At 43.8% G+C, this 72,089-nt stretch overlaps 2 protein-coding genes across 2 annotated transcripts; both read left to right on the forward strand.

Annotated features, from left to right (window-relative positions):
* The first annotated feature begins 743 nt into the window (after positions 1 to 743).
* On the forward strand, positions 744 to 7,988 carry LOC148683933 (epididymal sperm-binding protein 1-like). Its single transcript, XM_088656218.1, has 4 exons — positions 744 to 811; positions 2,350 to 2,502; positions 3,399 to 3,563; positions 7,255 to 7,988. Exons 1-4 carry the CDS (start codon positions 745 to 747, stop codon positions 7,284 to 7,286), a joined length of 417 nt encoding a protein of 138 aa, XP_088512344.1. The 5' UTR covers position 744; the 3' UTR covers positions 7,287 to 7,988.
* Positions 7,989 to 12,464: 4,476 nt separating this feature from the next.
* LOC148683934 (matrix metalloproteinase-9-like) lies at positions 12,465 to 49,418 on the forward strand. Its single transcript, XM_088654661.1, has 8 exons — positions 12,465 to 12,552; positions 14,758 to 14,930; positions 18,562 to 18,735; positions 19,739 to 19,834; positions 21,128 to 21,189; positions 31,756 to 31,901; positions 45,619 to 45,777; positions 49,213 to 49,418. The coding sequence occupies exons 1-8, from the start codon at positions 12,465 to 12,467 to the stop codon at positions 49,257 to 49,259; spliced, it is 945 nt and encodes a 314-aa protein (XP_088510787.1). The 3' UTR covers positions 49,260 to 49,418.
* Positions 49,419 to 72,089: the final 22,671 nt, after the last annotated feature.

A 72,089-nucleotide genomic window follows, 5' to 3' on the forward strand; every position in this document is an offset into this window, starting at 1 on the left:
TTTCAAAAATAAAGAATATCAGAGCACCGTTCTAGGATTAGGAACGATGTACAGCAGGCATCCCCAACTTCGGCCCTCCAGATGTTTTGGACTACAATTCCCATCATCTGTGACCACTGGTCCTGTTAGCTAGGGATCATGAGAGTTGTAGGCCAAAACTTCTGGAGGGCCGCAGTTTGGGGATGCCTATTCTATGTGTTTCCTTTTGGATTTTTAAGGAGAGATAAGCATAGCTGCCAAGTTTTCCCTTTTCTTGCGAGGAAGCCTATTCAGCATAAGGGAAAATCCCTTAAAAAAAGGGATAACTTGGCAGCTATGGAGATAAGGTTCTGTGTAAATAATGTCATAAAAATGTATAATTAGCATATTACAGGCTTTTAAACCCCTCCCCCACTCCCCAGATCATGATGGTAGTAAAGGCATAGTAGGAATCTGTCTGTTGAGACATCTTTTCCTGGAGCATATAAGGAATAATTCTTGATTTCAGGTCAGATGTAATCCTTTTCTAAGGAAGCCTCCTTATTTACTCATTGCAAGACAAGATCCATTTCCCTTTGTTCTTGGCATTGTGTACAAAGAGGAAACAAAAAATAATGAGGCACACTAAGCTGCTGTTGGGAAATATATATGCCATTTCTTGTGGTTGTGCCAACATCAGACACCTGTAGCTGGAGGGAGGGCTTATAAGTGGGGCTTATAAAAAGAGGACCCACCTCATGTTTGTCAGAGTCCCTTAGAGAAGAGATGGGCTCCATCATGGCATACTCCTTGCTCACCTGTGGTCTCTTACCATTGATGACTGAAGCTAGGGGTAAGAAATATTCCATGAATTGTTTCTGATTCATCTTAACGAGGCTAGTGGATTTTGGTCTCTGCTTTCAATGGATCTCTTACAGCTAGCCATCACTTGCATAAACTTCTGTTTAGCTATGGTCCTGTCTTAGTTGGGAAAAGATGACTTAAAGTCTTTCCACCCATCAGTAAGTCCCACTGAGTTAATGGGTTTACCAGTGCTGTTTTTTCTAGAGAAAGAGGTGCTGGAACTCAACATGAACAGCTCCCTTGTTCTATTATAATGCCAATGGCACCTACCTGAGAGGTGCTGGAACTGAGTTCTGGAGAATTCCGGCTGAAAAAACAACCCTGTGGCTGGGGAAACCCAGCCAGATGGGTGAGGTATAAATTATATAAATTATAAATTATAAAATATAAATATAAAATAATCGGCTCACCCATGCTTACCTTTCTCCACATTTCTAGGCACAGGTCTGGGCTTTCCAGGTCCACATCTGATCTTACTGCTTGTTTTTGGACCTGGCATCCCTGAAAACCCACTTTTTACCGCTGAATTGGAGCAAATGGCAATCCATGGAAAACCCAAATTGCCATTCGATCTGATTCAGTGGTAAAGATTGGGTTTTCCTGGGAAACTGGTGGGGAAAATAAATAAAAAAAATAAGCACTCAGACATGGACTGAGAAAGCATGGCTGCTGGTCCCAAGTGCCTCTACCACAGCCCAGGTTGGGTGGGATTCTCCAGTGACTACATATGTGTGAGGGACAGGGGATATCGGGAGGTCCCTCCCATCTTGAGCTCCAGCCCATCTCCGAGCGCTGGGGAAAGCAGGGAGAGTTCCGACTCAAATGGAGAAGCAGGAAGTGGTGTCCGAGGCTCAGGCAAGGCAGCAGAGCCACTGCCCAAGGTGGGACAGGAAGGGGGGAGCAAGGGGGGAAGGCCAATCCCACCGACTCCGGAATTGCGCAAGAAACGTCGGGGGAAGAGGCTGGGTCTCCCCAAGCTTTTATGCTGGAGGAGAACGCGCCAACCTCCATTCGGAGGTACTGAAGAAGACGGATAAGATGTGTCAATCTCTGTAAATAGCACTGCCTTTAGCACCAACAGCACCAATAAAAGAATAAAATGCAGAGCTGTGTGGAGTCGTTACTCTGAAGTAGCCCAGCCAGGCCACTGTGACAATATGGTACCAGTCTGTGGCACACTGGGGAGGGGGGAATGCCAGCCCACCGCAGGAGACAGCTTGAGAAGCAGTGGCTTGCTCTGTATCCACTGCTCGCTCACTGCTAGTTTTTGAAGCCATATTCACATGGTATTAGCCACGATCCATATTGATGCTGTAGTTTCTGCTGTTTGGTGTGAGATTTTCTTAAATCAGCTTCAATTCGACTAGAAAACTGAGTAAGTGGAAATTGAGAATGCTGAGTAAGTGGAATGCTGAGTAAGTGGAAATTGAGACAGCTGTTGCACATGCATGGATGATAACTACACACTTTCCAGTTAATGAATTGCAGTTCTTATTCTTACACCTTTGTCCCCTGTTTCCATTTCAGTTCGTCCGCATTGTGTCTGCCCATTTATTTACAACGGTAAATCCTATTCCTCTTGCACCAATGTTCACCATGATAAGCTATGGTGTGCCACAGAAGTTGACCCTGACACGAAAGAAATGACCACATTTAAATGGAAATATTGTAAGACTAAAGGTGACCTGTATTTTCTTCTATTTCTGGTTTCCTATGTCACACATATGCATAGCCATTTTCCTGTAATAAAGTAAACAGATCTTTCTCTTGAACTTTAAAGCTAGATGTGGGTTCTCCATAGGCATCTGATTGGACATCATGGAAACAAAATGTTGGATTACATTGGCCTTTGGTCTGATGCAGCAGATCACTTTCTGTGCTCTTAAAAAGGTTTGGGACTACCATCAGTAGCTTGTATAGATCTTTCTTATGCCTGAACTATTATAGAATCATAGAATCATAGAGTTGGAAGAGACCACGAGGGCCATCCAGTCCAACCCCCTGCCAAGCAGGAAACACCATCAAAGCATTCCTGACATATGCCTGTCAAGCCTCTTGCAAAGGGAAAAAAATTGCTGTTTTTATGGGGTTTAACTCACGGTTCTGCAGCTTCTTCTATAGGAAAGGAAAGGGACCCATTTCTACAGTTTCCAGACAGAAAATCTAATCAGCCAGTCACATGTCTCCCTCTGCAGGCAACAATCGAGGCCTAGGCAAGGGGTCGGGAGAGGCCGGAAAGGGAGGTACCGGTAGCTCTCTTATCTCCCTCCCCGATATCTTGCAATCAGCTGCTGAGTGGGTCTTTCCCTCTTGTTAGCTTTTAGCTCTTTCTTAAAAAAAAAAAAAGCACGATCTGCCTTTAGCCCCTGTGCAATTCGGCTCCAGGGACCATGCATTCACTCCATAAGATGCACAGACATTTCATCTTACTTTTTAGGAGGAAAAAAGTGTGTCTTATGGAACCAAAAATACAGTATATATATGTGACTTGTTCACCATTTTGTTTTATTTTTTTGTATTTTATGATCACCACTACTATGTTTCAATGCATATAATCTCACTCTGTTTGGGTCTAGAGAATGGAGGTAATGATGGTGGAGCACCCTGTGTCTTCCCCTTTGTGTACAAGAGCAAAACCTTCAACACCTGCACCAATCAAGATGCAAAGGGGAAGGACTTCTGGTGTGCGACAACAGGGAACTATGACCAGGACGGGAAATGGAGCTACTGTGCTGATACCAGTGAGCATGATGCAGGGGGCTGGAATAACAGGAGTGGTTGGCTGGATGAATAATTAGTCAAGGCACTTTGTAGGCCAATGAGAGTGAGAGGGAAGTCCAGCTTTCTCCAATCTGGTGCCCTTCAGACACTTTAAACTGCAGTTCCCATTACCACTGAACAGTGGTCATACTTGTTGGGGGCAAACTGATGTGAAACACCTGGAAGGCCCCACGTTGGGAGCACTTGCTTTGCATGCAAAACATCAAAATTTCATTCCCCAGAATCTCCAGGTAGGAGTATCCTTGACAGTCAGAGTAGACAGCACCAAGCTAGATAGATCTAGCATCTGACTCAGTTTGGACTCAGCTACATTGCTCATGTTACAACACTATAACTGCATTATAAACATATGGCACCAGTTGGCTCTGTAGAGCACAAAACTTTGTGCAATTTCACATAGTTTTTTCCCTTTTGTTATAACAATTTAATTTATGACTTGTTTATAGTGTTTTCCCCCTGTGTGTTGATCCAGCCTATGTCAGCTTTCTATCTTCTTATGAAAAGTTTGCTTGGTCTTAGCATTCCTGAGCACAGTTCCAGGTTCAGGCCAGCACATCTGAGATGACAGGTTTGGATAGGACCATAGAGAACTGAGTAAATAGTCTTTAGACGTGAAAAAAGGATTAGTTAGATGAACCACAAGTCACACATTATATAAGAGCTTGGTGCACAGTATATAATAGCTTTGTGAGCTTATATGAGAATATGTGGTTTGGTAGAAAAAGAAATGATATAGGACTCAGCTACATTAGTCAAAAAACAGTATAACAACAACAACAACAACAACAACAACAACAACAACAACAATTATTTATTATTTGTACCCCACCCATCTGGCTGAGTCTCCGCAGCTACTCTGGGCAGCTCCCAATCAAGTGTTAAAAACAAGACAGCATTAAATATTAAAAACTTACCTAAACAGGGCTGTCTTCAGATGTCTTTTAAAATTAGGATAGCTGTTTATTTCCTTGACATCTGATCAAGGAATGATCAAGGATGACATCTGACATCTGGAGGGCGTTCCACAGGGCGGGCGCCATTACCGAGAAGGCCCTCTGTCTGGTTCCCTGTAACCTCACTTCTCGCAATGAGGGAACCTCCAGAAGGCCCTTGGCACTGGATCTGAGTGTCCCGGCTGAACGATGGGGGTGGAGACGCTCCTTCAGGTATACTGGACAGAGGCTGTTTAGGGCTTTAAAGGTCAGCACCAACACTTTGAATTGTGCTTAGAAACGTACTGAGAGTCAATGCAGATCTCTCAGGACTGGTGTTATATGGTCCTGGAGGCCACTCCCAGTTACCAGTCTAGCTGCCGCATTCTGGATTAATTGCAGTTTCTGGGTCACCTTCAAAGGTAGCCCCATGTAGAGCACATTGCGGTAGTCCAAGTGGTCCATACGATCCACAGGCAGGTAGGGTCTCAGCCTGCGTATCAGATGGAGCTGGTAGACAGCCGCCCTGGACACAGAATTAACCGGCGCCTCCATGGACAGCTGTGAGTCCAAAATGACTCCCAGGCTGCACACCTGGTCCTTCAGGGGCACAGGTACCCCATTCAGGACCAGGGAGTCCCCCACCCCGCCCACCCCCTGACCCCCGAAAACAAAACTTCTGTCTTGTCGGGATTCAACCTCAGTCTGTTAGCCACCATCCATCCTCCAACCGCCTTCAAGCACTCACACAGGACATTCACCGCCTTCACTGGTTCTGATTTAAAAGCGAGTTAGAGCTGGGTGTCATCTGCATACTGATGAACACCCAGCCCAACCCCCCTGATGATCTCTCCCAGCGGCTTCATATAGATATTAAAAAGCATGGGGGAGAGGACAGAACTCTGAGGCAACCCACAAGTGAGAGCCCAGGGGTCTGAACACACTCATCCCCCAACACCACTCTCTGGACATGGCACAGGAGAAAGGAGCAGAACCCTCATCTCCCAGCCCCTCTAGCCAGTCCAGAAGGATGTTATGGTCTTGCATGTCTCCTCTTGCTGAGAGAAGTCCGAAGAAAACAACAACAACAAACGGAAAGAGAATACAGCAAATACCCGCTCCTATGATTACAAAAATCTTTGCTTGAATGCATAAGCACAGTCTTGTGACTGCACAGTGAGAGGAATAGAAACCAACAATTTAGGCCTTGTGGTGACATGATTGTTTGTGGGCTCTGGCTTTTGCTAATAGTGCCAAAACTCTCTTCATTGTTCAAGATTTTATTTATAAATGCATCCAGAAGTGCAGTGGGTCATATCCCACTAACTCAACGTACGTTGAGTATACCCACTGAAATCCGCCATGCCCATTAACTTGTAGAAATGAGTTGACATTGTACAGTGAGTACTGAGCATTCAGTAGATGTCAGATGATTGAACTGGGATGGATCTGGGAAAAGCCCAATCTCCACAGGTGCTTAAAACTTTATGTATAGGAACTACGCAGAATGGGAAAGAAAATGAAAATCCAGCTCCTGGGAACAATACAAATGGGCAAGGGAGTGAAATTGAGGGGTTGGAGGGGCAGAAGGAGGGAGGATAAAAATTTGGATTTCAAATTGGGAGAGAGTGGGGGTGGGATGAGAAAGGAAATTGTACAATTTTAACAAGGGCAGGACGAAAAATGGTTTTGAAATTTTGGCTGTATAATTGGAATTGCTGTATCGAATGGGGGAAAGAATCCAGGGGAGAGGAGGAGGTATATAGGGAAAAATAAGGTGGTAATAAGGTGGTAAAAGCTATATGAGATTAGAGAATTGAATAATTGTATGAATTTTATATTTTGGGGAAAGAATAGGCTTGGGAAGAGATAAGATGATAATTTTGTGGAATTAGATATTTGAGGTTTAAGGAATAGGTTTAGGTTAGCTAAGTAGAAATTGTATGTTTAGATAGATAGTTGGGTGGACACTTGCCTTCATCTCTCCTTGTTATCCTAGAGCCTCTTGGTGGCAGGGGGAGGTTCTGGGGGGAGGGAGGTGGAGGTGGGGATAAACCCAATTATAAAATGGACCACCTTCGACTACCCACCTTTCATGGGACTCTCTCGTGGCAGGAGGGGGCTTGTGGAGGGTGGGCTAGAAGAAGGGGGATAATATGTTAAGAAGAGAAGGGATTAGGTTAGAGATTAGGTATAGCTGTATGAATGTTTGTTTTAAAGAATAAGGGTTGAAATTGGGATGAAGAAATCTGCTATGAATACTAATAGGAAATTATGAAAATCAGAAGGAAGGGATCTGAGGAAGTCACCAAGACAATGTTAAACAAAGTATGAGGTTGAAAAAGCGATGTGTGTTATTTGTTTGTACGTTCTTTTTATTATGTAAAATCAATAAAAAATATTATTATTATTTTTTAAAAAAACTTTATGTGTGGTGCTTGCAATATGACTCTATAGCAAGGCTTGGAAATGCTAAAAGGCAATGCTATGGGGAGAGAATTCTGGGTCACAGTGTCCACAGGTTTGTTGTAGATATAAATTAATAGTTGTAGATATAAATAGTTGTGGTAGATATAAATTAATAGAAATAAATCTATTGTACTTCCCAGAATTTGTTAGTTGGAAGAATTCTTTCCATTTTTTAATCACTAGCGCTATAGGTTTCATTGGAACCATTTAACATGAATGATATTTTGTCTACTCTGTTCTCATTTTCCAGGAAGTCCTCCAAGTATCGGCTGTAAATATTAATGATTCCTGTTATCCAGTTTGGATCACAGCAGGTGGATGGGTAAAAGAAAGATCATTGGGTGCGCCGACTAGAAGCCTCGCTTAGTGGGTTGTGCTGCAAATAATTTAGAAGAATGATGACCCTGTTACCGATATATAAAGTATGACCCTATATAACCCTGATGGTGGCCTAAAAATAAATAAGATGTGGCAGTGGGAGATTATTAATGTTTGTCAAACTGTATATTTGTGCTACAAAAATAAAACATTTCTTTTAGTTTGCTGGGCAGCATAAAAAAATGTATGATGAGTGATCACTATGAAATATGATGAGTGTGGGAGAAAGTTTTTGCAACTGCATGAATGAGATTGCATAGTCTTCATAGGATGAATGAAAATATGTACATGTGTCTGGTTGTATGTGAGAGTTTGTGTGTTCTATCACACACTTCACCCAAACATCCAAAAGCTTCCCAAGTGGTCTTTTGCTTTCACTGGTTCATGTCAAAGAAATCTCTGTAGTAGATAAAGTGAGTATGATTTAGTATTCAGAGATATCCTAGTTAAAGCCAGCAGCAAGCATCAACCAAGCAAAGCTCTCATGCCCAGCCAATGCCCTCAGCCCTGAAGGGGACAGCCCTGCCACCCCATTCAACTGTGGTCACTTCATTTGAAAATTCTACCTTCTCAGCCCCTCTCCTTGGATAGAACTTAATGCAAACACATCAGATCAATACTTTCTGTACTTAAAAATGCAGGCGGACAGTGTCATCCACTCCTAACTCGGACAGCCACTTTTGAAGGGTATCATGGTTGATGGTATTGAAAGTAGCTGAGAGGTCAATGAGAATTAATGACACATGTCCCCTATCTCTCTCCTGACAGAGGTCATCAGAGAAGGCGACCAAAGCAGTTTCTGTGCCCAAATCAGGCCTAAACCTTGATTGAAATGGTTCATTTGATAAAAACCTCAACATTTACTTCTTTCAATATGAGAAATGTTGGTGGCACAATAATAATAATAATTAATAATAATAATAATAATAATAATAATAATAATTTATTATTTATACCCCACCCATCTGGCTGGGTTTCCCCAGCCACTCTGGGCAGCTTCCAACAGAAAAATAAAATACAGTAATCTATTAAACATTAAAAGCCTCCCTTAACAGGGCTGCCTTCAGATGTCTTCTAAAAGTCTGGTGCGACATATCCCCGACACTGACAATAAATTATGAGACGAAGGGGGTCCAGGGGAGAGGCAAACCCCACTCACCTCCTTTTGCCTTAAGATAAACCCCTCTCTATTTCTGTGCTTCGTAGTAATGCGAGTCTAATTCCAACTTACATGGCCTTGTATCATAACTACCCAACCTCTTGCCTACAGTAAAGGACCTCCCTCAGCTCGCATCCCCCCTGTATCAGTTTACCTTACCACCTAGGAAACTTTGTGGCACTCTAGGTTTTCACTATTTTGCCCCTTCTGTGTGACACTAGGACACAAACTAACACCCCTTTTTCCTTAGGTAAGTTTTGCCCTTTTTTGTGTCGCCACCTCTGTGAGTATTTGATACGCTGCTGGAAAAACTATCACGATGGTCCTCGGCACAAAAAGCTGAATTTTATTTTCTTGAGAACGTAGGTTTTTCATGATTCATAAGGTTACAAACTTAGGTACAGCTAAACATTAACTCTGTCAAACTTCAGCATCAAGTTACCCTAAGCCTAACCTAAACCACCACTATCCTGGCCCCACACCCTTCTCCTTTCCTCTTCTTCACCACACTCCCTCTCCCTCTCCAACTGCCAAAACAGCCGTTCCCTCCTTTTAAACCGGGAACCGCCCCGCCCCGAAAGGAAGCGCTGTCAGTTAAGTTGGATGTGGATTAACTCTTTCTGAGCCAGGGTGTAATAAACATTCCACACTAGAGCTAATCCGTTACATCTAGTAGTTGTTTTTTCTCTTTGACAATTGATGGGAGGGCGCTTCACAGGGCAGGCGCCACTACCGAGGAGGCCCTCTGCCTAGTTCCCTGCAACTTGGCTTCTCGCAATGAGGGAACCGCCAGAAGGCCCTAGTGCTGGACCTCAGTGTCCGGGCAGAACGATGGGGGTGGAGACGCTCCTTCAGGTATACTGGATCGAGGCCATGCATAGTATGTATAATAGTTTCTCATTTGCACATATTTGTGACTAACCATCATTAATAGAAAGAACATTTCATAGAACTTGTGGCATTTTGAGTTTATTGTCAACTGGGAACAATGTTAGTCCTGGCTCCCAGGTTATGACTCATATGTTTATTGCATTCCTACTTTATATTTATATATATGAACGTAAAACATTTTAAATGTGCATCTACAGAATGTGATATGTGACACAGCCCTTAGATTGATAACAAGGATTAGTTTGTTGTTGATCAACAGGATTACCTAGAACTGTTGCATGAATCAATAAGATGGTTTCAGAGGAGCCTGCATTTCCAGGGGCAGGAAATTGCCATTTTGCAACAACAACAACAAAAAGTTGTTTGAAATCTCAGACACTTTTACAGAACCGGACACAAATCTCTCTTGCTGTTTGCTTTTCCAAGCTTCACTTCATTCCACTAGGGCAGGGGTCCCCAGACTTACTGGCGTTTGGGCCGGTTCCCACCACGCCGATCGTGCGGCGCTGCGGCGCGGTTCCAGGGTGGAAAAAGCGCCGAAAATCCGTTGTGCACATGCGCGTGGGCCTCCCCCCGACCCGGAAGTGCACCAGAAATGACTTCTTCCGGGTTGGGAGAGGCCCATACGCATGCGCACAAAGGATTTTCGGCACTTTTTTCCCAACCCGGAAGAGCGCTGCCGCGCTGCGCGCCGTAAGAGCGGGCGGCAGCGGCGGGCGGCGGGGATCATCGCGGGCCGGATTGGCAGGCTAATTGGGCCGCATCCGGCCCCCGGGCCGTAGTCTGGGGACCCCTGCACTAGGGTACTCTGAGAACAAAATTGGACCCTGTTCCCATTTTCAATTAATGAGTGTTGAGGGAACTGAGTTCATTCTAATTATGTCGAGCTTGTTGCATCATTGCATTGCTTGTTATATAAGAAGTTGGTTTCTTGGATTTGCTGAAAACCATTTCAGCATTTCCTTCTTAAACTCCTCCTTTGTAACAATGCAATTTTTCTGTACACACTCAGGATGCATAGCCCATTGAGATGCTCCCCTGCCATCGTTGACCTTAGCACTGTACTGTACAAGTGGTGCATGGTTGAGCAAGAGAGATACGCCAACTGAAAATAATGGTTTCTTTGCGCTTTCATAGAAAAGATCAACAATTTTGGTGCTTTCATAAGAAAGAAAGCTCAAGAACTTTATTGGTATCCTGGTTTTTACTTTTTGAAATATAGCATCCCCAGAGATGAGCAGAATCTTTTTTTTAATGGAAGCAGAAAATATTTCCATCAGTTTGTGGAAACCATGCCCTATCTCTCAGTTGTGTTGCCAGTTGCATTGCTAGAATGCACCACAACATCATCCAAGTGACTTTAGCAAGCATTTCAATTTCAAATATTCTGATTATTTCCAATTTTAGTTGTGTTTTCATTTCATTAATTTAGGAGTGCTACCCCCACCCACCCCTTCTGGCTACACCCATGGTTACATGTCTTGGAATTGCTAATAGATTTAAGCAATGATTGAGCTCTTTGAAGGGAGTGTGGAGAGTCAGTGTTTCAGGAATAGAACACCCCCCCCACCAGTGCTATTTTTCTAGAAAAAGAGGTGCTGGAACTCACAAGGAACACCTCCCTTGTTCTCTTAAATTGGCAATGGCGCCCACCTGGGAGGTGCCGGAACTCAGTTACGATGAGTTCCAGTTGTTGTTTTTTTAAAAAAAGGCCCTACTCCCCACTCCCAGAACAAAACTGCTAATTCTCAGTGTCAGTGTCGTACTTCTGAAGATGAGGTGTTGCTTTCAGGGCTTTGCAGCTAGCAATGAATTATAGCTCAGACCTAACATTAATGATTTGCTCATTGTAATTTCAGAAGTATTACATATCCCTATGCTAAAGCAGTGCAGGGATACAGGAAAGGGGAGAAAAGACCAGAGCTAATTTGTCATGGCCCAACCCAGCTGCCCATATATGACCTTGGTGTCTGAAGCAGCATCTGTATACTCTGTCTTTCATTTCATGTCATGAACCAATTCTTCTTTAATGCTCCTGTTTGTGAACCTTTTTATTAGGTACAGTGGTATCTCGGGTTACAGACGTTTCAGGTTACAGACGCTTCAGGTTACAGACTCTGCTAACCCAGAAATAGTACCTCGGGTTAAGAACTTTGCTTCAGGATGAGAAATTTTATTTTATTTGCCGGATTGATACTGATAAAATTAGCTGTATTGAGTTCTGTTCTGAACCAAGGATGAAAATGCAACCAGGGATAATTATATTTCATTTTCTGCTTCCAACAGAATTTTCAAATCTTATGTCTATGAATCACATGGGTATTAACCTCTTCTTTAAAAAAAGATTATCACCTATAAGGTCTTATCACCCTAGAAACAAGACACATCATGCACAATGCATGATGCACAAGGCATCATGCACAATTTAATCAGCAGCTTTTCCTTATCTTCCTTGAATTTGGAGTTTCAACTTCTACCCTTCTACCAATGTTTCTTAATGTCGATTTTCTCCATGGAATGGCTTAGATATTCCGTGAACATTTTCCAATCTTTATCTATTTTCTGATCGGATATCCCTTTAGCTTTTCGGGTTTTTTTTTTTTGTTGCCAAATTTTGATATATCAACAATTTTATTTGCCACTCGACCTTATAGGAGATATGTGAAGGGTTCATAAAACGATTAAAAAGTAAGGGAAAAAACAGAAAGAGGTATACATGAGATTGAGGAAATACAAAGCACAATGCGGAACAGTCAACACGGTTGGTGGGGTGGTTGAAGGGTGAAGGGGATAATTGGGGTTTTTCTCTTTTTGTTTGTAAAAGTTTTTAATATGTGGTGTTGGTTTGTATTGTTTGTTGTGTTGATTTTTGATTCTTGAAATAAATTTAAATTTTCTATTAAAAATGTTTCTTAATGTCTATCTATTTACTTTTGTGTTTTTCACATCTCCAGAATATGGAGGGAACGCCAATGGCCAGCCCTGTGTCTTCCCCTTTACTTACAAGAGCTGGACATTCTATACTTGCAGCAATGAAGATGATCCACTTGGGAGGTTCTGGTGTGCCACTTACGGGGGACTATGATAAGGACCAGAAGTGGAGCTATTGTGTCGACACCCGTACGGAATTCTAACAGATGTTATTAAGATGGTGATTGGGTTGCCTAGGCAAGTTGTTGGTAGACCAAAGAGAAAGACCATGTGATTCGATGAGTAGATGTAAAAAGAAACTTGGACGAAAGCTTATATTGTATCGAAAGGGTGCTGTCTAGACAGGTGGAGAAGAGCACAGCTTGATGATGGAGCACATACGTTAAATGCCTAATGTGACAAATTCAGTCTGTGACTTCTGCAGTTAATTTCTTTTTAGGAGGAAGGGTTTGAAAAGGCCATGGCGAGCCATGGCTACTCAAGGTAATGCAGGGCTCAGTACTCAGGGCTCAAGGCTCAAGTACTCAGGGCTCAAGGTAATGCAGGGCTACTCAAGGTAATGCAGGGCTCCTCATCCTGGAGAGTAGTGACTAGTTGGGTGCCACAGGGTTCTGTCTTGGGCCCAGTCTTGTTCAACATCTTTATCAATGACTTGGATGATGGGCTTGAGGGAATCCTGAGCAAGTTTGCAGATGACACCAAATTGGGAGGGGTGGCTAACACCCCAGAGGACAGGATCACACTTCAGAATGACCTTAACAGATTAGACAACTGGGCCAAAGCAAACAAGATGAATTTTAACAAGGAGAAATTTAAAGTACTACACTTGGGCAAAAAAAATGAAAGGCACAAATACAGGATGGGAGACACCTGGCTTGAGAGCAGTACATGTGAAAAGGATCTAGGAGTTTTGGTTGACCACAAACTTGACATGAGTCAGCAGTGTGATGCAGCAGCTAAAAAAGCCAATGCAATTCTGGGCTGCATCAATAGGAGTATAGCATCTAGATCAAGGGAAGTAATAGTACCACTGTATTCTGCTCTGGTCAGACCTCACCTGGAGTATTGTGTCCAGTTCTGGGCACCACAGTTCAAGAAGGATACTGATAAGCTGGAACGTGTCCAGAAGAGGGCAACCAAATGGTCAAAGGCCTGGAAACGATGCCTTATGAGGAACGGCTTAGGGAGCTGGGTATGTTTAGCCTGGAGAAGAGAAGGTTAAGGGGTGATATGATAACCATGTTCAAATATATAAAAGGATGTCATATAAAGGAGGGAGAAAGGTTGTTTTCTGCTGCTCCAGAGAAGCGGACACGGAGCAACGGATTCAAACTACAAGAAAGAAAATTCCACCTAAACATTAGGAAGAACTTCCTGACAGTAAGAGCTGTTCGGCAGTGGAATTTGCTGCCAAGGAGTGTGGTGGAGTCTCCTTCTTTGGAGGTCTTTAAGCAGAGGCTTGACAGCCATCTGTCAGGAATGCTTTGATGGTGTTTCCTGCTTGGCAGGGGGTTGGACGGATGGCCCTTGTGGTCTCTTCCAACTCTATGATTCTATGATTCTAAATCAATGGTTCATCTTGGTCTAGGACAGCACCAGCTCTTCCTATCAGATTACAATTTATCATGCTCATATGCACCAGGTTCTTAAATTTTTTTATTCCCCTATAAAGCCTTAAAGGTATTTGAGCAGGATTCCTGAGGCAGCCCCTTTCTCCCTCTTGCCCTACACTGTTGAAATTGTAAGCTAATAGGGTACTCTTGGTCATGCTTCACCGTATGGAAGCACAGGTAGTAGCTTCTGGGGAAGCGATTCCCCAATCTTTGATATTTTTTGTTTTAAAACTTGAAGCCCAATAGTGACAACCTATTTAATCGTTACAATAGCATGGGAAAAATGCAGGCCTTTATTACAAGCTCAATGTCCGCCAATCACAACTACAGTATGTGCAACATGGTTGTGAAGGCCGTGGCTGTTGGAGGTGGGGCGAATAGAAAATAAATCAACAGATGGGATAGCCTGCACTCTGCACATGTTACAGCAGAATGACCTGCACAGAAGTCTAGATCTGCACCAGATTCGTAAAAGACCAAGGGTTCTAACCCAAAACTCTTAAGCAGACTGAAAAATAATACCTCTAATATACAGGTGAGAAATAATGTGAAATTGTAAACTCAGTCCAGCCATGATAGAGAATTTGTTCTGTTTATAAAACGGAAATTGGTATTGATATTAGATAGATCTGCTGATCGACTGCAAATAACCTGAACATTTATCGGTAGATCTTGATATGTGTTCTGACCTCCCTTTGAATTAAAAGAGAGGAGACAGCAAAGGATTCAATTCTTCTGAGTCGCATCTTTTCTGTCCCCTCCCTTCATTCTTTCCATCCAGGACTGAGTACAAGACCTACAGGGCCTTGTGTCTTTCCTTTCATCTACAAAGGAAAATCCTATATGTCTTGCACAACTGATGGGGAATCCGAAGGAAAACTTTGGTGCTCTCTGACCAGCAACTATGATGAAGACCAAAAATGGATATACTGTACTGTGATCTTTCAGGTAGGGAGACAATAGAGGGAAGGAAAGGTTAATCCAGCTTTTTGGGTGGGATATCCACTTGTTGTTGGGAACAGTTAAGAATGGGAAGAACAAGAGGATGGGTCGGATTGATTCAGTATGATGGATGAAAATTATCTCTTATTTTCTGGCCCCAGTTTTCAGAATGCCAGATGGTTTCGTAGAAGTACTCCAGGATAATTAACAGGTTAATCAGCCTCAAATTGGTATCCCCTTGACACAGGAGTCATGAAGTTGCCACAGAACCTTGAAATCACTTCGAAGAAATGCAGTTTGATAAGCAATGCTGGGAGATCTCAGCACTTATACTTCCATCTTATATTTCTTTACTTTTTGTCATAGTTGCAAGGATAGTGTTGCACACCACCCAAATCTCTGAGTTGTGGAAGCTTCCTGGGATTCCAAGTGCCTACCCAGGGTTCATATTTCCTTTTGTAAATGAGAAAGTGGTTTCTTTATGATATATGGTTTATTTCCATATATATGCAACTTGAGCCTACCTGGAGTGATTTGCAGCAGTAACACCCAAAAAGGGTCCTGTTTGTCCCAAAGAGACATGAAACATTGCTCTCTGACCTTTCAGCACTCTACTCTGAACTTCTGATTTATCTGTTTAGGGGGAGTCCTTCTATTTGCCATCTCATATTGAGCCCCTTATTTGGACGCATGTGGCGCTTCAGTAAGTATTTGGTAGATAAATAGGTACCGCTGTGGTGGGAAGGTAAACGGCATTTGCACGGTCAGGCGGAGACCCCCCAAACCCCAGGCAGCCCCCGAGCAGAATAACGACACCAGACAACGTTCTATGGGATTAAAATTGGCCACAACTTTATTAAGATTCAGAAGTAGGGAGACCTTGGCACAAGCTTTGGGCGTTTATCCTTCCCAGCCCCCAGCCAGGGGTCTGGGTAATTTCCGGGATATCTAGCATATGTGGGGTTTGGGCTAGCTCTGGAGAACATATGTTCAAGCAGATAGCCGCTGGAGGGGGAAGGCAATGACAGCCCCGGGGCAAATGGTTAATGCCTCCCCCCTAGACCCATTTAATGGGAATCCTGCTATTGTTGCCGTAATGGGGGCGGGGGGTAACCTCCCCCATGCCCCCTATTTTGGTAAATGTCTGAAGGATTCCGCCAAAGGCGTGCAACCACCAAAGTTGTGATGAATTGCTACGGGAAAGGAGAAACCTGCCAATGCAGGGAAAGTCCTTTCCGGCCCTTCAACAGCGGCCTTGTCGTAGCAGCGCCTGCGTGCGTGTTCGCCTGCGGAAGAAAAGAGGCTAACCTGCAATGTAAGCATTAATTTTTTGCGAGTGGAGGGTCGGAAAGCTCTGGAGCCATCAACTGCTTCCCGGGTATGTCTCGCCTTCTGCTGTGGGCACTGGATGGTTACCTCCTCCTACCTGGCCAATCCCACCCTGGCAAAACCTCCCCCAGCTGGATTGGACGGCTGGCTGTGTGGGCAGAGACCACAGGTATACAGCCCGGGAAGGTGGTGCCAGCCTCCGAACTTCTGGGGGCTGCCTGAGGTTCCCAGGGTGCTACGCGCAACCTCACAAAATGCACACCCCCTTTATATGGGGAACGGTCATTCTATTCGCTGCTCTGGTTCGCCAGAAGTGGCTTGTTCATGCTGGCCACATGACCCAGAAGCTGTCTGTGGACAAACGCTGATTAGAAAAGTGAGATGAGCACCGCAACCCCAGAGTCGTCCGTGACTGGTCCTAATGGTCAGGGGTACCTTTACCTATTGAGCCCCTTAAGCCCTCTTCATGGCTCATCACCAAGGTGATCACCTCACCAGGAGGTTAGCTTGGCTTGAGTATCTTTTAAGACATGCTGGCATTAGAAGGGCCTGGTACACACAAATTCATAACTCTAGTCTGAGAATATGTATGTTTCACTCAAGTGTGACTATGAGCTCCCAGGTTCCTATAGCTGAACACTATGGCATGCATATACTAGCATGATTTTATATATGTGGAAAATGCATATGAGGATTAATCGACACTGCTGCTTGTGTTGCGCATAGAATGTGCAGAACCTATCAGTTTTCTGCTTGTCCTGTTCACTCTCAGGAAATGCCCATGCTTGAGAGACAAATTGGAACAAATGGGAATCTGGTGAAACCCAAAATTGCTGTTTGCTCCAATTAAGCGTTAAAAATAGATTTTCCCTGGGGGAAAGAGCAGGACAAGAGGAAATGTGGATAAGTCCTAAGGGCAGTGTGCATATGCACTCTAGATTTTGTGTGGTCTGGCCATCTAATTTTAAAGCTTGTGCAGTGCAGAAAATGTGCCATATGGAAAGTTGAAGGGAACATGTCTTGATGGAGGAGCATGTGCCTTAAATGCTTAAAGTGCCAAATTCAGTCCTTATATGCTTAACATGCCATGCTCTACTCAAGAGTAGTCAATACTGAGCTGGTTCCAGGATTGTCATATGTTTTCTTTTTCTAGGACATGTCTTTTTTTTTCATGGGTAGAGTCATCACAGTGATCCATAGTTAAAAGTAGAAGTTGACAAATGTGTCCTCTTTTTTGCTCTTCAAAATATGGCAACCCCTAGAACTTGAACCAATGGTCTGAATCAGTAATAGGGTTGCCATACTTCCGCAATTTCCCAGACATGTCTGGAATACTGCAGTCGGAAGCAGTGTCCGGGCAGGAATTGGTAAAAATGTCCGGGACAATCTGGATGTATGCCAACACATGTCAGCAGTGTCGTTTTGGGCTATTTCCCTTTTAAAATAGCTTCAGAGGTTCACCCTCCAATTTTTTTTTTTTTGCCAAGAAAGCTCAACATCTTCTTCAATATTTGAAATATGGCAATCCTATATATGGGGCCTCAAATGAAGTGAATTTTTATTTATATATTTTGTAAATGCAAGTGGTTGCCAAAATGGTTAAAACTGAATTTAAGACTGGTAAAGTAGAAGTTTGGAGATCCAGTATTGATAGCATGAATCAAAAGTACATCATATATCTGAGTTACTGCTGATGAAGGATCCTAACATGAAACTAAAACAGCCCAGCAATGACTACCGTGGTACCTCTGGTTATGAATTTTATTTGTTCTGGAGGTCCGTTCTTAACCTGAAACAGTTCTTAACCTGAGGTACCACTTTAGCTAATGGGGCCTCCTGCTGCTGTCGTGCTGCCGGCGCACACCTTCTGTTCTCACCCTGAGGTAAAGTTCTTAACCCGAGGTACTACTTCCAGGTTAGCGGGGTATGTAACCTGAAGTGTTTGTAACCTGAGGTACTACTGTACCCACATTTTTCAAGGGAGAAAGACTTGAGAAAACACGATGAGAAAAGTAATTAGAAGGCAAGGTACTGCAAGACATTTTTACTTTTCCCACTGGCTATTATAAATTTGGCTATTCTAAACCGTTGATGATCTTCCAAAAATTTATCCAAAAGACCTATAATTAAACCCCAATATACCATCTACCCATGCATACCACAAAAGAAAGGAGGGAGCAAAGTCCAAGTTTCTTCTGAACGTTAGCTCTTATTAGAAACGGGATCTTGGCAGACCTCTTCTCATAAAAACATTTTCTCTTTTTCTTCCTGCCTCCCCTCCCCTCCTTCATCCAGGACTAATGGTCGACCTTAGAGAGCCATGTGTCTTCCTTTCACATACGAAGGCAAAATTTACTCATCTTGCACAACAGATGGGCCATCCAATGGAAAGCCCTGGTGCTCTCTGACCAGCAACCATGACGAAAAACCCCATTGGAGAGACTGTGATTTCTCAGCTAAGGGGAAAAAGAGAGAGGAGGAAAACAGAGTTGGCTGAACTTTTAAGAGTGGTATTAACAATTGGTTTGGAGCTTTATATGGGCAGGAAGAGCTAGAGCATGGGTTACGGTGATTCAATGTGAGGGAGGGGAAATATCTGCCATTCTCTGGCCATTGCCATTCTCTGGCCATTCTCTGTGACCCATGAGAGCGGCAAAATAACCAGACTGTACAACAATGGTGGGATTAAAGCAGGTCAAATCTTTATTGACAGCAGCAGGCAGGGCAAGGGTTGGCATCATGACATTGGGGCCAGCCCTAAGTTGGTGGAATGGATCTGCCAGGTTTGGACTGCCCAGAACCGGTTCCATGGGAGTTGGCCAGTATTGAACCTTGCCATGCTGCAAGCCAAGCAAGCAGGCAAGCAAGCAAGGTCTCACTGGGCGATCAGGGTGCAGAGTCCAACCAGGCAGATGCCTCAACCCAAGCTTGGGGATGTTGTGGTCAGTTTCCCCCTCAGGCCCTTTATAGGGGTCCCCTACAACATGTTGATCCTGCCCAATGCAATTTCTGCCCCCATACAAACAACATCCTTCACCTAACAAATGCATGTCAGCCATAATTTCACTTAGGGAAAGGTGAAAGCCCCCAACCAACTGCTAATTAAAGATTCATTTTTTGCCCTATCCACCAGAAAGCTAAAATTTCCTCCCCTGAAGCAAGAGGCTCTCCCCCTTTTAAGGGCTCATAGGACAGCTGTTCCCCATGAGCCCATCACATGGGCAAGATACTGGGATGGTGGTAGCGTCTCCTAAGATTCTTCGGCCAACAATCACAAGCCAGATTGTGGGGGGAATAACTTTAAACATTTTTTCAACTCCTTTGAAGGACTGGTAGACTGAAGTCCTGAGAGGGATAGATCAGGGGTCGGCAAAGTTTTTGTGGCTTGGGCCTGTTCATGGTCCTGCAGACGCCGCGGTTGGCCAGAGTGTGTGCACACATGCCTACACATGCATGTGCAAACACTATTTCTGGCACTCCTTCCGGTGCAGAGGAGGCCTGAGCAGCTTCCTGCAGCCAATGGGAAGCCGGCCAGCGTCACAGAAGGCGTTCCCCGCTTTGCTCCGCGCCAGTTTAGCGTGGGGCACGTGAGCTGACCGAGTGGGGGGCGGGGGTCCATGGGCCAGTTAAACGACCCCCATGGACCACTTGTGGCCCAAGCGCCTTAGGTTGCCAACCCCTGGGATAGATAGATAAATTTATGGAGAAGGGTGGCTGCAGTGATCCCAGACTTCCTTGCTTCCACTGTATAATCATTTGTCTTTCTGCCAGATACAGTGCCAATTTGAATAAGGTGAAAAACGCAAGCTCCAACTGCACCTTGTCCTGGAGAGAAGTGACTAGTGGGGTGCCACAGGGTTCTGTCTTGGGCCCAGTCTTTTTTTTATATATATGTTTTTTATTTATTTCAATCTTTAAAACCATACAGAGAAATCATGGATCCTCATTTATAAGTAGTAGGAAAGAAAAGAATAGAGAGAGGAGGGGGAGGGTGTTGGGGCAAGACCACAACATATCCTACTCTATACACAAATTATCTCTTCTAAATGAAAATTACAAAGAGGGGGAAGGATACAAAGGAAAAGAAAAGAAGAAAGAAAAAGAAAAGGAAAGAGAGAATTACAAAATACAAAAGAGAAAAAAAATGCAAAATTACAAAAGAGAAAAAAAATGCAAAATACAAAAAAGAAAAAAGAAAAATCTGTACATATAAAATAAAACACAAAATATAACAACGGTCTTCCAATCATATCCTATGCACTTTGTATTAATCCATCTTATTATACACAGAAAGTTCACCTCTAATTTTTCTCCTTTTAATTCCCAACAGGATCAGAACCCATCTGCCTTCATGATCTTATCACTTTGCTCGTTAATATATAATCGTCAAAAATCTTCCATTCCTTTTTCATTTTTTGCTTTGTTTGACCTCTAATTCGCCCAGTGACCCTGGCTAGCTGTGAATATTCCTTCATTAAAATTTGCCAGTCTGTTACGTTGGGTGTATTCTTGCTTTTCCAGTTTCTTGCGATTAAAACTCTCGCAGCTACTATGCCATACATGAGTAATATTCTGTTTGCGTTTTTTATTTCTTCTGGTATTATATTTAATAGGAACATTTCTGGTTTTTTTAAGATCTTACATTTTAACATTTTCTTTAACTCTTCATATATATTATTCCAGTATTTACTTATCTCTGCACATTTCCACCACATGTGCATTTGGGTTCCTAATTCTTTCTCGCACCTCCAACAGTTTGGTGACATATTTTTATACATTCTGGCTAACATTTCAGGGGTCCGATACCACCTGTACATCATCTTGAAAATGTTTTCCCGCAGGTTGTAACACGCGGTGAATTTTATATCTTTTCTCCACAGCCTCTCCCACTGATCTATAAAGATGTTGTGTCCAAGATCTTGGGCCCATTTTATCATGGATGGTTTAGTCTGCTCCTCTTTTAACTCCCACTCCAGTAGCAGGTCGTACATGCGTGAAATTAGTTTTTTGTCGTTATGTATTAGTTCTTTTTCAAATTTAGACTTCTCCTTTGCAATTCCCAATTTTTTGTCCTCTATTAGCCCCTGGTTAATTTGAAAGTGTTGCAGCCAGTCCGAAAGGTGGTTTTTAATTTCTTCATAGCTTTTTAATTTTGGGTCATTTTGAATATTTTCCAATAACTCATGATATGTGGCAACTTTTTCCTCCATATTTATTTTTTTAACTGTAATTACATTTATCGGTGATTTCCACAGGGGTATCTTGGGCTCTAATATGCCTTTATATTTTGCCCATATCAAATACAAGGATTTCTTTATTAGATGGTTTAAAAACCCCTTGTGGGACTTAACTTTCTCGTGCAACAGGTAGGAGTGCCAGCCGAATCTGTTTCCTACTCCCTCTAGGTCTAGAATCTCGGGCCTTTCCAAGGTTATCCAGTCCTTTAACCAGACCAGTCCGGCTGCTGCGTGGTACAACTCTAGGTTGGGAAGGGAAAATCCCCCCTTTCCTTCCTGTCTGTTAGTAACTGGTACTTAATTCTCGGTCTTTTGTTATTCCATACAAATTTAGTAAGGTCTTTTTTCCACTCTTGGGCCCAGTCTTATTCAACATGTTCATCAATGACTTGGATGATGGGCTTGAGGGCATCCTGATCAAGTTTGCAGGTGACACCAAATTGGGAGGGGTGGCTAATACCCCAGAGGACAGAATCACACTTCAAAATGACCTTAACAGATTAGACAACTGGGCCAAAGCAAACAAGATGAATTTTAACAAGGAGAAATGTAAAGTACTACACTTGGGCAAAAAAAATATATATATGAAAGGCACAAATACAGGATGGGAGACACCTGGCTTGAGAGCAGTACATGTGAAAAGGATCTAGGAGTCCTGGTAGACCACAAACTTGACATGAGTCAACAGTGTGATGCAGCAGCTAAAAAAGCCAATGCAATTCTGGGCTGCATCAATAGGAGTATAGCGTCTAGATCAAGGGAAGTAATAGTACCACTGTATTCTGCTCTGGTCAGACCTCACCTCAAGTACGGTGTCCAGTTCTGGGCACCACAGTTCAAGGAGGATACTGACAAGCTGGAACATGTCCAGAGGAGGGCAACCAAAATGGTCAAAGGCCTGGAAATGATGCCTTATGAGGAACGGCTTAGGGAGCTGGGTATGTTTATCCTGGAGAAGAAAAGGTTAAGGGGTGATATGATAGCCATGTCATGTTCAAATATATATAAGGATGTCATATAGAGGAGGGAGAAAGGTTGTTTTCTGCTGCTCCAGAGAAGTGGACATGGAGCAATGGAATCAAGCTACAAGAAAGAAGATTCCACCTAAACATTAAGAACTTCCTGACAGTAAGAGCTGTTTGACAGTGGAATTTGCTGCCAAGGAGTGTGGTGAAGTCTCCTTCTTTGGAGGTCTTTAAGCGGAGGTTTGACAGCCATATGTCAAGAATGCTTTGATGGTGTTTCCTGCTTGGCAGGGGGTTGGACTGGATGGCCCTTGTGGTCTCTTCCAACTCTATGATTCTATGATAATTGCAGGAGAATGGAAGGATGCTCTGGCCCCATCCATCAGCCCCATCCATCAGAGTTGCTGAATTTTGTTTGTATGTCTGAGGTCTTAGTTGGGTTATGTGGTTACCACCTGTTGTAATCCAACTGGAAAGTCATTCAATGGAAAGATGGGGTAGAAATTCTCATTAAAAGAAAAAAAGATAATGGTTGATGATGGCCTTCCACTATACTGATCTAGTAAAGTTTTTGTTCTTATTCTGCTGATTAATTGGGGGTTGGGGTAGGAATTGAGAAAGAATGTATAAATGAAGTTTAATTTTTAACATCAGATAAGGATTTGGATTGCTGAAACCACCATTTGCTTAGAAGATGTTGTTGTTGTTGTTGTTGTTGTTTAGTCGTTTAGTCGTGTCCGACTCTTCGTGACCCCATGGACCATAGCACGCCAGGCACTCCTGTCTTCCACTGCCTCGCGCAGTTTGGTCAAACTCATGTTCGTAGCTTCGAGAACACTGTCCAACCACCTCGTCCTCTGTCGTCCCCTTTTCCTAGTGCCCTCAATCTTTCCCAACATCAGGGTCTTTTCCAGGGAGTCTTCTCTTCTCATGAGGTGGCCAAAGTATTGGAGCCTCAGCTTCACAATCTGTCCTTCCAGTGAGCACTTAGGGCTGATTTCCTTCAGAATGGATGGGTTTGATCTTCTTGCAGTCCATGGGACTCTCAAGAGTCTCCTCCAGCACCGTAATTCAAAAGCATCAATTCTTTGGCGATCAGCCTTCTTTATGGTCCAGCTCTCACTTCCATACATCACTACTGGGAAAACCATAGCTTTAACTATATGGACCTTTGTCGGCAAGGTGATGTCTCTGCTTTTTAAGATGCTGTCTAGGTTTGTCATTGCTTTTCTCCTAAGAAGCAGGGGTCTTTTAATTTCATGACTGCTGTCACCATCTGCAGTGATCATGGAACCCAAGAAAGTAAAATCTCTCACTGCCTCCATTTCTTCCCCTTCTATTTGCCAGGAGGTGATGGGACCAGTGGCCATGATCTTGGTTTTTTTTAGTAACCTACCCATTTATTGGGCCGATTCAGAGTAAAAGTGTTGCTCATGTCAGGCCAGTTTGGAAGGCAATTATTCCACAATGGGTTTGAAGCAATTTTGAAAAGCATCCTGTTGAAAGATGCAAAATGGGGATAAGAAGTTTCCTGTTTCTGAGATGGAGACAAATATAACCTGTTTCTAAAGAATTGTATATAAAGATGCCCAGTGCTAACTTTTGGCAAGATCAGCCCATGGTACTAAAAACTGAGCTACCAGGAGAAGCAAAGATTGTGCATCATTAAACTATATGGAAAAAATAGTGATGAGGAAAAGCAGTACCAAGCACTACTTTGCTGCTGTGGTCAAAAGCAGTTTGTTGGCTTTTAAAATAAGCATGTGCATAGCCCCATTGCAATGCTAAATCATTGTGGATCCCTTTCCAACCAGTTTGCAATTACAGTGGTACCTCGAGTTACAAACGCCTCAGCTTACAAACGTTTCAGGTTACAAACTCGGCTAACCTGGAAGAGTTACCTTGAGTTGAGAACTTTGCCTCAGGAAGAGAACAGAAATTGTGTGCCGGTGGCGCAGCAGCAGCAGCAGCAGCAGCAGTAGCAAGATGCCCATTAGCGAAAGCATGCCTCTCGTTAAGAACAGTTTCTATTACTATTTATACCCTGCCCATCTGACTGGGTTCTCCCAGCCACTCTTGGTGGCTTCCAACATATATAAAAACATAAACAGTGAACATTAAGAAACTTCAGATGTCTTTTAACGGTTGTATAGTTACTTATTTTCTTGCCCTGGGAGCATAGCTGCCAAGTTCTCCCTTTTTTGAAGGGAAATTCCCTCATGCTGAATAGGCTTCCTTGCGAGAAAAGGGAAAATTTGGCAGCTATGCCTGGGAGTCATATAATTCTACCCTTACACCATTTCTCCAATGAAAACAGGCTTCAACATATTATTATTTTTATGAAAATAGTGGTGTCCAAAGGAAAATAGGGACATTCTGGGATCAGACCAGAAACCAGGACGGTTTCTGTAAATTTGGGACTGTCCGTGGAAAATAGGGACACTTGGAGAGGTGGTATATTATGTGAGTGCTGTAAAATTTGGATAACCAATTTTACACAACACAAACATAGAACAACTTAGAGACTGCTCTGTTGCTGTTAAATTATCAAGAGAAATGACACCTGCTTCAGCAGATACAGAACATCATTGCACCAGGCCAAGCTATGAGCCTTACATGGCAGAACATGCTATGATGATTGCTATCTAAAGATTGAAAGAAGAAGTTAGAGGTTGTGCAAACGCAGTATGATAAGCTAGGTTCACCTTCTCTTATAATCAGAATCTTCTCCCAATCTTCACTAAATCAGCTCCCTATCACAGAGATGGGGACAGTTTGTAATCCAAGGGCCTCATTCCCTTCTGGTTAAACTTTGGGGGCCACATGCCCTTGGTGGGCAGGGCCAGAGGCAAAAGCACGAACTGCAATTATTGTAAAAAAAGTAAAAAAAGTTATTGTAAAAAAAGTTACTTTTATAAAGTAGGTTAGGTTCTACAAATATTCAAGCACCCCTGTCTTCCCTTCACTCTGGCAAGCATTGAGAATGATATAACATTATATTTAATAACATTTTAACAGATCAATGGAGATCCACCCCAGGCCAAACCACTCAAGGAGCGTTCACACCTGGGCAGGGTGTATGACCTAAGGAACATCTTGAGGGCCAGATAAAGAGACCAGGGTGGAATTTGTGTGTTCAGACCCAGAGACCTCCCCGCTAAATAAAATTAACACTTGACTCAAATTTTGGTTTGGTTTTTGGCAGAATTTAGGCCACATCTTTATTGACTACAGAAAGTCAGTGGTTGCATAGGCTCTGGTTCAACTAGCTCCCTGCAGCCTTGCAGGTAGCGCTGACCCCGGGTACTAAATAGGTCAGCCAAGGGTGAACACCTGGATAGGCGGAAAGCAGGGAACAGGCTATGTCCACCACCCAGAAATTTTGATTTAGAACATATTGCTCATAATAACCCATTCAGTGAATACATCCTGTTTTATGGCTGGTATATAGATGAATAGATATTTATATTTTCGGAGGATATTTTTAAACCATTCAACCGTTGGATCAATAGTGCGAGTCCACACTTGACCTTTGAAGGTACATCAAGTCCATTGTTTACCTTTCCTTGATCTAGAAATCTTTGTGGATGATTAAAAGTGCGGCCCTATAAGAAAAGCACAGATAGAAACTCCTTCTTACATTACAGATCTAACCATTTCAAACATCTCCATAATAACCTTCCCTTAGGTCAGTTTCTAAGATTAAAATGCAATTCATCGGACCCACATGACTTTAAAGCCCATCCAAAAATACTTTCTACATCCTTATTGCCAAGAGGTTATGCCATTAAAAAAAAACTCATAAGAGAGAGGTCGACCCTTCTTACATCTGTTTCACATATTAATACAAGATCTTCGCGTATTTACGCTTCCCTAGAATATAACCATATGACTTTCGAAATTGAGAAAATCATTAGGCGTCATTGGCATATTCTTAAGGATATTCCAGGGTGTGATAACACCCCCTCTTTGCCAAACGATGCACAATGACCACTCCCCACATTAAACGGGGGGCAATTTTTGCATGCTCGCGTGCAGCCCCCTGGACCACAGAGCTACTCCCTGGTAGTTCGGAACTACCACTCCCTTCCCAGGCTGGATACCTGGGGTCTCCGCCTACCCCAGCCAATCATCCAATCCCGCCTGGGGAGGTGTTGCCATGGGATTGGCCAGGTTAGGGGAGGGATTGCCCAGCTCACAGAATAGAATTTGAATCTTACTTGTGAAGCAGCAGTCGGCGCCAGAGCTTCTCCCACACCCTCATTTAAGTCTTATTTTGTAGGTTAACCTCTCTTTTTCACAGGCATGCAGGCACTGCTACGTCAGGGTCGCTGTTGAAGGTCCAGAAAGGAATTTCCCAACATTGGCAGGTTTCGCCTTTCCGGTAGCAATACCCCACAACTTTGGCGGTGTCAGGCCTTGGGCGGAATCCTTTTGGCTATCTTCCAAAAGGGGGGGGGGGCTGAGGTGGTGACCTCACTCCCTTGGTGGCGTCAAGATCAGGGTTCCCCCGTTAAAGGGGTCTTGGGGGGAGGTATTGGCCATACACCGAGAGGTTGTCATTGCTCTCCCCCTCCAGCAGCGGCGAACAGGGGCAGGCTCTCTCTGCTTGAACATATGTTCTGCAGAGCCAGCCAAACCCCCATACATTCTGTATAACCCTGAAGTCCCCCAGATCCCCGGGTGGGGACTGGGAAGGAGAAACCCCCAATGCCTGAGCCAAGGTCTCCCTACATCTGAATCTTAATAACCTTGTGGCCAATTTTAATCCCATAACACATTGCCTTGAGTCATTATACCACTCAGGGATCGACTGGGGTTTGGGGGGACTCCGCCTGTCCACGCAAAGTCATTTAAAGATATATTGGTTCATAAGGATTTAAAATCCACATTCATACAACGTACATTGTCCAGTCCTCCACGTGGGTTTTTTTTGTTTTTTTTAGATGTGGGCATTTCCCATGAATTTGTATTAATTTTACAAACATAACCCCTGAGCATGTTTTAATTTGGGTTTTAACTTTCTGCTGGGGTTAAAGCAGTGTTTCTCAACCTTTTTTGCGCCACGTCACACTTGTTCCGTCAAAAAAATCACGCGGTACACCACCATTAAAAGACGGGGCAAATCCTGGGGGTTGGGAATGGGTGAGGGACTGAGGAATAGGGAGGATGAGGTTGGTGTACTTGCTGAGAGAGCCCTTGAGCACCGCCTCCGTCGTCCTGCCTGCCGCCAGCCCCCCGCTCCCTCCTGGGCTGGCCGCGGCTGAGCTGGGGCTGCTGCTGCCGCCTCCCTCCGGCCTCCCCGCTGGTGTAGCCGCCGCCGCCGCTCCTTGGCGGCCCGAGAGCCCTCCCCGGCTGGCAGAGGAGGACGGCGAGGAGCCCGCCGAGGTGGGGCTGCTGCTGCTGCAGCTGCTGCTGTTACTGCCGCCGCTGGACGGGGCTGCTGCTGCTCCAGAGTCCCCGGCGCCCTGCGCCGCTGCCGCCGCTGCCTTCTCCATTGAGCGCGCGGGGAGAGCGCGAGGAGGCGGCCTCGGCCATGAAGCGCTGCTTCGCTCAGGGAACGCGAGGAGATGACGGAGAAACACCCTTCGCGCCCTCGCGCCCTCCAGACTGACCCGGCCGGCTTCCTTTCCGGTGGGTCAGCGCTGCCTATTGGCGGCCGCAAATCGCCCTTCTCGTTGCCTCACGTCGCGGCACAGCAGCCACCGTCTCGCGGCACAGGTCCACTCCCTAAAATATCTAGGCGTCGTCTTTCACGATAAAGGGCTAAAGAAAGCCCACTTAATACAGTCAGTAACAGCAGCCCACAAATCCTCTACAGCTATTCTAAGCTTTCTTAGAACAAAGGGGGGGACAGTATATTCCTGCGGCTTTAAAACTGTATGAAGCTAAGGTGATGGCCCAGCTGCTTTTTGGGGCCAACCTTAACATCCCACCACCTAATCTGACGACAGCCGAAAGAGTGCAGTCCAAATTCCTTAGAGCGGCCTTACAAATGCCCCCGTGTGTGTCAAACGTGGCCATACGATTAGAAACAGGCCTGATCTCCGTGGAGGCCAGAGTGTGGATGCAGGATTGTAATCTATGGCTGAAACTTAACATGAATCCTCAGGGCCTACTTCTGTTGCTAGTGAAAGATAACTATCAATCCCTCTGGAGCAAGACCATAGTGAATAAGATGCTGAGTATAGGCCTCAATCCATCCAGCCTTATGTCACGTGATCTTGATACAGCAAAGACCCTTATTAAACAGAGGATTATAGATATAGAAAAACAGAAGGATTTAAGTAAAGTACCTCACTTTCTAATTGAGGAGGAAAGGAGATACTTGGCCCGCCCAGCCAGATATTTATTCCACCTGGAAATACCCTCTCATAGAAGAGCATTCACTTTGGCCCGTAACCGCATAATGCCTTCAGCAGTTCTCCAGGGGAAGTACAAACGGATCCCTCTATGTGAGAGATGCTGCCTGTGCGGATCAGGAGAAGTGGAATCTATCGGCCATATACTTCTGCGATGCTGCTTCTACGAGGAGGTGCGAGGCGAGCTTATCCACACCATACTAGCAGAGCTACCTGGACGCTCGGATAATTTCTATATAGAGTGGCTTCTTTCCGACGCTAACCCTAATGTGTCAGCGAAGGTAGCCAAATTCTGTGCTAGAGCCATAAAAATTTGGTCCAATCTAATTAGCAGTGTCCAAATATCCTCAGAACATCTTCAGGACTAGCTAAAGAGGATCCAGTGACATTAACTGCTGCAGTCTACCTCCCTAAGTCAGTGGGACCCAGGTGGCACTGTGGTTAAACCACTGAGCCTAGGGCTTGCTGATCAGAAGGTCAGCGGTTCGAATCCCTGTGACGGGGTGAGCTCCTGCCAACCTAGCAGTTCGAAAGGACGTCAAAATGCAAGTAGATAAATAGGAACCTATACAGCGGGAAGGTAAATGGCGTTTCCATGTGCTGCTCTGGTTTGCCAGAAGCAGCTTTGTCATGCTGGCCACATGACCTGGAAGCTATACGCCGGCTCCCTCGGCCAATAATGCGAGATGAGCGCGCAACCCCAGAGTCGGTCACGACTGGACCTAATGGTCAGGGGTCCCTTTACCTTTACCTTTACCTCCCTAAGTAGTAATACTCCTTTTAATTAGCTTTATTTTATCCAATTGTTAAAACTTATGCTTATTGTCTATTTTTAGATATTCTTGTTTTCTTTTATTGCTTTTATGTATCGCATATTTATGTGTGCTGGTCAAGAACCGTAATAATCAATCAATCAATCAATCAGTTGTTTATGGTATTTATATATTTTTTTGGTTAAAAAAGTGTGTGACATCACAACATTGCATTTATTTGCATCAGATGACGCGCAGGACGGCGAAACAAGGTTTATATTCCGGAAATCCATGTCTTCGGAATAGGATTCTGTGGAACTGGTTATTTGTTATTGCTGGTTACTTGTTATTGCTGGAGCTTTGTGAACTGATTCAGGTGGAACAGACACGTACCAATGTCTAGACCTGATCCATGAACTGACTACGGTATGAACTGATCCACTGGGCCTTCTGCTTGTTTCATTGTATTTTATGAACTCATTTCTGTTGAAATTGATATGATACAGTGAACCAAAGGAAAAGGTAAAGGGACCTCTGACCATTAGGCCTAGTTGTGACCGACTCTGGGGTTGTGGCGCTCATCTCGCTTTATTGGCCAAGGGAGCCGGCCTACAGCTTCCAGGTCATGTGGCCGGCATGACTAAGCCGCTTCTGGCGAACCAGAGCAGCTCACGGAAACGCCATTTGCCTTCCCGCCAGAGCAGTACCTATTTATCTACTTGCACTTTGACGTTCTTTCGAACTGCTAGGTTGACTGAGCAATGGGAGCTCACCCAGTTGCGGGGATTCGAACCGCCGACCTTCTGATCGGCAAGCCCTAGGCTTTGTGATTTAACCCACAGTGCCACCCGCATCCCAAACATAATACAGTGAATTAGTATACTTTATTTTGCAAGTGTGCAGCCAGTTACGACTCGTGTTTTTATTGAGCATAACTTTATGTAACCCTAGGTTTGTTGTTGTTTTACTAATGTTTGTACCATGGCTGAGTTTTCTAAGGAGTTTGGATATAGTATACTGAGAAAGACAAATTATTAAGCATGTTTACTTTCTTCCACAGTGAAGATGACCAGTTGTTAAAAAAAGAAGACATGTTGTTACTTACTTTGTCAAACCAAAAAGTACATTTAGAAATGCACACAGCAGCGTTCACTGAATATGTAAAAAACAACTTAATCCCTAGAGGATTTAGGATCCCTAAGGCACCTCCTCTATTTAAGAACAATAGGAGATTAGTTTAAAAATGGGTATCGATTTTGACTAAATGTTCTAATGATCTAATGCTTTTGATCATAGAACAATCTGCAATGGATTTGGAAAAGGTCCACAAAGATTTAATGGAGTTAAAAGAAAGGACAAAAACTAAATACAATAAGGAGGATTTTGACAAACTCACTCACAAGCTGGATCAGGACCTTAATAAATTTACCAGTGAATTAGCCAATTTCATGAAAAAGTAGTTGAGCAGAGATTGCAATGATTATTCCACAGGTAAAGTTCATTTAAGGCTGAATTCTTCAGGACTAGTTCGCAGGCAGTCTAACAGATCAGATATATCTTCACTTTCTACCACTCCTACTGATTATGAACACTCTAGCCTATCTAGTGCCAATGGTTCGGATGAAGACAGAGAATTTAGGCTTAGATCTGGTCAGATGTACCAGTCTTTTTCCACACAGCGCACCAGACTCCCTACCAGAGGAAATAATCCCTGAACAACAAGATACCACTTTAGTGGTTACTTTATCTGACAGGACATTAATACCAGAGGAACCTCGAGTATTAAATTTAGGTCTAGGTTTTGTTCCCACTCCCAAGACAATATCAAGGAAGAAGAGAAACAGCTAAGTAATCCCAATTTCTACTTACCTATACCTAGTGATCCTGCCACATCAGTGAAAACCAAACTACAGGTAATTCAGAATGACGTCGTGTCCTTAGGCTATATAAATGAAAGTTTAGCGGATGTTTTATGTCCCGATCACACTAGGGTGCCAATATTCTACACACTTCCAAAAATACACAAAAATGTGCTCCCACCACCGGGTAGACCTATTGTGTCCGTGTCAGGATCATTGTTGGAAAATTGTGCACAATATAGTGACACATTTCTACACCCCTTCACTAAAGAAACCCCGTCTTACATTAAGGATACAAAACATATCATAACCTCTCAGGGGGACTCCTTACAGGGAGCCTCCCCCGGTCATCCTGACCAGTACGTCTCCAAGCGACAGCATCAGCATCGAGTCAGGAGGAGAGAAGGAGGAGTGGAGCGGAATGGAGGAAGGGCTCCGGGAGGCTGCAGAGCCCCTGGACACGCTCAGGAGAACAGGAAGTGGGACAGGGGCTCTGACAGGCAGGAGAGCCTATGCACCACTCCAACCACCAAGAAGGGGAACCTCTCCGTCCGGTGCCCGAATTTAGGTGTGCACCCACACGCAGGGTTACGGGGCGGCGTTTCGGGGTGCCAAGGCGTTTATGCTGGTCACGAGGGAGAAAGAAGCATTGCAGATTTCTGACAGTGACAAGGCAGTCATGCTTTCTGGTACTGTATCTTTGCACTGTAAATAGTATGCACAATAAAACTCTTAAAGACAAGAAGGACTGGAGCGTGTTTATTCAAGAGTAGCTGCAAGCCCCAGTGACATAACCCTTATTGAAAATTTGCATGTTACTCCACATTGTATTATTGCTAATGGAATGTGTCGTCCCTATATACTAATGTACCTCTGGATACTGTAAAATCTCAAATCCAAGAACTGCTAATGGATCATAATCAGTCTTCACCACTGGTACATTTTTAATGGAGATTCTTATTTAGTTTTATCTAATAATTTTTTCAGGTTTGGTTCAAAGTACTTCATTAAAAAAAAAGAGGTGTAGCCACGGGCTCTACGTAAATGTGCTCCCAGTCTGCCCAACATCTTTATGAGAAATTTTGTTTTAGAACATATTGCTCATAATAACCCATTCAGTGAATACATCCTGTTTTATGGCCGGTATATAGATGAATTGATATTTATATTTTCAGAGGGTATTTTTGAACCGTTCAACCGTTGGATCAATAGCGCGAGTCCACACTTGACCTTTGAAGGTACATTGAGTCAACATTGTTTACCTTTCCTTGATCTAGAAATCGAAGCACAAAGTCAAACGTGGTTTTTTTTAGATGTGGGCATTGTACCTCCTGTAAATATGCTCCTGTAAATATGTACCTCCTGTAAATATGCACCGTTAGAGTGGAGAAGATGGAATTGTCCGCCATTCCATCCAGCAGTGGGCGGAGTCTCGGAGGGTATTTTTGAACCGTTCAACTGTTGGATCAATAGCGTGAGTCCACACTTGACCTTTGAAAGTAAATCGAGTCCACATTGTTTAACTTTCCTTGATCTAGAAATCAAAGCACAAAGTCAAATGATGCACAAAGTCATTTAAAGATATATTGGTGCATACAAATTTAAAATCCACACTCACACAACGTATGTTGTCCAGTCCTCCACGTGGTTCTTTAGATGTGGGCATTGTACCTCCTGTAAATATGCTCTACAGGTAAAAGAGTTTACCAATAAAGAAGGTTTTAAGTTCATTTTACAGGCATTTTCCACATGTGCTACTCTATGTGTAATTTATGTGATTAGATGTCCCTTGGGTTGTTGTATGTAGGTCATACTCTCAGACCAATAAAAGTAAGAATATCAGAGCATTGTTCTAGGATTAGGAACAATGTAGTAGATGCTCCTCTAGTACAACATTTTATTGAAGTATCTCATTCAGGTGAGGACCTGACCTTTTTTGTAATTTGGACATATTTGGGTCCTGTAGAACGAACTAAAAATATCCTCATGCAGAAAGAAACTAGGTTTATTTTTTTACTGAATACGTTACACCCCTCAGGTCTTAATCCTGAAACTGATTTCAGTTGCTTTTTATGAGTAGGCACCAGTATTGTTTACCAGTTTGTTTACTTCTGTGGGGTGGAGGGGTCTCTTCAAAACAATTAAGTAAATAAATAAATAAATAAAAATTAAAATTGATGTATCTGTGCACTGCTATTACTTTGGATCTGAAAATTGATTACGGTTCTCCATGAGTTTGTATTAATTTTACATACATAACACGTGAGCATGGTTTAATTTGGGTTTTAACTTTCTGCTGGGCTACAAGGGTCGCTTTAAGAAAGGAATTTTGTATCTGTGGATTGCCAACATCTGTAATTGAAATCAATACTGTCTTTGTCCATATAACCTCACATTGTAACAGTTGACGTTTATCGCAGCTACTACTATGACACAGAACTACTATCTTGTTACATCACCTTTGGTATATACAGTTGTTTATGGCAGATATATATATATATATATATATATATATATATATATATATATATATATATATGGTATGTTTTGTAAAAAAAGTGTGTGACATCACAACAGTGCATTTATTTGCGTCAGATGAAGCGCAGGATGGCGAAGCAAGGTTTATATTCCGGAAATCCTTGTCTTCGAATATGATTCTGTGGAACTGGAACTACTTGTTATTGCTGGGACTTTATGAACGGATGCAGATGGAACAGACACATACCAATGACTAGACCTGATCCATGAAGCGATTGCAGTATGAATTGATCTACTGAATTGATTCATTGTATTTTATGACTCATTTCTGTTGAAATTTATATGATACAGTGAATTACTATCCTTTTTTTTTTTTTGCAAAAGTGCAGCCGGTTACGACTCGTGTGTTTATTCAGAAAATCCAAGCCACAAATATGAAGCAGCAACCGTGTCAGGGTACCTGGGAAGCCATGGCCTTAAGGCGGACAAGTAAATGGGAGTACGAGCTAGGCTCAATAAGACCATAATTAACATCGCGGGCTGCTTGAGGTGAGGCTGCCTTCTGTTCCTGCTGGGAACCTCTCCTTGCCCCAGCAAGTGGGAATAAAGGAAAGAGATCACCAGGACGATCCATCAAAGGTAAATCACTCTCTCTCTCAGTTGCCCAGAGGATACGCTGTTGCTGTTTCGAATGCATGCACCAAAAGAGGAAGCTCTGGGTCACATGTATGGGTATATATAGGTCCCTCGATCCGTTTGGACTGCGCCCCATTGAAAATGGGGTCTAAGCCCTTTCTCTGCTGCGCTAATTATCAGTATGCAGAGATATAGGCTAAAAAGAGTAATTTTCTGTGTAAGGTTCTGTGTAAATAATGTCATAAAAATGTATGATTTGCATATTACAGGCTTTTAACCTGCCCCCCCCCACTCCCCAGATCATGATGGTAGCAAAGGCATAGTAGGAATCTGTCTGTCGAGACATCTTTTCCTGGAGCATAGAGGGAATAATTCTCGATTTCAGGTCAGATGTAATCCTTTTCTAAGGAAGCTTCCTGATGTACTCATTGCAAGATAAGACCCACTTCCCTTTGTTCTTGGCATTGTGTACAAAGAGGAAACAAAAATAATGAGGCACACTGAGCTGTTGTTGGGAAATATAAATATATGCCATTTCTTGTGGCTGAGCAAACATCAGACACCTGTAGTTGGAGGAAGGAAGGGCAAAGTGGGACTTCTAAAAAGAGTACTTCTCCGTCAGAGTTCCTTAGAGAAGAGATGGGCTCCATCATGGCATTCCTCTTGCTCACCTGTGGTCTCTTACCATTGATGACTGAAGCTAAGGGTATGAAATATTCCATTGATTGTTTCTGATTCATCTTAACGAGGCTAGTGGATCATTGATCTTTGCTTTCAAAGGATCTCTTACAGCTAGCTATCACTTGCATCAACTTCTGCTTAGCTATGGTCCTGTCTTAGTGGGGAAAAGATGACTTACAGTCTGTCCACCCATCAGTAAGCCCCACTGAGTTAATGGGCTTGCCAGTGCTGTTTTTTCTAGAAAAAGAGGTGCTGGAGCTCAACATGAACAGCTCCCTTGTTCTATTATATTTTTTTTAAACATAATTTTTATTGATTTTACAGATTACAAAAGATGGTACATACATATACACCTTTTCCACCTTCTTCCCACCCCCCTCCATGGGTCCTCCCCTGCCACAGAAGTATCCCACGCAGGTGAACAGTCAGAAGTGGTCCATTTTATGATTGGGTTTCTGTCCTCCTCCCCCTCCCCTGCCCCCGAAGCCCCCCCCTGCCACCAGGGAGCTCCAGTGAACCAGGGCAGTACGCAGGAGTTCATCCATCCAACCATCTATTGTCATACCAAAAGAAAAAAAGAAAATACAAAAAGAGAAAAAGAGAAAAAAGAGAAGAAAAAAAAAAGACAAAAAGGAAAAAAGACAAAAAAAATCATCATAATTGTTAAATTCATAATTGTTAAACCATATTTTGTGGGCTTCCCCACCCTCCCCCCTTCCCCGGTTTTCCTCCCTTATTTATCATCTTCAACAGTTTCATAGTTCATATTTTATAACATACACCTTTATATCTTATACCACTTTTAAACTAACTATTATCATTTTCGCCTAATGTCCAATCACTGAAAAATCAAACTCCCATTTTTTCTTCCCGTGCCTAATTTTTACCCCCTCTATAGGCCTCCATATTTTCACCTTTTTCCAGAATCAATTCACTTTTTAAACCTATAACTATTCCCAAACTAACCTTACACCCCCCGAGTACCGGCTCCACCCCACCAATCCAGCAAGTTCCATAGTCAGCAGTCCAGTTATAATCCTATTAACCCATCCTTACAGTCACAACTTCACTTTCCCTTCACCCCACCCCCTGTTTACAGTCTTTTGCCATCCAGGCCTCCATATCAGACCCCTGAGCTTCTTCTCTTCTCTGCTTAATTTTTCCTTCTTCCCTGTGGTCATTCTGGAGTTCCAGTAAATCCAATTGTGCCCCCCTCGAAGGGGAGGCACTCCATCCAACTTTTTGTAGAGTAAAATCATCATTTTTTTCGTGGTGGGCTTCATTTTGTGTTAAATCATCACAGTCCTCATCATTGTCATTCTCACATTCGTCTTCTTCAGTTTCAAAAGCTTCATCTTCTAGGAAATCATATTCTGCCATCACCATCTGGAATTGTTGCTGTAACTCTTGCCGTTGTGTCTCCTCTTGACATAGTTCTATTCTTGCTTCCCACATTAAGGTCAAAACAGTCCGCTGAAACTCAGGCGGGTACCTTTTTGTTGACATAGTTCAGTCCTGTCAAGGTCAAAACTTGTCACATGGGGTGGAATATGATCGCAGTCTATTTTCTCGACTCCATTTTAACAAGCTGGCTGCATTCTTAAAAATAAAGTTCGAACTCACATTTCAAAAGCATATAGACCAAAAAAGAATTTCCAAAAAGTCCAGAGATAAAGATAGAAATAAAATTTAACTATAAATCCTGATCAGCTCACTGGGTTGTCTGGGCTGCCGGCTCCCGAGGAAAAGAAAGGTCTTTCTTAGTCTTAACCTCTTTCTGCAGGGACATTTACATCCACAGTCTCTCTCCCCTTTTACCCTGCATTTAGGGGAGATTCTCTTTGATGCCTTTGAGGAATCCTTTTAAGTTAAAATCTTCTGTTTACGGCTTCGGGTTTCTGTTTACTGTCTCTTATGTTACCGTAGGGGGGGGGTGGCTTCCTCTTTTCCCCTCTCTCCCAGGTCCAAATTGTTGCCTTAATTTACATTCCAAAGAATCCAAATTACTCACAGTCTATTCATTTGCTGAATGTTCTTTGAAGAATTGGCCACCTCCACTTCCCAGACTCGCAGCTTCGCACTCTCAGAGCAGCAATGTCAGCCTGTCCGCCGCGGTTCACCTCCTCGCTCTCGGGGGCTTAAACAAAGCCGATCCGGGGAGGAGAGAGCCCGCTTTTGGCGCCGCCAGGCAAAATCCGTCCCCAAAAAGCTCGATTTGGGGTTTTAAGGAGGTTTCGCTTCGCTGGAACGATTCCCTCCACCTCTGAGGCGCCGAGGTCCGCTCCGCTGAGCGGACCCCCGTCTGAGCAAGATGGCGTGGTCAACCGGAAGCCTCCCTTGTTCTATTATAATGGCAATGGCACCTACCTGAGAGGTGCTGGAAGTGAGTTCTGGAGAGTTCCGGCTGATAAAACAACCCTGGGCCTTACTCCCAGGTAAGTGTGCACAGGATTGCAGCCTACATAGAGGTTCCAAAACCCTTAAACGAAACCTCAGACATGTATAACTAAGGGTAGACTGAAATTCCTTCCCCTTAAAACCGACACATCCTTCCCTTGCCAAAATGGGGCATGGTTTTCTGCTGCTTTTAGACGACATCTGAAGGCAGCGTGTTTAGGGAAGTTTTTAATGTTTGATGTTTTAGTATGTGATGTGAGCCACCCAGAGTGGCTGGGGAAACCCAGCCAGATGGCTGACGTATAAATAATGATAATGATAATAATAATAATAATAATAATAATAATAATAATTAATACTAAATAATAATTGGCTTCACCCATACTTACCTTTCTTCACATCTAGGCACAGGTCCACGCTTTCCAGGTCCACATCTTATTTGACTGCTTGTTTTTGGACCTGGCATCCCTGAAAACCCACTCTTTACTGCTGAATTGGAACAAATGGCAATCCTTGGAAAACCCAAATTGCCATTCGATCTGATTCAGTGGTAAAGATTGGGTTTTCCTGGGAAACTGGTGGGTAATATAAATAAAAAAATAAGCACATGGAGATGGACTGAGAAAGCATGGCTGCTGGTCCCAAGTGCCTCTACCACAGCCCAGGTTGGGTGGGATGCTCCAGTGACTACATATGGTACCAGTCTGTGGCACACTGGGGGAGGGGGGAATGCCAGCCGACCACAGGAGACAGCGTGAGAAGCAGTGCCTTGCTCTGTATCCACTGCTTGCTCGCTGCTAGTTTTTGAAGCCACATTCACATGGTATTAGCCACGATCCATATTGATGCTGTAGTTTCTGCTGTGTGTGTGATTTTCTTAAACCAGCTTCAATTCGACTAGAAAACTGAATGCTGAGTAACTGGCAATTGAGACAGCTGTTGCACATGCATGGATGATAACGACACCCTTTCCAGTTAATGAATTGCAGTTCTTATTCTTACATCTTTGTCCCTTGTTTCCATTTCAGTTGGTGATCCCTGTGTCTGCCCATTTATTTACAACGGTAGATCCTATTCCTCTTGCACAAAGGATAAATCTATTTCCGGTAGGATGTGGTGTGCCACAAAAGTTGACCCTGACACGAAAAAAATGATCGAATCTAAATGGAAATATTGTGAGACTAAAGGTGACCTATATTTTCTTCTATTTCTGGTTTCCTATGTCACATGTATGCATAGCCATTTTACTGTAATAAAGTAAACACATCCTCCTCATGAACTTTAAAGCTAGATGTGGGTTCTCCATAGGCATCTGATTGGACATCGTGGAAACAAAATGTTGGATTACATGGGCCTTTGGTCTGATGCAGCAGAACTCTTTCTGTGCTTTTAAAAAGGTTTGGGACTACCATCAGGCTTTCGGTCCGTCGCGCTGGTGGAAAGACGCAGAGACCTCGAGCTCCGAGGTCTCTGGCATCGCGGAGGGGGGGGGAAGTCCGCAGGGCGCGCGGACTCCCCACAAAAACACCGGGAAGAGCGTCCCAGTGGCCTAGTAGCCCAGCAGAAGCTCTGGACGCGATTCCTCCGCTGCCCGGGAGCTCAGTAGAGCGACTGAGAGCCAGCAGAGTGGAGTCGCGGGAGCCATCTTGGGAATCATCTTTACCTCCTTGAAGCGAAGCTCCGAGTCTTCAGCCTGCAAGCGGCAGATTCTTCCCAAGAAAAACAAAGATTTCTACAAAGTAAGTGAAATCTCTATTTGGAACCTTGAAAGAACAATTGGAAAATAGGAAGAGATTCTAGAAAACGGAAGTCGATCTCTTCCTAATGGTAAATCAAGAGGCGCATTAAATATCCCAAAGGCGAAAGGGAATTTAATTGCTTCTGTAACCCGAAAGAAACAATGACTTTCTTTTTACCCTTCTCAACCCCTGGAGCCGGCACCCTACGAAGTACAGCAAGATTACTAAGGGGAAAAGTGCTGTGACGAAAATTGGCGAATGGTGTAATTTGCTTTATGAACAAGGGACTGCAACAATCCAGTTCACCATGTACTGATATTGTGGTTCAGGATCAAGATTCAGAGGACACTTTTGAATGTGAAAGGGACCTTAAATATGTTCTGGATGATGCACAACAGAAAGTTGAAAAGGAAGAAGACGATGTTAACTATGAAGAGAAAAGCTCTAGCTCAATTGAGGAAGCAATTGCTGTGGAGAAATATTACCAACAATGGGAAATGAACATTGAAGAAAATGGGGAGGCTGCAGAAAATACATAGCTGCCAAGTTTTCCCTTTTCTCGCGAGGAAGCCTATTCAGCATAATGGAAAATCCCTTAAAAAAAGGAATAACTTGGCAGCTATGGAAAATATAGTTGGGAGAAGTCAGATGGAGGGGCGGGAAATGCAGAAGGAGGGGAGGGCAGAGGCTGGGATTTTAAAATGGGGTAGATTTGGCGTGGGATGAAAATTAGTAAAAGGGTATTTAGGTTGGTCGAAAAACGGTTTTTGAAATCTTGGCTGGTTAAAGGAGAAGCTGGACTAATTAAGACTCTGGGGAGGGGAGGAGGGTGTGTTTAAAAGAATAATGTTAAGAGTTTGGTTAGAGAATTGATTGTAGGTAAATAATTGATTTTTCTTGAGGGAGGGGGAGGAATGGCTGGGGGAAAAATTGAAGATTTGTACATTAGTATTGTTATGTTTAGTGACGTGGTTGGGCAGATAGCTGCTTATCTTCCTCCCTATTGCCCTGAAGCCCCTGGTGGCGGGGGGGGGGCTCCGCGGGGGGGGGGGGAGGAAGGAATGGAAGGAAACCCAATCATAAAAAATGATCTTCTTTAGAAGGTCATACCCCATGGGTTCCCCTTGTGGCAGGAGGGGACCCGTGGGGAGATGACACGAAGAAGGAGGGAGACAATGTTGACATTTAATGAAAAGGCTTGGAATCAAGAATAAGAAATCCGCTATAAACATATTAAGAAGCTATGGAAACCAGGAAGAGGAGATCTGATGAAGTCACAATCACAATGATAAGCAAGTTAGATATGGATTTTTTTATTGTTTGTTTGTTCACGCTGGAGAAGCAGCTGGGGGGAACCCAGACCTCAATGCTCCTTCTATCTCCGGGCCTCTTGGTGGCAGGGGGGGCGGGGGATGGAGGAGGGGGGGGAGGACAAACTCAGCCTTAAAATGGACTACCTTCGGTCTCAACACCCGCAGGATCTACTGGTGGCAGAAGTGGACTTGTGGGGGGAGAGAGGGAAGGTGGATGGGTACATACCGGTAGCTGCCATGTCTCCCGTTTTCTCCGGGAAACCCCCGATTTTAAAGCCGTTTCCCGCTGTCATCCTGTATGGGTAAAAATCCCGTAATTCACACGGAATTTGCAAACAGAGCCAGGAAGTGCGCGCACGAGTATCACTCTTGACTTTTTCCTATCTCTATGGACACGTCTGTTCCCGGTACAAAGGCTTGCTTTGTGAGCAGAGCCAGGAGGAAGTGCGCCCACGGGGATCACTCTTTACCTTTTCTCTATGGTGCTAGCTGCTTCCGCTCTGCTTCCGCGGCTTACATTTTCTGTAGGCTCTCTTCCCTTCCCCCTTGGCACCACGTTTGGGGATCCCTGCTTTTGGTGGGGGTAAGTTCTCTTTCAGAAGAGCAAGTCTGGGCTGGTGGAAGGAATCCTGCAAATATCAGATGGTGCCACTTTACGAGGTTTGTGTGTGTGTGTGTGTTATCTCTCCTTAATTTTTTTTGCATGCACATTTCTTCAGATATCTGATATCAAGTATCTGAAGAAAGCTCATACCCATAACAAACTTAGTTGGTCTCTAAGGTGCTACTGGACAATTTTTGGAAGGATTCTTTTAAGGATTTTTTTTAGGGAAAAAAAAAGTTTAAGGATTTGATTCTTTTAAAGGAATTTTTGGGAAGAGTTTTTTCAAGTTTTTTTTTATTTTGGCTATGGCAGACCAACATGGCTATCTACCTGTATTTTTTTTAAATAATAATCCCTAATGCCATGTTTCTAGAGCTAGATGGGCTACTGGTCTGATCCCACTCATGCTGGACTACAAAGCTCTTAACAGCTTGGGATCAGTTTACTTGAGAGATTGCCTTCCCCCATGTATTCCCAACTCAACTGCTTTGATCTGAGAAAACTAGCACAGTTACTGGTTCCACATAAAACACCTGCACTTCTGAGAAATCAATATTTTAGTGTGGCAGCACAAGTAGACTTTGGAACTCCCTGCCTGTTGATTCCAGGCAGGCACCTTCACTACTTTTTCTTTCCCCCTTTTTTTTGGTGCTTGCAAAAACAAATAAATGTTTGTTTAGGCAAGCCCATCCAGACATGTAAAATGTGGACATGTATTTTAATCTGCTTTTTAGCATATGGTTCATTTGTAATTATTTTTAAATATTTTAAATAGCTGCATGTAACTTTTTACTGATGAAATTTAAATGGTTATAAAAATCAAATTATGATAGTAATAAATGCGCAATGGAATACAGTTTTTTCATAACAAAACAGTTTATTAGAGCAACAGCATAATAAAGGAAGAAATAATTAGCAGCACATATATTAATATGAATGTTTTGAACTGTTGGTAGATCTCTGTCCTCTATAAAACTGTTATATTCCCTATTAAAGCTATCTAAGGCTTTATACATATTATACTTTTAAAGCACACAGACTCCAAGAATTCTGGGAGCTGTAGCTTACCCCAAAAGAGCTATAACTCCCAGCATCCTTAACGAACCACAGCTTCCTGGGTGCTGCTTTTTCTAGGTGTTTTAAATGTATGGTGTGCACTCAGCCTAAGCCTAGACTCCACTTTCTTGAGCCTTTTATCTTCCTTCAGCACACCTTTAACTCCTTTATCACTCCCTACTTATACTCCTCCTCCTCCTAGGTAAAGGTAAAGGGACCCCTGACCATTAGGTCCAGTCGTGACCGACTCTGGGGTTGCGCGCTCATCTCGCATTATTGGCCAAGGGAGCCGGCGTATAGCTTCCAGGTCATGTGGCCAGCATGACAAAGCCGCTTCTGGCAAACCAGAGCAGCACATGGAAACGCCGTTTACCTTCCCGCTGTAGCGGTTCCTATTTATCTACTTGCATTTTGACGTGCTTTCGAACTGCTAGGTTGGCAGGAGCTGGGACCAAGCAACGGGAGCTCACCCCGTCACAGGGATTCGAACCGCCGACCTTCTGATCAGCAAGCCGTAAGCTCAGTGGTTTAACCACAGCGCCACCTGGGTCAGCACACCTTTAACTCCTTTATCACTCCCTACTTATACTCCTCCTCCTCCTAATAATATATTTAAAGTTTTTGTTGGAAGTGATTGTCTTTATGTTTTTAGCAATGTGCTCCTAAAATTTTATGTAATTTTACCATCCCTTATTGTCTGCTTGCATTTCTTTTGCCAAATTCCTGTTCTATTCTGTTCTCGCATGGACAAAACTTCCATTTTTAGGAAACCTTATTGCCTCTAATTGCTTCCTTTACTCTGCTTATATACTGGCATATTCTTGGCCTTGGTGGTACCTTTTCTGATCTGCGGTATGCATGCCAGTTCTAATTTTGTGTTTTTAAACAACTCCCAAGCATTTCAGAGAGATTTGACCCCCTTGGTTTTGCCTATTAACTTCCTTTTTATCAATCCCTTCATTTTGGGGTGGTTTCCTTTTTTGAAGTCAAATGTGACCATGTTGAGTTTTCTTAGCAATTTGCATGTATATTTAACATAATAGCTTTATGGCCACTGCTCTCAACTGGTTCAACAACACTTACATCTCCTTATATCAATGCTGTCCTCCAAGACCAAGCACACCAGTTTGCCTATTTTGGGTCAGTAAAGAAAGGAGTTCAGAACACTCCTTCCACAGCACCCTGCCTTTTACCACACAAAATATTTATCTCCTAGCTAGATTCACCTTCAAATTGGAGCCTGGCTGATGAAAATGTGAAATTGGAGGAATGACTTGTTAGAAGTAAGCCTTGCAATAGTGATGGTGGTGGGAGGGTGGGCAAGATTCCATAGTCCTGAAACATGCATTTTAGAATTGGGTGCACACAAATGATTGTCGTGGACCCACACTGCCATTAGTTTGTCCTTATTTGAAATGATTATTAGTATTTTTTTTTAGCATGGTCTACCATGTCCTAAGATCTGTCCTTGGATGGTGTGGGATTCACTGCAGCTTGTGCTTCTCCCGCATTATTCAGATAATGTTGGGAAGATCTGGGCCACATGGGCAGAGCTCATAATAAAAACCAGTGTGCTAAAGTGGTTGGAGTGCTAATCTAGAACCTTGGAGACTAGAGTTCAAATCCCCAATCAGCCATGAAGCTCACTGGGCGACCTTGGGCCAGTCATTCAGCTTAACCTACCTCATAGGGTTATTGTTATTGTTATTGTTATTGTTTTGTTTTTAAAGGATCAAGTAGCAGGTGTTGAGGAAAGGTCTGTATCTGAGAGCATGGAGAACTGTTTCCAGTTAGGGTAAACAGATATTAGATTAGATTTGGGATGTCAGAGAATACCAGATTTTGCTGCAAAACCAGTCATCAGACCAGTGCAAACAGGCCACAGACCTGCAGTTTAGTTCTTTAGATCTACAACTCTTTCTGAGGGTTGGTTCAACTATTGTACTTAGGAGGTCAACTGACGGCTTGCTCTCTTTGAATGATTGATTGATTGATTGATTGCTTTAACGGTGCAAAGCTGCTTGGAGCAGCTTTAAGGCATCGTGCCTTAAGTAAAAACACTTTGAAAATTCTGCAGGAAGTGTGTAACTGTTACATAGCTGCCAAGTCTATGTAATCTTCTGATTTCTTCCGGTGCCGCTCTGCCCATGTCTGGGCACTGGAAATCGGGCAGCGCCGGCACCGGAAGTTGCTTCTACGCATGTCTGGACATGCGTAGAAGCGACTTCCGGTGCCAGCGCTGCTGATCCCTTATTTTTTTAACCCGGACTTGGCAGCTATGTGGGTATGTTTTTTTATGTTTTGTTCTGTTTATATAAAACTAATAAAAATTATTATAAAAAAATAAAATAAAATAAATAAAAAGGTTAGGGACTACCATCAGTAGCTTGTATAGATTTCCTTATGCCCGAACTATTACAAATCTCCTTCCGAAGATCAGATGAAAATTGCTTCAAGCAACAAGATCTCTGAAGAAATGAAACACATCACCAGTATGTTAATTTGAAGAAATGGTTCAAACTATTTACCTAAGAGGCACTTTTGTACAAATATTTCCTACTAATAATTGATAAAGATTGCATAGACCAGGCACCCCCAAACTTCGGCCCTCCAGATGTTTTTGACTACAATTTCCATCTTCCCTGACCACTGGTCCTGTTAGCTAGGGATCATGGGAGCTGTAGGCCAAAACATCTGGAGGGCTGCAGTTTGGGGATGCCTGGCATAGACCATAAAAGTCACATGTCATTTTTTCTAATATTACTGATATTACATTGGCATAAATGCCAGCTATCCTCATGTCTTGTTTTATATCTAGTATAACTAAATTCATTCACTTAATCTTTCTTTATAGTTTCTTGTTTCTTTAACATTATTATTATTATTTTTTAATAATTACTTTTATTAAGGATTTCCGTGGGTTATAAAGGTAGTGCAGTGTCTCATGCATCATTTTTACACATCAATTTTACTTGTTGAGACATTATGAGGAAGGGGGGAAAGAGGTGGGTGGGATGGGGAGTTAAGTGTGGTGGATTGTCAATGTTTCTGTTTTTCTAATGTTTCTTTAACATTATTGTCAATTGAGCAATTGTCACTTGCTCTCACAGGCTCCTGACCAATTCTTTTGTCCTTGGTTTGTAGCTATATTTCTAAGCCTTTGTAAAGGAGATCCCTGGCAAGGTTTATATATATGTGACTTGTTCACCATTTTGTTTTATTTATTTTTTTGTATTTTGTGATCATCGCTAGTATGTTTCAATGTATATAATCTCACTCTGTTTGGGTCTAGAGCATGGAGGTAATGATAAAGGACGGCCCTGTGTCTTCCCCTTAGTGTACAATGGCCAAACCTTCAACACCTGCATCACTAATGGAACGTCGGATTACTGGTGTGCAACAACAAGGAACTTTGACAAGGACGGGAAATGGAGCTTGTGTGCTGATACCAGTGAGTATGATGCAGGGGGCTGGAATAACAGGAGTGGTTGGCCGGATGAATAATTAGTCAAGGCACCTTGTAGGCCAAGGAGAGTGAGAGGGAAGTTCAGTATTTCCCAATCTGGTGTCCTCCAGACATTATAACTGCAGTTTCCATCACCACTGACCAGTGGCTATAATTGTTGGGGGAAGACTGATGTGAAACACCTGGAAGGCCCCAAGTTGGGAGCACTTGCTTTGCATGCAAAACATCAAAATTTCATTCCCCAGAATCTCCAGGTAGGGCTGGAAGAGTGTCCTTGCCAGTCAGAATAGACAACCCCAAGCTAGGTAGTTTGGACTCAGCTACATTGCTCATGTTATAATGCTATAACTGCATTATAAACATGTGATACCAGTTGGCTCTGTAGAGCACACAACTTTGTGCAATTTCACATAGTTTTTGTTATAACAATTTAATTTATGACTTGTTTAAAGTGTTTTCCCCCTGTGTGTTGATCTAGCCTATGTCAGCTTTCTACTTTCTTATGAAAAATTTGCTTAGTCTTAGCATTCCTGAGCACAGTTCCAGGTTCAGGCCAGCACATCTGAGATGACAGATTTGGATAGCACCATAGAGAACTGAGTAAATAGTCTTCAGAACAGTGATAAAAGGATTAGTTAGATGAACCACAAGTCACACATTATATAAAAGCTTGGTACACAGTATATAATAGTTTTGTGAGCTTATATGAGAATAAGTGGTTTGGTAGAAGTTATAGAAAAAGAAATGATATAGGACTCAGCTACATTAGTCAAAAACAGTGTAATAATAATAATAATAATAATAATTTATTTGTACCCCACCCATCTAGCTGAGTCTCCCCAGCTACTCTGAGCGGCTACTCTGAGCGGCTCCCAATCGAGTGTTTAAAACAATCAGCATTAAATATTAAAAGCTTCCCTAAACAGGGCTGCCTTCAGATGTCTTTTAAAATTAGGATAGCTGTTTATTTCCTTGACATCTGATGGGAGGGCGTTCCACAGGGCGGGCGCCATTACCGAGAAGGCCCTCTGTCTGGTTCCCTGTAACCTCACTTCTCGCAATGAGGGAACCACCAGAGAAGGCCCTCAGCGCTGGATCTGAGTGTCCCGGCTGAACGATGGGGGTGGAGATGCTCCTTCAGGTATACAGGACCGAGGCCATTTAGGGCTTTAAAGGTCAGCACCAACACTTTGAATAGTGCTCAGAAATGTACTGGGAGCCAGTGTAGATCTCTCAGGACTGGTGTTATGTGGTCCCGGAGGTCGCTCCCAGTCACCAGTCTAGCTGCAGCATTCTGGATTAGTTGCAGTTTCTGGGTCACCTTCAAAGGTAGCCCCACGTAGAGTGCATTGCAGTAATCCAAGTGGGAGATAACCAGAGCATACACCACTCTGGCGAGACAGTCCGCCGGCAGGTAGGGTCTCAGCCTGTGTACCAGATGGAGCTGATAGACAGCTGCCCTGGACACAGAATTAACCTGCGCCTCCATGGACTGCTGGGAATCCAAAATGACTCCCAGGCTGCGCACCTCGTCTTTCAGGGGCACAGTTGCCCCATTTAGGGCGAGGGAGTCCTCCACACCTGCCCACCTCCTGGTTCCCTGTAACCTCACTTCTCGCAATGAGGCAACCACCAGAAGGCTCTCAGCGCTGGATCTGAGTGTCCGGGCTGAACAGGACCGAGGCCATTTAGGGCTTTAAAGGTCAGCACCAACACTTTGAATAGTGCTCAGGAATGCACTGGGAGCCACCTGCCACACCTGCCTGCCTCCTGTCTCCCACAAACAGTATTTCTGTCTTGTAAGGATTCAGCCTCAATCTGTTAGCCGCCATCCACCCTCCAACCGCCTCCAGGCACTCACAGAGGACATTCACCGCTTTCACTGGTTCTGATTTTAAAGCGAGGTAGAGCTGGGTGTCATCTGCATACTGATGAACACCCAGCCCAAACCCCCTGATGATCTCTCCCAGTGGTTTCATATACTGTGTTTCCCACATTTTAAGATGTAGTCATAAAGTAAGCCATAGCAGGGTTTTTAAACATTTGCAAAATATAAGACATACCCCCAAAATAAGCCATACTTCCGCGCCAGACTGCCAAGTGCCCCAGCCAGCCAGCGGGACCCAGCACGCCGGCCGCAGAAGGAAGAGGAGGAGGCCTGCTGGGTCGGCGTCTGGAACTGGCTACTGCTGCTGTGCCATGCTGTGTCGTTCCGTGCCTTGCGGAGCCAGACAACAAGCGCCCCAGCCAGCCAGCCAGCCAGCCAGCCGGACCCAGCACGCCAGCCGCGGCAGGAGGAGGGGGAGGCGGCTTGCCGGGTTGGCGCCTAGCAGCGTTGTGGTGTTGCTGGCTTCCGGAGGCTCGGGCGCTGCTGGGTAGGCTGTCTCCGGTCCTTGTGCTTGTGCCTCTTACGGTACTCAGCAACTCACTGCCATTTTCCTTTCCCTTCGTTTCCCTTCTGTCTTGCTCTCCTACACACTTTTGGTCTGTTTTCCGCTCGTCTTTCCACCTCCTCTTCCCTCTCACTCTTCTCCTCCCCAGGCTGCTGTCTTCCGGAGGCTCGGGCACTCAGCACAGCACTGCTGGGCGCCTACCCGGCAGGTTGCCTCCGGTCCTTTTGTTTGAGCCTCTTACTCAGCAACTCATTGCCATTTTCCTTACTCTTCCCTTTTGTTGTACTTCAGCCTCCTGTCTTTCCCTTCGTTTCCCTTCTGTCTTGCTCTCCTACACACTTTCAGTCTGTTTTCTGCTCATCTTTCCACCTCCTCTTCCCCCCTCGCAGGCTCTCTCTGCATTCCCTCGCCTTCCTGCCTCTCCCACACCGCGTTTTCTCACCTCCAAATACTCCTCCCTACCTCCTCATTCCCTCTTGTCCTTCCTTGGTGCTTTCCCATTTCACTCTTTTTACCACTCTTTATTATCTGTTAGTGTCTATAATGAATGAGAAAAAGAGCAAGAGGATTTTCTTTCTCTTTGTTCCCCTTTGCTCTTCCCGTACACGTCGCAAGGTTTCTCAGCACAACTTTCATAAATTGACACAAGGTGAGCCTCCTTATTTCTGAATTCCTTGTAACTATAAAATGTTTACATAAAATCAGCTGTCCCCCCGATACTCTTCTCTTTCACTATTTCTCCTTTGGGGTAGCTGTTTTCTGCGTCAGTTTAACTATTGAGAAACTTGGTGCCACTTCTGAGGTGTCTCACTGTTCTGCTTTCCTCTTTGCCACAAAAGTACGGTAGCCCCCTTTTCTCGATATAAATAGTTTTCGTAGATATAAATTAATAGAAGTAAATCTATTGTACTTCCCAGAACTTGTTAGTTGGAAGCATTCTTTCCATTTTTTAATCATTTGGGCTATAGGTTTCATTGGAACCGTTTAACATAAATGATATTTTGTCTACTCTGTTCTCATTTTCCAGGAAGTCCTCCAAGTGTCGGCTGTAAATATCAATGGGTGGATGGATAAATGAAAGACCACTGGGTGCGCCGACTAGAAGCCTTGCTTAGTGGGTTGTGCTGCAAATAATTTGGAAGAATGATGACCCTGTTACCAATATATAAAGTCTGACCCTATATAACCCTGATGGTGGCCTAAAAATAAATAAGATGTGGCAGTGGGAGATTATTAATCTTTGTCAAACTGTATCTTTGTGCTACAAAAATAAAGCATTTCTTTTAGTTTGCTGGGCAGCATAAAAAAGTATGATGAGTCATCACTATGAAATATGATGAGTGCGGGAAAAAGTTTTTGCAACTGCATGAATGAGATTGCATAGTCTTCATAGGATGAATGAAAATATGTACATGTGGCTGGTTGTATGTGAGAGTTTGTGTGTTCTATCACAGACTTCACCCAAACATCCAAAAGCTTCCCAAGTGGTCTGTAGCTTTCACTGGTTTATGTCAAAGAAATAACTGTAGTAGATAAAGTGAGTATGATTCAGTATTCAGAGATATCCTAGTTAAAGCCAGCAGCAAGCATCAACCAAGCAAAGCTCTCATGCCCAGCCAATGCCCTCAGCCCTTAAGGGGGTAGCCCTGCCACCCCATTCAACTGTTGGCACTTCCTTTGAAAATTCTACCTTCTCAGCCCCTCTCCTTGGATAGAACTTAATGCAAACACCTCAGATCAATACTTTCTGTACTAAAAAAATGCAGACGGACAGTGTCACCCACTCCTAACTCAGACAGCAACTTTTGAAGGATATCATGGTTGATGGTATTGAAAGTAGCTGAGAGGTCAATGAGAATTAAGAGAGACACATTTCCCCTATCTCTCTCCTGACAGAGGTCATCACAGAGGGCGACCAAAGCAGGTTGTGTGCCCAAATCAGGCCTAAACCTTGATTGAAATGGGTTCATTTGATAAAAACCTTAACATTTACTTCTTTCAATATGAGAAATGTTGGTGGCACAAAATTGCATATGCATAGTATGTATAATAGTTTCTCATTTGCACATATTTGTGACTAACCATCATGAATAGAAAGAACATTTCATAGAACTTGTGGCATATTGAGTTTATTAATAAGAAGGATTCGTTTGTTATTGATCAACAGGATTACCTGGAACTGTTTGCCTGAATCAATAAGATGGTTTCAGAGAAGCCTGCATTCCCAGGGGCAGGAAATTGTTCATTTTGCAAGATTAAATAAATAATAATAATTAAAAAAATCACAGACACTTTTACAGAACCGGACACAAATCTCTCATGCTGTTTGCTTTTCCAAGCTTCACTTCATTCCACTAGGGTGCTCTGAGAACAAAAATGAACCCTGTTCCCATTTTCAATTAATGGGTGTTGAAGGAATTGAGTTCATTCTAATTATGTCAAGCTTGTTGCATCATTGCATTGCTTGTTATATAAGAAGTTGGTTTCTTGGAAGATTAAGAAGAATATAAAATCATGGAAGAATAACAATCTATCTATTCTGGGCAGAGTAAGAGCGGTTAAAATATTTCTAGTACCGAAATTGCTATACTTATTTCAAGTAATTCCACTACCCATTAGAGAAATATGGTTTAAAACATGGAATAACACATTTAAAAATTGGATCTTTGGGAGCAAAAGAGTGAGAACCCCAGACATAGTAAATTACACACCACAAGAAGAGATGGGATGGGGAATTCCGAACTTAGAACTTTCTTATGAAACATTCCAATTAAAAATTTTAATAGATATTGGATACAAAGAGGGGATTAAATGGATAAGACTGGAACATGAAATAAACAAAAGGAATAGGAAGGGAAGGAATATTTAATAGAGACATCAACACGGCTTGGAAGAACACAATACAGTGGTACCTCGGTTTATGAACACAATTGGTTCTGGAAGTCTGTTCATAAACTGAAGCGTTCATAAACTGAAGCAAACTTTCCCATTGAAAGTAATGGAAAGTAGACTAATCCGTTCCAGACGGGTCCGCGGAGTACTCAACCTGAAGCGTACTTAACCCGAAGCATGGGTGTAATTGGTTCCGGAAGTCTGTTCATAAACTGAAGCGTTCATAAACTGAAGTGAACTTTCCCATTGGAAGTAATGGAAAGTGAATTAATCCGTTCCAGATGGATCCGCGGCGTTCATAAACCGAAAATTCATAAACCGAGGTGTTCATAAACCGAGGTTCGTCTGGCCCAAGGAAGACCGGGTTAGGAATTTGGAAAAAATGGAACATAAAATGGATGCCAATATATTCAAGGTGGATGCCGTTAAAATATATGCAGAAGGGCCAAAGGGAACTTGGATGGTGGAAAAAATTAGAAGACCAGGGATTCTATAAATTAAAAGATATGTTTGATTAAGATGGGAATTTAATTACAAAAAAAGCTCTTTTAGAAAAATTGGGAAAACAATATTGGCTGAAAGTAGAAGGATTCTATGATTTAATAAAAACAGGAAGAGGAGAGGAGACAATGAGGACAGAAATGAAAATAGATATGGTGCTGAACAAAAGACAAATAACGGAGAAAGGGAAGGCAGGGCTGATATATAAACTGATGATAAGAGACAAAGACAGATTGACAAGGATAATTCAGATCAAATGGGAGCAGGAAGGTATGATTCATTCAAACACGGTACAAGAAATGATGAAGAATATAAACAATATCAAAATAGAAAAGTTAAGTAGAAAATTAAGTAGAAAAAATTAAGTAGAAAATTTATACTAAAATGGTATAGAACCCCGGCACACATGGCGTACATAGTGAAAGGATTTAGCCCCAGATGCTGGCATTGCGGTCGCAAAAAAGGATTCTGTTCACACATGTGGTGGGAATGTACTGTCGTACCTTGGGTTACGAACACCTCGGGTTACGACCAATTCAGGTTATGAACTGCGCAAACCCGGAAGTATTTTTGCACCGCGCGCAGTCTGCGCATGCGCAAAGTGCAAAATTTGTGAAAATCGCGCTTTGCGCATGCGCAAAATGGCGTTTCGGGTTACGAGCATTTTGGGTTATGAACTGCGTTCCGGAATGCATCGTGTTCGTAACCGGATGTTCCACTGTAATCTGGTTAAGAAACATTGGCAGAGGATCATAAATGTAATTTCAGGACTATTCCAAATAAACATAGAAATTAATAGGGACTTGCTATTTTCAGGAATATTGGGAAACAATAAGGTAAAAAAGTAATAATCAAGAGTTGTATAAGATCATGATTTTAGCTGGAATGGCAGTTATTGCTCTAGGATGGAAAGAAAAAGCTAAATGGAATATGGAAAAATGGAACGATTATGTTTTTGAATATGTACAATCAGAAATATTTGACAGAGATAGTGGCAGAGGATAGATGGGAAAATAAATGCCCAAAATTCACAAACTAGTGGCCATTTTATAGGAATTAGGTAGAAAGGGGAGAAGCCAACCCGAATATACAAGCACAAATAAACAGACTGTGTACATGGCTAAAGATATGAAGAAGAATGACCTGATCAGGGGGGAGGGTGGGAAGGGAGGGGGGAGGACTGGGGGGGAAGGCAATTGTAAAGATACGTGGAATGAACGTACACCTTTGTTATGTAAAACTAGTAAAATAAATTATTTTTTTTTAAAAAAGAGATGCTCCTCTGCCTTCATCGACCTTAGCCAGATCTTTGTTCTCTGCAAGGTGCTGAATGAGCACTGTACTGTACAAGTGGTACATGGTTGAGCAAGAGACATACACCAACCGAAAAATAATGGTTTCTTCATCCATGTGACTTCAGCAAGCATTTCAATTTCAAATATTCTGATTATTTCCAATCTTAGTTGTGTTTTCATTTCATTAATTTAGGAGTGCTACCCCTACCCCCCCTGACTACACCCATGGTTACATGTCTTGGAATTGCTAATAGATTTAAGCAATGATGGAGCTCTTTGAAGGGAGTGTGGAGAGTTAGTGTGTCAGGAATATAACAACCCCCCCCCCCCGACCAGTGCTATTTTTCTAGAAAAAGAGGTGCTGGAACTCACAAGGAACACCTCCCTTGTTCTCTTAAATTGTCAATGGCGCCCACCTGGGAGGTGCTGGAACTCAGTTACAACGAGTTCCAGTTTTTTAAAAAGGCCCTACTCCCCACTCCCAGAACAAAACTGCTAATTCTCAGTGGCAGTGCCATACTTCTGAAGCTAAGGTGTTGCCTTCAGGGTTTTGCAGCTAGCAATGAATTATAGCTCAGACCTAACATTAATGATTTGCTCATTGTAATTTCAGAAGTATTATGTATGTGGGAAATCCCATGCCAAAGCAGTGCAGGGATACAGGAAAGGGTAGAAAAAACCAGAGCTAATTTGTCATGGCCCAACCCAGCTGCCCATATATGACCTTGGTGTCTGAAGCAGCATCTGTATACTCTGTCTTTCATTTCATGTCATGAACCAATTCTTCTTTAATGCTCTTGTTTGTGAACATTTTTATTAGGTACAGTGGTATCTCGGGTTACAGATGCTTCAGGTTACAGACGCTTCAGGTTACAGACTCTGCTAACCCAGAAATAGTACCTCGGGTTAAGAACTTTGCTTCAGGATGAGAAACTTTATTTTAATTGCCGGATTTATACTGATAATATTAGCTGTATTGATTTCTGTTCTGAACCAAGGATGAAAATGCAACCAGGGATAATTATATTTCATTTTCTGCTTCCAACAGAATTTTCAAATCTTATGTCTATGAATCACATGGGTCTTAACCTCTTCTTTACCCTAGAAACCTCGTCTTATCACCCTAGAAACAAGACACATCATGCACAATGCATGATGCACAAGGCATCATGCACAATTTAATCAGCAGCTTTTCCTTATCTTCCTTGAATTTGGAGTTTCAACTTCTACCCTTCTACCAATGTTTCTTAATGTCGATTTTCTCCATGGAATGGCTTAGATATTCCGTGAACATTTTCCAATCTTTATCTATTTTCTGATCGGATATCCCTTTAGCTTTTCGGTTTTTTTTTTTTGCCAAATTTTGATATATCAACAATTTTATTTGCCACTCGACCTTATAGCAGATATGTGAAGGGTTCAAAAAACGATTAAAAAAGTAAGGGAAAAAACAGAAAGAGGTATACATGAGATTGAGGAAATACAAAGCACAATGCAGAAAAGGCGAGAAGTCAACACGGTTGGTGGGGTGGTTGAAGGGTGAAGGGGATAATTGGGGTTTTCTCTTTTTGTTTGTAAAAGTTTTTAATATGTGGTGTTGGTTTGTATTGTTTGTTGTGTTGATTTTTGATTCTTGAAATAAATTTAAATTTTCTATTAAAAAATGTTTCTTAATGTCTATCTATTTACTTTTGTGTTTTTCACATCTCCAGAATATGGAGGGAACGCCAATGGCCAGCCCTGTGTCTTCCCCTTTACTTACAAGAGCCGGACATTCTATACTTGCAGCAATGAAGATGATCCACTTGGGAGGCTCTGGTGTGCCACTACGGGGGACTATGATAAGGAGTAGAAGTGGAGCTATTGTGTCGACACCCATACAGAATTCTAACAGATGTTGTTAAGATGGTGATTGGGTTGCCTAGGCAAGTTGTTGGTAGACCAAAGAGAAAGACAATGTGATTCGATGAGTAGATGTAAAAAGAAACTTGGACGAAAGCTTATATTGTGTAGAAAGGGTGCTGTCTAGACAGGTGGAGAAGAGCACAGCTTGATGATGGAGCACATACGTTAAATGCCTAATGTGACAAATTCAGTCTGTGACTTCTGCAGTTAATTTCTTTTTAGGAGGAAAGGTTTGAAAAGACCATGGGGAGCCACGGCTACTCAAGGTAATGCAGGGCTCAGTAAATCAATGGTTCATCTTGGTCTAGGACAGCACCAGCTCTTCCTATCTGTTGTGACGTGCGGTTTGTGATTTCAGCTCTCTTGACAAAACATGCTGGAGACAGTTCTCTAGTAACAGCTCTTTATTAAAGTGAACAAGACTGAAGACTGAGGAGAGGAAAGCTACATTTATAGGGACAGGGGACTAGCTAGAAAGGGATACATTTTGGAGGGAACAATATCAAGCAATCACAGTGCTGCCTTTTGGAGGAAACCAATAAGACAGAGGATCCAAATACAGCAGCTTAAATGAACCAATAGTAGCTGTACCCTCTGGAACCAAAAGGCAGTTACTTTATCTTAATGCAAATACAGACAATAATAATACAGATATAAAATCCTTTGACTCAATACACAACACCCCTCCCCCCCTAGTGAGCACAGCAGACGTAATCCCTCAGGTACTGTGGGGTCCTACAACTTCTACCTGATCTCCTGACAACAGGTGTTGCAGGTTCTGGATTGGGTGTTACCTGTGGTGGAGGGGCTGCTATAGGGGTTTCATCAGGAACAGATGGAGTCCCAGACATCTCAGGGTCCCCGACCTGTACCTCGTCATCATGAGGACTAGCAGACCCTGGTTCATTTGCTGAAGCCCCTGGTGACTGTACCTCTGGACCATTTTCACTCTGGTCTTGCAGCTGTGCGTCATTAGCCAGGGATGAATTATCTGACTCCTCCCTGCTGAGCGCCTGGCGCCTCAGCTGATCTATATGTCTCTTCCAAACTTGCCCATTTTCCAAGGTCACATAATAGGACACAGGTCCACTAGCCCGGGTGATCACACCGGCCACCCACCGCGGACCTCGTGAATAGTTCCTCACCCAGACCAGATCTTCAGGGGCGAGATACCTTGTTGTGTCAGTCTCAGCCTGGGGGGTTGCTCTTGAATTACGGTTTGGCATTTTATCTGGGTGGACATAATCCAGCACCGTTACCAGTCTTCTACCTAAGAGCAGCTCGGCTGGCGACTTGCCCGTCGCAGTACACGGCGTCGCATGCTGCAAAAATAACATTCGCGCAATGCGAGCCGACCAGTTACCCTCCATTAAGCGCGCAATGGATTCTTTGGCTGTTCTTACCATGCGCTCAGCCTGCCCATTGGAGGATGGGTGAAAGGGCGCGGATGTGACCCCTCTTATAAAGTTATCAGCCAAGAATGCCCTGAATTCTTGGGATACAAAAGCTGCCCCATTATCTGATACAATGGTCTCAGGTAACCCGTGGGTAGCAAACAGCTGCCTCAACACCTTGATTACGGCAGCTGATGCCATGCTAGGGACCATCGCCACTTCTAACCATTTGGAATATGCATCAACGATAACCAAAAAGACCTTTCCTTGGAATGGCCCAGCAAAATCTATGTGCAGCCGGCTCCAGGGAGTCCTGGACTGCTCCCACCAGTGGACTGGTGCTCTGGCCACTTCTGGCCGCACCTCTTGGCATGCCTTGCATGTTCGTACCCATTGTTCTATGTTCTGGTCCATTCCAGGCCACCACACATAACATCGGGCTAGCGACTTCATCCTGACCATTCCCGGGTGTCCCATGTGAAGCGTCTCAAGAACCCTGTTTCTCAGTGGTGCTGGGATTATCACCCTATCTCCCCATAGGAGACAACCCTTATGCATGGACAATTCGTGCTGCCTTGTCGCATAAGGCCTGAATTTTTCTTCATGCGGACCACCTGGCCACCCCCTCCCCACCCAAGTGAGCACACGGGAGAGAACAGCATCTTTCCTAGTTTTCTCAGCTATATCCGTAGCTGTTACAGGAGCCCCCGGAAGTGTTTCTAGCATCATAATGTGCTCCGCCGGAGCAGGATCCTCATTGCTCCCGCCAGGAAGGGGCAATCGACTCAGCGCATCAGCATGGCACAACTGTTTCCCCGGCACATGGGTCAAGGTGTACTGGAACCCATTCAGGAATATTGACCAATGCAACATTCTGGGGGAGAGAATTTGTGGCGTTTGTTTGTTTGGGTTGAACAACCCTAACAGTGGTTTGTGGTCCGTTTCAATGGAGAAATGGCGACCGTACAAATAATCATAGAACCTTTTGATTCCGGACACAATAGCCAGTGCCTCTTTATCAATTTGAGCATAGTTGCGCTCTGTGGGCGACAACGTACGGGAATAGAAAGAGATGGGCTTTTCCGACCCATCCGGTTCCCTATGACTCAGCACAGCCCCCAGACCGTATTGAGAGGCATCACATGCCAGGACCAGCGGCTTTGACTCATCATAATGAGCAAGGACGCTCCTGCTACTCAGCATTCCTCGCAAGGAGTCAAAAGCCTTCTGCTGCTCCCGCCCCCATCGCCACACATTCTTTTTCTGCAATAGTCTATGTAATGGTTCAGCTACCGAAGCTTTCTGGGGTAAGAACGAATGATAAAAGTTAATAAGTCCCAGGAATGACTGCAACTCCGTCTTGTTCTGTGGTCGTGGTGCCTCGATGATGGCCTTAATCTTAGCATCTGTGGGGTGGATGCCTGATGCATCAATTTTAAACCCCAAGAAATCCACAGTTGGCACCCCAAAACTGCATTTTTCTTTTTTCAGTTGCAACCCCACCTCCTTGAACTTGAGCAACACTGCACGGACACGCGCAACCAGTTCCTGTGGGTCTTTTCCAGCAATCAAAACATCATCAAAAAATGGCAAGACCCCCGGCAGACCTCTTAACAGGCGTTCCATGAGCCCTTGAAAAATCCCTGGGGCCACACAAACTCCGAACTGTAATCTGTTAACTCTGAACGCCCCTTTATGTGTGACAATAGTCTGTGCTTCCGCTGATTGTGGGGTTACTGGCAGCTGTTGGTAAGCTTGTGCCAGGTCAATTTTGGCGAACACCTTGCCCCCAGCCAGTTTAGCCAACAGATGTGATACGACTGGAATGGGGTATGAGTTTCCCCTGAGTGCCTTATTGATAGTACATTTGTAATCTGCACATATCCTGACTTCCCCATTTGCTTTAAGGGGTGTGACGATTGGAGTCTCCCACTTAGCAGAGTCCACGGGTGAGAGAACTCCCTGCTTGACCAATTTATCCAGCTCTGCCTCGATCTTGGGTTGCAGTGCAAATGGCACTCGCCTTGGTTTGAGTCGGATTGGAGCCACCCCGGGGTCCAACTCGAAGTCAACTGGGGGCCCTTTATAACAACCCAGTTTTCCATTAAAGAGACCAGCAAATTCCTTGCATAATACCTCACTCATCTCAGGGCAGGTTTGGATTGAATTAAGCCCTGAGATACTCAGTCCCAGGGCAGGGAACCAGTCAGTGCCCAGGAGACTGGGGCGACTGCCCTTCGCAATCACCAGTTTGAGTACAGCCTGTTTGTCCCGGAACTGTACTCTCACGGCACACATTCCCATAACATGGATGCGGCCTGCTGAGTACGACTGCAAGGTTGCCGGAAAGGGCTCCAGACTCAATACACAACACTATCAGATTACAATTTTTCATGCTCATATGCACCAGGTTCTTAAATTTTTTTATTCCCCTATAAAGCCTTAAAGGTATTTGAGCAGGATTCCTGAGGCAGCCCCTTTCTCCCTCTTGCCCTACACTATTGAAATTGTAAGCTAATAGGGTACTCTTGGTCATGCTTCAGCGTATGGAAGCACAGGTAATAGCTTCTGGGGAAGCGATTTCCCAATCTTTGATATTTTTTGTTTTAAAACTTGAAGCCCAATAGTGACAACCTATTTAATCGTTACAATAGCATGGGAAAAATGCAGGCCTTTATTACAAGCTCAATGTCTGCCAATCACAACTACAGTATGTGCAACATGGTTGTGAAGGCCGTGGCTGTTGGAGGTGGGGCAAATAGAAAATAAATCTACAGATGGGACAGCCTGCACTCTGCACATGTTACAGCAGAATGACCTGCACAGAAGTCTAGATCTGCACCAGATTCGTAAAAGACCAAGGGTTCTAACCCAAAATTCTTAAGCAGACTGAAAAGTAATACTTCTAATATACAGGTGAGAAATAATGTGAAATTGTAAACTCAGTCCAGCCATGATAGAGAATTTGTTCTGTTTATAAAATGGAAATTGGTATTGATATTAGATAGATCTGCTCATCGACTGCAAATAACCTGAACATTTATCAGTAGATCTTGATATGTGTTCTGACCTAGCTTTGAATTAAAAGAGAGGAGACAGCAAAGTATTCAGTCCTTCTGAGTCGCATCTTTTCTGACCCCTCCCTTCATTATTTCCAGCCAGGACTGAGTACAAGACCTACAGGGCCTTGTGTCTTTCCTTTCATCTACAAAGGAAAATCCTATATGTCTTGCACAACTGATGGGGAATCCGAAGGAAAACTTTGATGCTCTCTTACCAGCAACTATGATGAAGACCAAAAATGGATATACTGTACTGTGATCTTTCAGGTAGGGAGACAATAGAGGGAAGGAAAGGTTAATCCAGCTTTTTGGGTGGGATATCCACTTGTTGTTGGGAACAGTTAAGAATGGGAAGAACAAGAGGATGGGTCAGATTGATTCAATATGATGGATGAAAATTATCTCTTATTTTCTGGCCCCAGTTTTCAGAATGCCAGATGGTTTCGTAGAAGTACTCCAGGATAATTAACAGGTTAATCAGCCTCAAATTGGTATCCCCTTAACACAGGAGTCATGAAGTTGCCACAGAACCTTGAAATCACTTTGAAGAAATGTAGTTTGATAAGCAATGCTGGGAGATCTCAGCACTTATATTTCCATCTTATATTTCTTTACTTTTTTGTCATAGTTGCAAGGATAGTGTTGCACACCACCCAAATCTCTGAGTTGTGCAAGCTTCCTGGGATTCCAAGTGCCTACCCAGGGTTCATATTTCCTTTTGTAAATGAGAAAGTGGTGTCTTTATGATATATGGTTTATTTCCATATATATGGAACTTGAGCCTACCTGGAGTGATTTGCAGCAGTAACACCCCAAAAGGGTCCTGTTTGTCCCATAGAGACATGAAACATTGCTCTCTGACCTTTCTCCAGCTTGCTGCTTTACTTCTAGGTCATATATTTTCCAGCACTCTACTCTGAACTCCTGATTTATCTGTTTAGGGGGAGGCCTTCTATTTGCCATCTCATATTGAGCCCCTTATTGGGACGCAGGTGGCGCTGCGGTAAATATATGGTAGATAAATAGGTACCGCTCTGGTGGGAAGGTAAACGGCATTTGCGCAGTCAGGCGGAGACCCCCCAAACCCCAGGCAGCCCCCGATTGGAGTAACGACACCAGACAATGTTCTATGGGATTAAAATTGGCCACAACTTTATTAAGATTCAGAAGTAGGGAGACCATGGCACAGGCTTTGGGCGTTTATCCTTCCCAGCCCCCAGCCAGGGGTCTGGGTAATTTCCGGGATATCTAGCATATGTGGGGTTTGGGCTAGCTCTGGAGAACATATGTTCAAGCAGATAGCCGCTGGAGGGGGAAGGCAATGACGGCCCCAGGGCAAATGGTTAATGCCTCCCTCCTAGACCCATTTAATGGGAATCCTGCTATTGCCGCCGTAATGGGGGCGGGGGGTCACCTCCCCCATGCCCCCTATTTTGGTAAATGTCTAAAGGATTCCGCCAAAGGCCTGCAACCACTAAAGTTGTGATGAATTGCTACGGGAAAGGAGAAACCTGCCTATGCAGGGAAAGTCCTTTCCAGCCCTTCAACAAAGGCCTTGTCATAGCAGCATCTGTGTGTGTGTTCGCCTGCAGAAAAAAAGAGGCTAACCTGCAATGTAAGCATTCATTTTTTGGGAGTGGAGGGTAGGAAAGCTCTGGAGCCATCAGCTGCTTCCCAGGTATGTCTCGCCTTCTGCTGTGGGCACTGGATGGTTACCTCCTCCTACCTGGCCAATCCCACCCTGGCAAAACCTCCCCCAGCTGGATTGGACGGCTGGCTGTGTGGGCAGAGATCACAGGTATACAGCCCGGGAAGGTGGTGCCAGCCTCCGAACTGCTGGGGGCTGCCTGAGGCTCCCAGGGTGCTATGCGCGACCTCACAAAATGCACACCCCCTTTATATGGGGAACGGCCATTCTATTCGCTGCTCTGGTTCGCCAGAAGTGGCTTATTCATGCTGGCCACATGACCCAGAAGCTGTCTGTGTACAAACGCCAACTCCCTGGGATTAGAAAAGTGAGATGAGCACCGCAACCCCAGAGTCGTCCGTAACTGGACCTAATGGTCAGGGGTACCTTTACCTATTGAGCCCCTTAAGCCCTCTTCCTGGCTCATCACCAAGGTGATCACCTCACCAGGAGGTTAGCATGGCTTGAGTAGCTTTTAAGACATGCTGGCATTAGAAGGGCCTGGTACACACAAATTCATAACTCTAGTCTGAGAATTTGTATGTTTCACTCAAGTGTGACTATGAGGTGCCAGGTTCCTATAGTTGAACACTATGGCACGCATATACTAGCATGATTTTATATATGTGGAAAATGCATATAAGGATTAATTGACACTGCTGCTTGTGTTGCGCATAGAATGTGCAGAACCTATCAGTTTTCTGCTTGTCCTGTTCACTCTCAGGGAATGCCCATGCTTGAGAGACAAATTGGAACAAATGGGAATCTGGTGAAACCCAAAATTGCTGTTTGCTCCAATTAAGCGTTAAAAATAGATTTTCCCTAGGGGAAAGAGCAGGACAAGAGGAAATGTGGATAAGTCCTAAGGGCAGTGTGCATATGCACTCTACATTTTGTGTGGTCTGGCCATCTAATTTTAAAGCTTGTGCAGTGCAGAAAATGTGCCATATGGAAAGCTGAAGGGAACGTGTCTTGATGGAGGAGCATGTGCCTTAAATGCTTAAAGTGCCAAGTTCAGTCCTTATATGCTTCACATGTCATGCTCTACTCAAGAGTAGTCAATACTGAGCTGGTTCCAGGATTGTCATATGTTTTCTTTTTCTAGGACATGTCTTATTTTTTCATGGGTAGAGTCATCACAGTGATCCATAGTTAAAAGTAGAAGTTGACGAATGTGTCCTCTTTTTTGCTCTTCAAAATATGGCAACCCTAGAACTTGAACCAATGGTCTGAATCAGTAATGGGGTTGCCATACTTCCGCAATTTCCCAGACATGTCTGGAATACTGCTCTCAGAAGCAGTGTCCGGGCAGAAATTGGTTAAAAATGTCTGGAAAAATCTGGATGTATGCCAACCCATGTCAGCAGTGTCGTTTGGGGTGATTTCCCTTTTAAAATAGCTTCAAAGGTTCATCCCCCCAAAATAAATTTGCCAAGAAAGCTCAATAAGTTCTTCAATACTTGAAATATGGCAATCCTATATATGAATTGAATTTTTATTTATATATTTTAAAAATGCAAGTGGTTGCCAAAATGCTTAAAACTGAATTTAAGACTGGAAAAACTAGAAGTTTGGGGATCCAGTATTGATAGCATGAATCAAATGTACACCACATATCTGGATTATTGCAGATGAAGGATCCTAACATGAAACTAAAACAGCCCAGCAATGACTACACTGGTACCTCTGGTTATGAATTTAATTTGTTCCGGAGGTCCGTTCTTAACCTGAAACAGTTCTTAACCTGAGACACCACTTTAGCTAATGGGGCCTCCTGCTGCTGTCGTGCTGCCAGCGGACAACTTCTGTTCTCATCCTGAGGTAAAGTTCTTAACCCGAGGTACTACTTCCAGAGAAAAGTAATTAGGAGTTAAAGGACTGGTAGACTGGAGTCCTGAGAGGGATAGATCAGGGGTCGGCAAAGTTTTTGTGGCTTGGGCTGGTTCACGGTCCTGCAGACGCTGCGGTTGGCCAGAGTGTGTGCGCGCATGCATACACATGCATGTGCAAACGCTATTTCTGGCACTCCTTCCGGTGCAGAGGAGGCCTGTGCAGCTTCCTGCAGCCAACGGGAAGCCGGCCAGCGTCACGGAAGGCAGTCCCCACTTTGCTCCGCACCAGTTTAGCGTGGCGCACGGGAGCTGACCGAGTGGGGGGTGGGGTTCATGGGCCAGTTAAACGACCCCATGGGCCACTTGTGGCTCATGCGCCTTAGGTTGCCAACCCCTGAGATAGATAAATAAATTTATGGTGAAGGGTGGCTACAGTGATCCCAGACTTCCTTGCTTCCACTGTATAATCATTTGTCTTTCTGCCAGATATAGTGCCAATTTGAATAAGGTTAAAAACGCAAGCTCCAACTGCACCTTGTCCTGGAATTGCAGGAGAATGGAAGGATGCTCTGGCCCCATCCATCAGCCCCATCCATCAGAGTTGCTGAGCTTTGTTTGAATGTCTGAGGTTTGGTCTGGTTATGTGGTTACCACCTGCTGTATTCTGACTGGTAAGTCATTCAATGGAAAGATGGGGTAGGAATTCTCATTAAAAGAAAAAAGATAATGGCTGATAATGGTCTTCTGCTATACTGATCTAGTAAAGTTTTTGTTCTTATTCTGCTGATCAATTGGGGGTTGGGGGCAGGAATTGAGAAAAAATGTATAAATTAAGTTTAATTTTTAACATCAGATATGGATTTGGATTGCTGAAACCACCATTTGCTTAGAAGATAGACAGTTGATAAGGCCACGTGTTAATATTTTAATTTCACACCTTTTTACAATGCATGTTGATGCTTAGACCAGGCATCAGACCAGGTGCCTGGAGGGATCTCTTTGCGCATCTGTAAAAATGTCTTTAAATCAGGTGATCACAAAAGAGGGGAGATCCTGTTCCCCCATACCCCCTCTCCCCTCAGCTCCCCACAGCTAAAGGTCTACAGTAGCTTTATTAACAGCATTTATTACAGATTTATATTTCATTCCTAATTCCAGGCTGCCTCAGCAGTTTTATTAATGTCATATAGTTTCCCCCTCATTTTCTCAATCTTTTTCTTAAGGGGATTGATATCCTGGGCCCACTCTTCTGGCAGTTCATTTTTAAACTACTGTAGGTTTTCAGTTATTGGCTCCCAGTCCTCTCTTAAGAGGTGTGCTGACTTCTGAGGCACAGTGGGGCCTAGCACTGGATCACATAACGCCCTTGAAGAAACACTGCCACGGGGCCAAACTAGGTTTGAAGGGATCTTTCTTTATAGTTTTGAAGGCTTTGGCTCATGATCTTCCAGATAACTTCCTGTTGGGTGACTTTTTAAAATATTAAGTGTGGTTGGGATCAGGGCAGTCAGATTAGAATGCCATCTTTGGCGATGACATCACACACACACACACACACACACACACACACACACACACACACAAACTGGCTCCAGTAAAATCTTGTTCAGTATAGGCTTATGCTCTTCAGTAACCTACTTGAGGTTTGATAGCCTGTAGGAAATGTCATGCGGACTAAAACAACACAACAGTTCATCAGAAGCACTTCCTTTCATTTTTTCGGGCTTTGTTCAACCATTGACTGTTAGTGGCCACCGGGACCACACAACACCGGTCGTGAGAGATCTACATTGACTCCCAGTATATTTCTGAGTACGATTCAAAATGTTGGTGTTGACCTTTAAATCCCTAAACAGCCTTGGTCTAGTATACCGAAGGAGCGTTTCCACCGCCACCATTCAGCCCAGACACTGAGATCCAGCGCCGAGGGCCTTCTGGCGGTTCCCTCATTACGAGATGTGAGGTTACAGGGAACCAGACAGAGGGCCTTCTCGGTTGTGGCACCAGCCCTGTGGAACACCCTTCCATCAGAGGTCAAGGAAATAAGCAGCTATCCTAATTTTAAAAGACATCTGAAGGCAGCACTGTTTAGGGAAGCTTTTAACATTTAATGCTGCATTGTTTTAATACTTGATTGGGAGCCGCCCAGAGTGGCTGGGGAGACTCAGCCATATGGGCGGAATATAAATAATAAGGTATGCTTTGTTTGCTGCTCAAGATGTGATAATATGCAAACGATCAGCTTAAGGCAGATATTCAGACCACAAAAGGGGGAAAGTTAAACTCCATTGTATGGAATACAAAGCAATGGAGTACACGTCCGCTACGCTGCAATGCAACAATTCAAAAAGAAAATTCCTACAAAACTTCAGTCACAACATGGGATAAACAGTAATTCCTGTTTAATGTTGGTTCACTGTAGTCAAAATGTCACATTCAGCAGTCTTCAGATGAAGTGAGGCCTGGACTTTTTTGCTCAGTGCAGGGCACTAATGGAATAAGCAGATCATCATACAGTCTGTTATATCCATAGTTCTGCAAAGCTCAACTTCGATTGACACCACTGCATGTTCTCACTCACTTTCCTTCTGGTTTCCCCCCTCCTTTTTCTGCAACCTCTTTCTTTTCTTATGCTAGTCAAATTCAAATATTTTTATTGCCGTCCATACACCCACAAAACAGTTTCAAAACAAGATACAGTTAAGACAACCAATCAGCAGGCGAAAGATACATGTGTCTTATGCTAGTGTCTTTCATTCCCTTGAGCTTGCAAAAATTGTATGATTTCTTTAGATCATGCCAGATCTGCTACTTACACAGCATGATACCTGCATAAAATGTCTTTGTTTTTTCACTATGGGGTCGCATAAAGCTAAACACAGATTCAGAGTAAAAGTGTTGCTCATGTCAGGCCAGTTTGGAAGGCAATTATTCCACAATGGGTTTGAAGCGATTTTTTAAAGCATCCTGTTGAAAGATGCAAAATGGGGATAAGAAGTTTCCTGTTTCTGAGATGGAGACTAAAGCTAAAGACAAATATAACCTGTTTCTAAAGAATGGTTTATAAAGATGCCCAGTGCTAACTTTTGGCAAGATCAGCCCATGGTACTAAAAACTGAGCTACCAGGAGAAGCAAAGATTGTGCATCATTAAACTATATGGAAAAAATAGTGATGAGGAAAAGCACTACCAAACAGTACTTTGCTGCTGTGGTCGAAAGCAGTTTGTTGGCTTTTTAAAATAAGCATGTGCATAGCCCCACTGCAATGATAAATCATTGTGGATCCCTCTCCAAACAGTTTGCAATTACAGTGGTACCTTGAGTTACAAACGCCTCAGGTTACAAACGTTTCAGGTTACAAACTCTGCTAACCTGGAAGAATTACCTTGAGTTGAAAACTTTGCCCCAGGATGAGAAGGGAAATCGTGTGCAGCAGCAGCAGCAGCAGCAGCAAGAGGCCCCATTAGCAAAAGCACGCCTCTCATTAAGAACAGTTTCAGGAACGAATTAAGTTCGTAACTAGATACCCACCAACTTTTCTCCGATGAAAATAGGGAAATCCTATTCAATACTAATAATACTACTAATACTAATAATAATAATAATAATAATAATAATAATAATAATAATATGTATACCCTGCCCATCAGACTGGGTTGTCCCAGCCACTCTTGGTGGATTCCAACATATATAAAAACATAACTTCTTGCTCTGGGAGTCGCATAATTTCTCCAATGAAAACAGGGATGTCCTACCATAACCTTCAACATATATATATTACTGTAATTTTTTACTTTCATAAAGTAGGCTAGGTTCTACAAATATTCAAGCACCCCTTTCTTCCCTTCACTCTGGCAAGCAAGAGATATTATCAGAGTTCAAAGACACATTCCAGCCTGTGACAGATCTATGCTGGTTGTTTATAATGTTTTAAATGTGTTAATAAAATGTGACACCAGAAGACAGTGTAGAGCAGTGAGCCTTCAACAATAGAAAATTGCATTGAGAATGATATAACGTTATATTTAATAACATTTTTACAGATCAATGGAGATCCACCCCAGGCCAAACCACTCAAGGAGCGTTCACACCTGGGCAGGGTGTATGACCTAACGAACATCTTGAGGGCCAGATAGAGAGACCAGGGTGGAATTTGTGTGTTCGGACCCAGAGACCTCCCCGCTAAATAAATTCACACTTGACTCAAATTTTGGTTTGGTTTTTGGCAGAATTTAGGCCACAACTTAATTGATTACAGAAAGTGAGTGGTTGCATAGGCTCTGGTTCAACTAGCTCCCTGCAACCTTGCAGGTAGTGCTGATCCCGGGCACTAAATAGGTCAGCCAAGGGTGAACACCTGGACAAGTGGAAAGCTGGGAACAGGCTATGTCCACCACCCAGAAATTTTGATTTAGAACATATTGCTCATAATAACCCATTCAGTGAATACATCCTGTTTTATGGCTGGTATATAGATGAATAGATATTTATATTTTTGGAGGATATTTTTAAACCATTCAACCGTTGGATCAATAGTGCGAGTCCACAGTTGACCTTTGAAGGTACATCGAGTCCATTGTTTACCTTTCCTTGATCTAGAAATCTTTGTGGATGATTAAAAGTGCGGCCCTATAAGAAAAGCACAGATAGAAACTCCTTCTTACATTACAGATCTAACCATTTCAAACATCTCCATGATAACCTTCCCTTAGGTCAGTTTCTAAGATTAAAATGCAATTCATCGGACCCACATGACTTTAAAGCCCATTCAAAAATACTTTCTACATCCTTATTACCAAGAGGTTATGCAAACACAGTCATAAAAACTGCCATTTAAAAAAAAAAACTCATAAGAGAGAGGTCGACCCTTCTTACATGTTTCACACGTTAATACAAGATCTTCTCGTATTTACGCTTCCAAGGAATATAACTATATGACTTTCGAAATTGAGAAAATCATTAGGAGTCATTGGCATATTCTTAAGGATATCCCAGGGTGTGATAACATCCCCCTCTTTGCCAAACAATGCACAATGACCACTTCCCACATTAAACGGGGGGCGATTTTTTGCGTGCTCGCATGCAACCCCCTGGACCACAGAGCTACACCCTGGTAGTTCGGAACTGGCCACTCCCTTCCCAGGCTGGATACCTGGGGTCTCCGCCTACCCCAGCCAATCATCCAATCCCGCCTGGGGAGGTGTTGCCATGGGATTGGCCAGGTTAGGGGAGGGACTGCCCAGCTCACAGAATAGAATTTGAATCTTACTTGTGAAGCAGCAGTCGGCTCCAGAGCTTCTCCCATCATCCACACCCTCATTTAAGTCTTTTTTTGTAGGTTTACCTCTCTTTTTCACAGGTACGCAGGCGCTGCTACGTCAGGGTCGCTGTTGAAGGTCCAGAAAGGAATTTCCCAACATTGGCAGGTTTCGCCTTTCCCGTAGCAATACCCCACAACTTTGGCGGTGTCAGGCCTTGGGCGGAATCCTTTTGGCTATCTTCCAAAAGGGGGGGGGCTGAGGTGGTGACCTCACTCCCTTGGTGGCGTCAAGATCAGGGTTCCCCCGTTAAAGGGGTCTTGGGGGGAGGTATTGGCCATACACCGAGAGGTTGTCATTGCTCTCCCCCTCCAGCAGCGGCGAACAGGGGCAGGCTCTCTCTGCTTGAACATATGTTCTGCAGAGCCAGCCAAACCCCCATACATTCTGTATAACCCTGAAGTCCCCCAGATCCCCGGGTGGGGACTGGGAAGGAGAAACCCCCATTGCCTGAGCCAAGGTCTCCCTACATCTGAATCTTAATAACCTTGTGGCCAATTTTAATCCCATAACACATTGCCTTGAGTCATTATACCACTCAGGGATCGACTGGGGTTTGGGGGGACTCCGCCTGTCCACGCAAAGTCATTTAAAGATATATTGGTTCATAAGGATTTAAAATCCACATTCATACAACGTACATTGTCCAGTCCTCCACGTGGGTTTTTTTGTTTTTTTTAGATGTGGGCATTTCCCATGAATTTGTATCAATTTTACAAACATAACCCCTGAACATGTTTTAATTTGGGTTTTAACTTTCTGCTGGGGTTAAAGCAGTGTTTCTCAACCTTTTTTGCGCCACGGCACACTTGTTCCGTCAAAAAAAATCACGAGGTACACCACCATTAAAAGACGGGGCAAATCCTGGGGGTTGGGAATGGGTGAGGGACTGAGGAATAGGGAGGATGACGTTGGTGTACTTGCTGAGAGAGCCCTTGAGCACCGCCTCCGTCGTCCTGCCTGCCGCCAGCCCCCCGCTCCCTCCTGGGCTGGCCGCGGCTGAGCTGGGGCTGCTGCTGCCGCCTCCCTCCGGCCTCCCCGCTGGTGTAGCCACCGCCGCTCCTTGGCGGCCCGAGAGCCCTCCCCGGCTGGCAGGACGGGCTGCTGCAGCTGCTGCTGTTACTGCCGCCGCTGGACGGGGCTGCTGCTGCTCCAGAGTCCCCGCCGCCCTGCGCTGCTGCCGCCGCCGCCTTCTCCATTGAGCGCGCGGGGAGAGCGCGAGGAGGCGGCCTCGGCCATGAAGCGCTGCTTCGCTCAGGGAGCGCGAGGAGATGACGGAGAAACACCCTTCGTGCCCTCGCGCCCTCCAGACTGACCCGGCCGGCTTCCTTTCCGGTGGGTCAGCGCTGCCTATTGGCGGCCGCAAATCGCCCTTCTCGTTGCCTCACGTCGCGGCACAGCAGCCACCGTCTCGCAGCACAGTAGTGTTCCGCGGAACAGTGGTTGAGAAACGCTGGGTTAAAGGGTCACTTTAAGAAAGAAACTTTGTATCTGTGGATTGCCAACAGCTGTAATTGAAATCAATACTGTCTTTGTCCATATAACCTCACATTGTAACAGTTGACGTTTATCGCAGCTACTACAATGACACAGAACTACTACTATCCTGTAGTACTACTATGACACAGATCTAGTACTATCCTTGTGACATCACTTTTGGTATATACAGTTGTTTATCTTCCTCAATAGATCAACGCCTTTTTCATCTGATAATACTATTATACACGAACACCTATCTTCGGATCCGCTGTTCCCCCCAGGGCCAACTAACACAACGGATACCAACTCAGCGAGGTGTCAAACAGGGTTGTGTGCTAGCTCCTCTTCTGTTCAACTACTATATAAATGACATTGTATCAAAAGTAAAAGGGCCACAGTTTCACTCTCCTAAATTGGCAGATAGACACATATCTATTCTTCTATACGCGGATGACGCTCTGGTCTTATCGAGGACCCCAATTGGGCTACGGAGGGCACTACGATCATTAGCGGAATACTGTACAGAAGCCCATCTCACTATCAATTATCAAAAGACAAAAATAATGTCTTTCGCCAAACGCCCTAAGAACCATACATGGAGCATAAGCGGCCAGAAAATCGAACAGGTCCACTCCCTAAAATATCTAGGCGTCGTCTTTCACGATAAAGGGCTAAAGAAAGCCCACTTAATACAGTCAGTAACAGCAGCCCACAAATCCTCTACAGCTATTCTAAGCTTTCTTAGAACAAAGGGGGGACAGTATATTCCTGCGGCTTTAAAACTGTATGAAGCTAAGGTGATGGCCCAGCTGCTTTTTGGGGCCAACCCTGACATCCCGCCACCTAATCTGACGACAGCCGAAAGAGTGCAGTCCAAATTCCTTAGAGCGGCCTTACAAATGCCCCCGTGTGTGTCAAACGTGGCCATACGATTAGAAACAGGCCTGATCTCCGTGGAGGCCAGAGTGTGGATGCAGGCTTGTAATCTATGGCTGAAACTTAACATGAATCCTCAGGGCCTACTTCTGTTGCTAGTGAAAGATAACTATCAATCCCTCTGGAGCAAGACCATAGTGAATGAGATGCAGAGTATAGGCCTCAGTCCATCCAGCCTTATGTCACGTGATCTTGATACAGCAAAGACCCTTATTAAACAGAGGATTATAGATATAGAAAGACAGAAGGATTCAAGTAAAGTACCTCACTTTCTAATTGAGGAGGAAAGGAGATACTTGGCCCGCCCAGCCAGATATTTATTCCACCTGGAAATACCCTCTCATAGAAGAGCATTCACTTTGGCCCGTAACCGCAAAATGCCTTCAGCAGTTATCCAGGGGAAGTACAAACGGATCCCTCTATGTGAGATATGCTGCCTGTGTGGATCAGGAGAAGTGGAATCTATCGGCCATATACTTCTGTGATGCTGCTTCTACGAGGAGGTGCGAGGCGAGCTTATCCACACCATACTAGCAGAGCTACCTGGACGCTCGGATAATTTCTATATAGAGTGGCTTCTTTCCGACGCTAACCCTAATGTGTCAGCGAAGGTAGCCAAATTCTGTGCTAGAGCCATAAAAATTTGGTCCAATCTAATTAGAAGTGTCCAAATATCCTCAGAACATCTTCAGGACTAGCTAAAGAGGATCCAGTGACATTAACTGCTGCAGTCTACCTCCCTAAGTAGTAATACTCCTTTTAATTAGCTTTATTTTAACCATATTCTTGTTTTCTTTTATTGCTTTTATGTATTGCATATTTATGTGTGCTGGTCAAGAACCGTAATAATAAATCAATCAATCAATCAGTTGTTTATGGTATTTATATATATTTTTTGTCTTCGGAATAGGATTCTGTGGAACTGGTTATTTGTTATTGCTGGTTACTTGTTATTGCTGGGGCTTTGTGAACTGATTCAGGTGGAACAGACACGTACCAATGTCTAGACCTGATCCATGAACTGACTACGGTATGAACTGATCCACTGGGCCTTCTGCTTGTTTCATTGTATTTTATGAACTCATTTCTGTTGAAATTGATATGATACAGTGAATCAAAGGAAAAGGTAAAGGGACCTCTGACTCTGGGGTTGTGGCGCTCATCTCGCTTTATTGGCCAAGGGAGCCGTCGTACAGCTTCCAGGTCATGTGGCCGGCATGACTAAGCCACTTCTGGCGAACCAGAGCAGCTCACGGAAACGCCATTTGCCTTCCCGCCAGAGCAGTACCTATTTATCTACTTGCACTTTGACGTTCTTTCGAACTGCTAGGTTAACTGAGCAATGGGAGCTCACCCAGTTGCGGGGATTCGAACCGCCTACCTTCTGATCGGCAAGCCCTAGGCTTTGTGATTTAACCCACAGTGCCACCCGCATCCCAAACATAATACAGTGAATTAGTATACTTTATTTTGCAAGTGTGCAGCCAGTTACGACTCGTGTTTTTATTGAGCATAACTTTATGTAACCCTAGGTTTGTTGTTGTTTTACTAATGTTTGTACCATGGCTGAGTTTTCTAAGGAGTTTGGATATAGTATACTGA

The sequence above is a fragment of the Zootoca vivipara genome, chromosome 12, assembly GCF_965207765.1.
Source record: "Zootoca vivipara chromosome 12, rZooViv2.hap1.1, whole genome shotgun sequence".
In the NCBI taxonomy this organism is placed as follows: domain Eukaryota; kingdom Metazoa; phylum Chordata; class Lepidosauria; order Squamata; family Lacertidae; genus Zootoca; species Zootoca vivipara.

What these genes read in the sequence shown, in the direction of transcription:
- LOC148683933 (XM_088656218.1), top strand. Translation starts at nt 745, where the DNA reads ATGGGCTCCATCATGGCATACTCCTTGCTCACCTGTGGTCTCTTACCA. An exon ending in ATTGATGACTGAAGCTAGGG is followed by an intron (nt 812 to 2,349) that starts GTAAGAAATATT and finishes TTTCCATTTCAG; the next exon opens with TTCGTCCGCATTGTGTCTGC. An exon ending in GAGCTACTGTGCTGATACCA is followed by an intron (nt 3,564 to 7,254) that starts GTGAGCATGATG and finishes CTCATTTTCCAG; the next exon opens with GAAGTCCTCCAAGTATCGGC.
- LOC148683934 (XM_088654661.1), top strand. Translation starts at nt 12,465, where the DNA reads ATGAAGATGATCCACTTGGGAGGTTCTGGTGTGCCACTTACGGGGGAC. An exon ending in AGAGAGAGGAGGAAAACAGA is followed by an intron (nt 18,736 to 19,738) that starts GTTGGCTGAACT and finishes CTTCCGGTGCAG; the next exon opens with AGGAGGCCTGAGCAGCTTCC. An exon ending in GCCAGTTTAGCGTGGGGCAC is followed by an intron (nt 19,835 to 21,127) that starts GTGAGCTGACCG and finishes TTTTCTCCACAG; the next exon opens with CCTCTCCCACTGATCTATAA.